The sequence below is a fragment of the Peromyscus eremicus genome, chromosome 4 (genome assembly GCF_949786415.1).
Source record: "Peromyscus eremicus chromosome 4, PerEre_H2_v1, whole genome shotgun sequence".
Taxonomy (NCBI): Eukaryota; Metazoa; Chordata; class Mammalia; order Rodentia; family Cricetidae; genus Peromyscus; species Peromyscus eremicus.
Window position 1 is genome coordinate 125,111,351 of NC_081419.1, and position 72,089 is coordinate 125,183,439.

The 72,089-nt window shown below is 41.6% G+C and overlaps 1 protein-coding gene across 1 annotated transcript; it reads left to right on the plus strand.

Moving 5' to 3' along the window:
- Nucleotides 1-14,941: 14,941 nt before the first annotated feature.
- Csnk2a1 (casein kinase 2 alpha 1) lies at nt 14,942-59,818 on the plus strand. The gene is given in 14 exon segments (XM_059261618.1): nt 14,942-15,083; nt 35,516-35,725; nt 40,045-40,156; nt 42,622-42,723; nt 43,246-43,296; nt 44,666-44,725; nt 46,895-46,978; nt 49,968-50,078; nt 52,650-52,751; nt 54,849-54,949; nt 55,788-55,936; nt 56,883-56,969; nt 58,464-58,534; nt 58,536-59,818. Coding segments are annotated over 13 exon segments (1,203 nt in total). The 5' UTR covers nt 14,942-15,083; nt 35,516-35,624; the 3' UTR covers nt 58,608-59,818.
- The last annotated feature ends 12,271 nt before the right edge of the window (nt 59,819-72,089 follow it).

Below are 72,089 nucleotides of genomic sequence, written 5' to 3' on the forward strand. Positions count from 1 at the left end.
ACCCTGCCACAAAGAATAAAGTAGATAGTGATAGGGAGGACACCTCTTCTGGCTTCTGTGTGCACACAGGAGTAGGTACCTACACACAAATGTGTACATATATATACACAGTGCACACACAAAATAAGGAGGAGAATGATTGAGGAAGATACCCAATGTCAACTTCTGGCCTCTGTGTGCACATAGAGGCATATATACCACACATATAAACAGGTATACCGGGCTGGAGAGATGGCTCAGAGGTTAAGAGCACTGACTGCTCTTCCAGAGGTCCTGAGTTCAATTCCCAGCAACCACATGGTGGCTCACAACCATCTGTAATGAGATCTGGTGCCCTCATCTGGCCTGCAGGGACATATGCAGAACACTATATGTAATAAATAAATCTATAAAAAAAAAAAGTGAAATAAACAGGTATACCACACATGTTTGAATACACACACACACACACACACACACACACACACACACAAAGACCCTATGACTTTCAAAAGCAAATATTGGTCATACATGGTAGCATCCCAGCTACTTGAGAGGTTGAGGCAAGACCATGAAAACTTTAAAGCCAGGGCTGGAGAGATGGCTCAGTGGTTACAAGCACGGGCTGCTCTCAACCATTCAAGAGGACTTGGGTTTGATTCCCAGCACTCACCTCATGACTTACAATCATTTGTAACTCCAGTCCCAGAGGATCACATGCCCTCTCCTGGCCTCATGGTGCCTTGACATGCATGCCACCAAAAGACCCCTATACAAAAATTGAAATATTTTTAATTAATTACTGAGATCTGGGGAGATGGCTTAGTGGGTAGGAACACTTATTCTTCAAGAGGAAGGACCTGAGTTTGAACCTTCAGAATCCATGTAAGAAGGACATGACTGTGTGTGCCTATAAGCCCTAGGAGCTTACTGGCCAACCAGCTGAGCCAAAATGCTGAGCTTCCAGTCAGTGAGAAACCTTGTCTAAGAGTGTCATAATTAGGGTTTCTATTGCTTCAATGAAACACCATGAACAAAAAGCAAGTTAGGGAGGAAAGGGTTTATTCTGCTTACACTTCCAGGTCATAGTCCATCATTGGAGGAAGTCAGGACAGGAACTCAAGCAGAGCTGGAACCTGGATGCAGGAGTGCTGATTACTGGCTTTGCTTCCCCTAGCTTGTTCAGCCTGCTTTCTTATAGAACCCAGAACCACCAGCCCAGGGATGGCACCACCTACCATGGGCTGGACCCTCCCCCACTGATCACTAATTGAGAAAATGCCTTTCAGCTGGAACTCATGGATGAATTTCTTCAACTAAGGCTCCTTTCTCTCTGATGACTGTAGCTTGTGTCAAGTTGACACACAACACCAGCCAGTACCAAGAAGAAGATAGAAATTGATAATGAAAGACACTCAGTGTCCTTGTCTAGCTTTCACACGCACATGACACACACACACACACACACACACACACACACACACACACACACACACCAGAAAATTTTTAGAAATTATTGAGCTGGGCATAGCTCAGTTAGTAGAATGCTTGCTTAGCATGCACAAAGGCCTGGATTCAGTTGTTGGTGGGAAAAAAAAAAAAAGGAGCATGTTGGTGTAGACTTGTATTTCCAGTAGTCAAAAGCAGAAGAATCAGAAGTTCACGGTCACTATCTTCAGCATAAACCGATTTAGAAGCCAGCTTGCACTACATGAGGCACTGTCTCAAAAACAATTACTAAACAAGGAGTAGTATATGCCTGTAACTCAGATATTGAGAGATGGAGGCAGTCGGGTGGTGGTGGTGCACGCCTTTAATCCCAGCACTCGAGAAGCGGAGCCAGGCGGATCTCTGTGAGTTTGAGGCCAGCCTGGTCTACAGAGTGAGATCCAGGACAGGCACCAAAACTACACAGAGAAACCCTGTCTCGAAAAAACCAAAAAAAGAAAAGAGAGAGAGATGGAGGCAGAAAGATTAGAAAGTCAAAGCCAGCCTCAGCTACATAACAAGTTTGAGACCAAATTACCAAATTTAATCAAATCAAACATTAAAGTACAATTCTTTTGTTTGTCTGTCTGTTTGTTTGTTTTTCAAGACTGTGTAACAGCCTTGGTTGTCCTGTCCCAGAACTCACTCTGTTAACCAGGCTGGCCTTGAACTCAAAGATCCATCTGCTGGGCTAGAGAGATGGCTCAGCCATTAAAGGCTAGAGTCACAACCGAAAATATAAGAGATCTGCATGCTTCTGCCTCTTCAGTCCTGGGATTAAAGGCATGCGCCACCACCGCCCGGCGAAACTGTTTTTTAAAGCAGAGCAAATAGAATTCTCTTCCATTGTTTGTTTGTTTAAAAATAAATAAATAAATAAAAGGTCTGGCTGTGTAGCTCAGGCTGTCCTGGGACTGGTGACCCATCCTGCCTTGGCCCCCTGAGGGCTGGGATTCTAAGTATGCTCTACCCTGCCTTGCATGAGAGAACTCCTAAGACCCATGGTGTAATGTTTGCCTGGTCATTTTGTATGTAATGGAGTCATTTGGGTCAGCCTAACATCTGTGGACAGGAAATGCCAGCTGCTGCCAGTTGAGAGAGAAAGAACAGTCACTAGGCAATTTAACTGGCCATAAGATATGTCTTTTCTTTCTGTTACGCTTTTTAACATTTATGGGAACAGAGGCTCGGAGAGGTCAAAAAACTTGTCCAAGTTTATACCATTATTAGGTAACAGAGCTGGAATCCAGCCAAACTGAAGTCACAGTTACAAACCGTGTACCCAGCCAAAGGGTGTGGGTGTTCTATTCACAGCAACACTTGAATTCCTAATCCTGGCTCCACCTTCCAAATGCTGGGATGACAGGCATGTGATGCGATGCTCAGCTATTACTGAAAACTCTTAAGCAAGAACAGAGCATGGCACTTAGAAAGTATCCTCCAGCCGTGTGCAAGGGTGAGCTACAGAAGGAGGAAACTTCAGGCCAGAGCTGATAAGGAGTTAGGGGTGTGGTGCCCAAAAAGGGAAAACCAGTAAAGAAAACGCCAAACAGAGAAAGACAGAGATGAGGGACAAGTTGAAAATGTTTTTATTTTTTATTATCGTTTGATTTTTTTTTTTTTTTTTTTGCTTTTTTGAGACAGGGTTTCTCTGTGTAGCTTTGCACCTTTTCCTGGATCTTGCTCTGTAGACCGGGCTGGCCTCGAACTCACAAAGATCCACCTGCCTCTGCCTCCCGAGTGCTGGGATTAAAGGTGTGCACCACCACCGGCTGGCTTTTTTTTTTTTTTTTTTTTTTTGAGATAGGGTTTCTCTCTCTGTGTAGCCCATGCTGTCCTGGAACTCACTCTGTAGACCAGGCTGGCCTTAAACTTGGAGATTTACCTGCCTCTGCCTCCCAAGTTCTGGGATTAAAGGCGTGCAACGCCACACCCGGCAAAAGACATTTTTAAGTACTTTTTAGGGTTATGGATGTAGCTAAGTGGTAGAGTGCCTGTCTAGAATTCACAAAGCCGTGGGTTCAATCCCCAGTACTGCAAAAATAAACAAGCAAACATCAGCAATGTTAAGCACTCTCTGTTTTATGGGGAGGTAAGAGTAAGATTCATGTTTGATTGGAAAAAAAACTAGACTTCAATCAGGACCAACGAGACAGTTTGGTTGGTGCCTAATGACCTGAGTTCAGTCCCTGGGAAGCACAAGATGGAAGGAGAGAGCCAGATCCCAGAGGTTGTCCTCTGAATTCTACACATGTGCTATGATACCCTGGAGCATGAGTGCACACATAGACGAAGTAAATAAATGGAATAATGAGAATTTCAAAAATTAAAATAAAAGCCAGGCATGGTGGTATACACCTTTAATCCAGCACTCAGGAGGCAGAGGCAAATAGATTTCTGTGAGTTTGAGGCCAGCCTGGTCAATATAGCAAGTTAAGGACAGCCAGGGATCCAAAATAAATAAATTTTAAAAATCAAACAATATAGACAAGGATGTTGAAAGTGAGAGTTTTCTCTTCTTTCCACTTCAGATAGGCTCCATTAATCACTGGTGGAAAACCCTCCTAGACCCTCTACAGCACATATATACCTACTTTCTTTTTCTTGTTTTTTTTTTTTTTTTGCGGGGGTGGGGGGGTGGGGGATGGGGGTGGGAGGGGGTGGGGGGGTGGGGGGTGGGAGGTGGGGGGTGGGGGGGTGGGGGGTGGGAGGTGGGGGGTGGGAGGTGGCGGGCACAGGCTCTATGTAGCTTTGGCTGGCCTACTACTCACTTCGTAATCCAGGATTGCCTTGAATGTAAACAATCCTCCTGCCTCAACCTCCCAGGTGCTGGGATTATAGCATGTGGTACACCATCATGCTCAGACAAAACATTCTCATCTGAGTTGTATCTCCAGCACCATTTTCCGATGTGGTCAACAAACTATTATTTTGCTTTTTGCTTTTTATCATCCATCAGTACATCAGAGTCAGCTCTCCATGCCAAGACATAGTAGTATCTGCATTTTACTTATGACTGTGATTGCTGATGTTACCTGGAAAAAATTGTTTAAATTCTCTTGGCCTTGGTGTGTACAGTGTCTAAGAGAGAGTCACAGGACTGCTGTTATGACTACGTGAGTCAAAATATGAAAAGCATCTTGTATTTTGTCTAGATATATAGTAAGTGCTCAAAAATATGAGTCCTCAGGCTGGAGAACTAGTTCAGTCATTAAAGAACGGGCCTCCTAAGCATGAGAAGCCGAGTTCCATCCTCAGAGACAATGTATTTTTTAAAAAGCCAGGTATGAGGGACTGGAGAGATGGCTTAGTGGTTAAGAGCACTTGCTGCTGCTCTTGCCGAGGACCCAGGTTGGGCTCCCAGCACCAGCATGCTGACTCAACTGTCTGTAACTTCCGTTCCAGGAATCATCTAGCCTCCTCAGGCACCAGGCACACCCAAGGTACATATCAGGCACATAAAATAAATACACATACAATAAAATAAATAAATCTTTTTAAAAAAGCCAAGTGTGATGCTGCATGCTTTTAATTGCAGTGATGAGTGTTGTTGGTTGTTTTATGCTTTTGGGGGCCTGCCACCCAGCTCCCAAATAAATCCACATGGGGTCTTATTATTACTTATAAATGCCCGGCCTTAGTTTGGCTTGTTGCTAGCTGGCTTTCCTTAACTTAAATCATCCTGTCTACCTCTTGCTTCTGGGCTTTTGTCTTCCTCTATTGTATATACCTTTCTTTCTTTCTTCCTCCATTGCTGGTTGTGTAGCTGGGTGGCTGGCCCCTTGAGTCTCTCTCCTTCTCTGGCGGCTAGATCCTCTTGCTCCTCTCTCTCCTCCCACATAGCCCCGCCTATCCTTTCTCCTGCCTCAACATTGACCGTTCAGTTCTTTATTAGACCATCAGGTGTTTTAGACAGGCAAAGAATCACAACTTCACAGAGTTAAACAAATGTAACATAAAAGAATGCAACACATCCTTGCATCATTAGAGCAGATGTTCCATAGCATAAACAATTGTAACACATCTTAAAATAATATTCCACAATAGATGAGGAGATAGAGATAGATGGGTCCCTAGGGCTTGCTGGTCAGTCAGCAGGTGAGTTTTGAGCTAGTTAGAGACTCTGTCTCAAAAAAAACCAAAAAAACAAAAAAAAAACAAAAACAAGCACCTGAGGAATAACACCAACATTGTCTACTGGTCTCCACAAATACTTTCCTTGACACAGACACAGACACACACACACACACACACACACACACACACACACACACACACAGACCTCAAAGAAAAAATATCTAGTTTGGCTATAGCATAATTTCTTTAAGCAGTTTCATATATATGGTTACTTAATATGATGTAATGTTTCAAATATGGCCACAGTTCCATCCTTCCCTGCACCAGACTGTACAATATAATTTCAGTGTCTTTTATCAGAGATGAAGTCTAAGGCTGGTCCACTGTAGCTAGAGAATTTCTCTCCAGCTCCCGCCACCAAGTCCCGCCAGTCCCAGAGCCCACTTATAAAATAAACACACAGACTCTTACATTATTTAAACTGCTTGGCCATTAGCTCAGGCCTGTTATTGTCTAGCTCTTACTCTTATATTTAGCCCATTTCTATTAATCTTTACTTTGCCACATGGCTCATGGCTTACTGGTACCTTACATCTTCCTTGTCCTGATGGCGGCTGGCAGTGTCTCTCTCTCTGCCTTCCACTTCCCAGAATCCTTTTCCTTGTCCCGCCTATACTTCCTGCCTAGCCAATGGCCAATCAGTGATTTATTTACTGACCAATCAGCAACACACTTGACATACAGACCATTCCACAGCACTTCCCCTTTTCTTTTCTTAAAAAGGAAGGTTTTAACTTTAACATAGTAAAATTACATATAACAAAACAATTATCAAGCAAGAATTACAGTTACAGTATTAAAGAAGAGATCCTATCTATCTTATATTTGTAAGTTTAAGGTTTTATATCTAACTTATCTTTTATTATAACTAAGGAAAATTGTAAGTATCCAGTCTTTAACCACATCAAAGACCTCAGAAGGATATATTACTACCTGAGAAATGGAGAAGGATATAAGCAACTTTTAGGAGTCTTGTAGGGTAGACAGAGACAGCTGGCAGCCTGGACAGTCATTCAAAGTTCTCTTGTAAAGTTGGGGCATCTGTCTTCAGCCCACAGGCCTAGAGTCTCTTATTCACTTTTCTCTGTGTCTTGTAGAATGTCTGGCAGATTTCTCTGCAAAGCAGGAACCTGAAGGACCATTTTGTCAAGCAAAGTTCAGAGGTCACCTTTCTATGGGTCCTGCATGTCCAGTTGATCAGACAGTCCAGGCAAGAACAGTTTCTTGCCCAAATGGCTATTTTTGTCAAGGTGAAGATAAACTCCATATGGAGTGTCTTCGATGCCCATCCTCCTCTCTGAAGTAAACCGGTGCCGTCAGGAGCAGACATGTCTCACTGTCCAAAAAGTCTAAATTTTTAAAACATTTTAAATGCCATATTCTGTAGGTCTTTGAAGTGTTTGAAGACTACCTATCTATCTGAAATATATCTATGTATACCTAGAAGACTTAACTAACATGGCTACAAATATTTTCATAGATGACTAACTATTAATCTATTTTTTAATTATCCATTATAATTTTAAATGAGTTACATAAACATAATACCTCAAACAAGAATAGAAATATATATACAGTATAACAAAATTAAGTTTAAACTTGTATCAATAAACTAAAATCTATAGCGATGTAAAACATTTTAAACAAGTTGTTACTCTTTAAAAGTAGGTTCATTAATCTACCCTTTCATCCTATCATATCTAAACTATCCCCCTTTTTGTTTTAGAAAGAGATTGTATTTATAATCAACCTGATTTAAATAAAAATATTGTTTTTTCTCTGTCCCACATCAGAGGGCTCTTCTGATTTGGGACATAAGAATCTCTTAACCATTTTTTTTTTTTTTTTGAGCAATATGTCTGGGTTTAGAGGGGGAGTGAGCCAATTCCATCTCTAAAGCCAGCTTGGTATATTTGGGAATTTGGGCGTAGCTTCTCTTACTACTTCCTGCTGGAGGGGGGCGCTGTATCTTCTGGAGACAGAAAGAAAATTTTAGGATCATGGAGTAGTCCGTGAGGCTGTATATCTGAGCCAGTTGACTTGAAACCATTCTGGATGTTGAATCATCTGGGCCATGGTGTCACTGGAGACCTTTCAGGGGGTCTTGGCTGGTCAAACCTGATGTATCTTAATCTGGAACAAATCCATAGTCTCTGGCTTTCTGTGGAAACAAGAGCAGAGACTCTTTTCCAAAGCAACATATCCTTATATCCAAATTTTGAAGTCAAGGTACCTTTAAAATATACATTTTGGCATAACTCAACAGCTTTTACAATCAAATGTTTTTCTGCAGTTACGAATATCAAAGAGAACATAATCCAGATTCTCTGTGTGGTAGTCATCTTTACGTGGCTTATTTTTTATACTACCTTTACTGTCTCTTTAAAGACTTTATTTTTTAAAACTATGTATTTGTTTCTATAACTCTATATATCACTTTTTTTGTCTCTTTCAAGCCTACCTATCTTTTACATACATTGTAAACTATTACATCTGAATCTGTCTTATTGTGAATCTCTTGCCTTAAACTGCAGCAGCTGTGGCTGCTGGCTCCGCCCATCTCAGCTTCCCAACATGGCTACATTTACCGCCAGCTCTGGGAGCTATCGTGGGTCTATGCTTTTATCCAAGCAGCGTGTAGCCCAGAAACTTCTTTTTTTTTTGTTTTGTACTAGCAAAGGCTAAATCCACCACATAGCTTAATGTGTTACTTGCAGAGGCCTCATTCCTACCATACTGCAGGTCGAGAGTGCACACTAGGAACCCGCCAGTAGCTCAAACCGGCAGCTGCCGCTTATTTAAGAGAGACAATTAGGAAGCTGTTTTTAGGTCCGTTTTAGAATCTTTTTTCTAAGTTTTTAGGTGGAAACTCTTGCCACCACGTTGGACGCCAGATATTGGTGAAATTATTTAGGCCACTCCACGTAGTTAAAAGGAGATTTATTTAATGGCGTAACTTACAAATTAAGGGATAGGTAGGTCGCGGGGTCTGGGGAAGGTGTATCACAGTCCAGAAAGTTGCTTGCATCCATCTACCATTTCTCAGGTACCATTATATTCCTTCTCAGGTCTTTGATGGGATTGAAGACTAGCAGTTATAGTTACAACTTAGTAGATAGAACATATTAAGTATTAGATTCAGGTTCTTTAGGGTAGGACACCTTTTGGAATGATCTTTGTAACATGCCATTTATCTATGCTCTATACTTCTCTGGATTTTAATATGTGTTTCTTGCTTGATATTGTTTGCATTGGAAGTAGTTCCATCTTATCTAGGTCATTATCCCTCATTATTCCTGGACAATATTTGATAACCATTCCTTTGTATATAGTCTTGTATTAGGTTAGAACTTTCTTATTTAGACAAAAAGGGGGAGATGTAGTGGGTAGCCATTCCAGCTTTGTTCTGGAAGTTCCAACCCCCATTGAGACTTCGGCAACTGTCACGCCTACAAGGCGGGGCCAAGGGAGGCGCCTGGGGACCCGAGATCCAGATCGGCGAACGCTCTCTTGGTTCCAGGACGCTGGATGGTGGAGGTAGACAGAGGAGAGCTCCAGAGAACACCGCTGGACTGTGATACACCTTCCCCAGACCCCGCGACCTACCTATCCCTTAATTTGTAAGTTACGCCATTAAATAAATCTCCTTTTAACTACGTGGAGTGGCCTAAATAATTTCACCAATAGTCCACACTTGGGAGGCTGAGACAGAAGGATAGAAAGGAGTTCAAGGACTCCTGGACTACACAGCCAAGTTCAAGGTCAACCCGAGTAAGTTAGTGAATTGTCTCAAAGTTTAAAAAAAAAAAAAAGAAGAATAGGGGTTGGAGAGATGACTCATGACTCAAAGGTTAAGAGTACTTGCTGTTCTTACATAGGACCCTGGTTCAATTCCCAGTACCCACATGGTGGCTAAAAGCCATGTATGCTGTGCATATATATAATTGCAGACAAAACATTCTTTGCTTTGTTTTAGTTTTGGTTTTTTGAGACAGGGTTTCTCTGTGTAACTGCTCTGGCTGTCCTGGAACTCTCTCTGTAGGCCAGACTGGCCTCGAACTCACAGAGATCTGCCTGCTAAAGGCTTATGCTATCATGCCTGGCTTTTTTAAAAATTGTATTTTATTTTGAAAATAAAATGAGTGCTTAACCTGCATGTATGTCTGTGTTTGGTGCCTACACGGGCTAGAAGAGGCTATCAGATTTCCTGGAACCTATCACATGGGTGCTGGGAATTGAATTCAGGTCCTCTGGAAGAGCAGTCAGTGCTCTTTTAACTATGGAGCCATCTTTCCAGGCCTGAGAAAACACTCTTACACATGAAATAAAATTTAAAAAGAAGTTAAACAATATTTACATATGGAAGTAGTAGGTGAGGGAGAAGGTGTCTATGTCCAGTCTTGTTGAATCTGAGATGGCTAGAGTCACATGACTGGCTTTTTTCAATAGAACAAAGTAGAGGGCTAGAGAGATGGCTCAGAGGTTAAGAGCACTGGCTGCTCTTCCAGAGGTCATGAGTTCAATTCCCAGCAACCACATGGTGGCTCACAACCACATGTAATGAGATCTGGTGCCCTCTTCTGGAGTGCAAGCATACATGCAGGCAGAACATTGTATACATAATAAATAAATACATCTTTAAAAAAAAAAAGTAGAGATAATGCTATAGCATTCCCCTGCCTCAACCTGAAGAAGTATCATTGCTTTTATTCTCTTCCTTTTGAAGGTCATAACTTAAGGAAGCCAGAGCTTATTTACTGGAGAAGCCAGATGGAGGAGAACCAAGTATTCAGACCACAGCAGCAGCCGTTTTTCAGATGTGTGGAGTAGGCTGCTGAGCCACCATCAGCTTGCTGATTACAGACACAGTGAGCCCACACGAAACCATGCAACACAGAAAAGAGCAGTCCCAAGGTAAACATGTAAACTACAGAGGCAACAAACAAACAAATGGTTGTCATTTTAAGTCACCATGCTTTGGGTTAGCTTGCTAAGCAACAGAAAACCGATATTAGGTTCACAGTACAGTAATGAAATCTAATGGCCGAGGCTAGAAGGCAAGCTTCACCATGATCGCTCTGGCCCTCAGTTTCCACATCAGTGCAATGGGATTGTTTTGATTTCTACCTTGTCTTATTATATGAGGATTAAATGTGAAAATGAACGTTCTGTACACAGCATGAGGCAAGCAATTTCAACTTCTTTTTTAAAATATGTGTGAGTGTTTTACTTACACGTATGTGCCACAGAGGGCATTGAGTCTCCTGGAACTGGATAACAGATGGTTGTGAGACACCATGTGGTTGCTGGGAATTAAACTCAGGTTCTCTGAAGGTACAAGTACTCTTAACCACTAAGTCATCTCTCCAGCCCCTCAATTTTTTTCTCTTTATTTGGGGAGAGAGAGTCTGGTGTCGCGTAGCTTAGGCTAGACTGGAAATTCCCTGTATAACTGAGGGTAACCTTGAACTTCTAATCTACCTCCCGGGTGCTGAGAGCATAGGACTGAACTGCCACACTTTGCATTTACTCCCCTGACTTAGTGTTTGCATGTGGATGCCTGTGCCTGTGTGCTTATGCTTGTTTGGAGGACAGGTCAACCTCAGCTGTTGTTTGTCAGGTACCACCTTGGTTTTTGAGACAGTATTTTACTTGGCCTGGTACTCACCAAATAGGCTAGGCTGGATGGTCTTTAAGCCCCAGGGTTCCACCTGCCTTTGCCTGCTCAGTGCTGGCATTACAATTCTGTGCTATCACATCTTTTGGATGTTTTGCTTCCTCTAGGTTCATTGGATCAAACTCAGGTCCTCATATTTGGGAGGCATGTACTTTCCCTACTATGCTAGGTCTCCAACCCTCCTTTCCCTCCTTTCCCGGTTCTTTCCAGTCGTTGCTATGACAATTACCAACTGTCAAGGCACTGGAGAGTGTTCCATTTAGTATGCAGATGAGATCGTAATGAAGTTGGAGGTAGTCTGACAGTAACCCTGGCAGCCCTCTGAGACCCAATCATTTCAACCAGTCTACTTGAGGAGGAGCTTCTTGTTTCTGGCATCCTTGTCCTCCAAAGTAAACAGGATCCAGCAAGTAGAAGTCCTGGTAGGGGGTCTGGTGGAATGGCTCAGCCAGTCAAGGTACTTGCTGCCAAGCCCGTCTGACAACCTGAGTTCCATCTCCAGGCCCCATACAGTGGAGGGGAAAAGCAGACTCCCCTAAGTTGTTCTCTGATCCCCATTTCCCCTGCCCCCCTGCCCCCCCACATGCTCACGCATGCATACACACACACACACACACACATATATATAAAATGTCTGTTTGGTTTTTCGAGACAGGGTTTCTTTGTGTAACCTTGGCTGTCCTAGAACTAGCTCTGTAGACCAGGCTGGCCTAGAATTCACAGAGATCTGCCTGTCACTGCTTCCCAAGTGCTGGGATAAAAGGTATATGCCACTATCACCTGCTAAGTAAATTAAAAAAAAAAAAAAAAAAAAAAAAAAAAAAAAAAAAAAAAGGAAAGGAAAGAAAGAGAAAAGAAAAAAAGCAATCCTAGTTGTAGTGAGGTTCATATCTAAGGACTTGGGAGGTTACAACATAAGAATTGTCAAGAGCCGGGCGGTGGTGGCGCATGCCTTTAATCCCAGTACTCAAAAGGCAGAAGTAGGCGGTTCTCTGTGAGTTCAAGGCCAGCCTGGTCTGCAGAGTGAGTTCTAGGAAAGCCAGGGCTGTTTCACAGAGAAACTCTGTCTGAAACCTCCCACCCTTGCCCCCCAAAAAAGGAATTGTCAAGGGTTTGAGCCAGCCTGGGCTAAAGGTATGGTAAAATCTTTTCTTTAAAAAAAAAGGGGGGTGGGGGTGGGGGGCTGGAGAGATGACTCAGCAGCTTAGGGCACTTGCTACTTTTTCAGAGGACTCAGGTTTGGTGACTCACAGCTGGCTATAACTCCAGCTCTAGGGGATCTGGTGCCTGTCCTCTCTGGCCTTTGCAGTCACCTGCACAAACATAAACATGGTACACATACACACACAATACAAGAGATACACAAATAAAAACTCAGGCCACCTAGGCACTGCTCAGGTCAACACGATCATCAGAGGCAGGTGTGCTAATCCCAGGAAGACCTCTGCTTCACTCGGACAAAAGCCTGGCCCAGTGTCCTGTCCACTCTCCTCCCATATTCTTGACTCCTTTCTCCCGTAGTCCTCTGTACCTACTTTTCCCTTCCCAGAGCGAGCTTCTGAGCCACTCGGTACTTCAGAACCACTTATCATTTTCCTTCATAGCACTTAGGCTATCTAAAGCTTCAAGTCTTTTTCACATCTACTTTCTTTTCCTTCATAGCATCTATCTATCCATTCATCCATTCACCCATCTATCATCTATCTACCTATCCATCCATCCATCCATCCATCCATCTATCATCTATCATCTATCTACCCATCCATCCATCCATCCATCCATTCATCCATCCATCCATCCATCTATTTTGAGACAGGATCTGATGTATCTCAGGCTTATCTCAGCTCACTAATCCCAAGTGCTGGGATTGTAGTCAAGGGTCACCAGGTTCAGTTTATGCAGACTGTGGGAACTGAACTGAGGGCTTAGTGCAAGCTAGGCAGACACTGTACCAACTGAGCTACAGCCTCAGAGACAGACCTCTGGTTTGTTTGTGACTGGTCTCATGAACCCCAGGCTGGCCTCAAATTCCTGATCTTCTTGCCTCTACCTCCCAAGTACTGCCACTACAGGCATGCATCACCATGCCTAGCTGGGGAACCTTGAGATCATCTTGTTTAACCACTTCAGTTCACAGATGGGAAAACTGAGGGGGGGGGGGGCTGGGGGGGAAGACAATGGCTTTAGATTGCAGACACCCAGATAATTGTGGATACTCAGGCAATTGGGATCAAACTTCACAGACCTGTCTGGGAGAGGCTCATAAAAGGTGACTGCCACCTCTCTAACGCCATCACTACATATCTGCAAGCCACCATCGGTCCCACTTCATGGTGGGGGCAGGAGTGTCTCTTTGGGAGCAGAGGTGCCAGTCAGCTGACAAACTGAGAAAGGAGGGCTGGAGAGGGTGGAAAGCCTATCCCTGAAACAGTTATTCTGAGGCAGCTGGGGATAATGACTGGTACAGAAATAACCCAGCCTCCTCACCCTTGTTTCAGCCCTCACACCTCTGTCCTACCAGAGGTGAGGCTAACACTCAATAGCGTTCAGCAGCACTCACGTAAACTGTCTCCTAGGGGGCTCACAGTCTGATGGAGGAGGTCAGCTAGGGACCTCAGGCTGCTAAGTACCTGGGTTCGGGAGCTCAAAGAGAGTAGGTCCTCAGAAGAAAAGAAACCCCCTGAATAAACTCGACAAATGCATGCAAGTTGTTTAGTTCACAAGTTCAGAGAGGGAGGCCACACTGCCAAATTCCCGGGTTGTTTGCCGTCTTAGTGAGTGGAAACATCAGGAATTTTAGAGAAGGCAAAAACTAAAAAGAAGGGGTTTGACCAATTTTGGGTTTTTTTTTTTGGGGGGGGGGTACTGACTATGAAGCCAAGTGTTTGCTACACAAGAGAGAATTTTGAGACTCCACAGAAGAATTTTGATCAAAAGGAGAATCTACTCCGGTGGGCATAGCAGAAGGAGTCCTGTGTCTGTTTGGAGGAGGAAACGTGTGCAAATAGAGTGAGGATGAGGGTAGATTGAAAGGCAGAAAACCCTATGGTATTCTGAATAGGCAGCTCTGCGTAGGAAGGGTACAGGGCCTTGTTCTCTAGAGGGTTATTACCAGCTTTTCCTAGATTCTAGACTGTAGAATCTAGAGTCACGCCCCCTACGGTACCCAACTTTTGCTAGTCTAAACTCCAAGTTTGAGGTGGAAAAGTGCTGCTGGAAACCTAAACCTAGACCAGGGGTCCGGGCAGAAGAGACTTCAGTTCCCAGGATGCTTCGCTCTACAGCAGGGAAGGCGGCGCATGCTTCTTTGAAGAAAGGAAGGGACTAGCCGGCTAGTCTCTCTCGCTAGGCGTAGTGCGGGAAAGCTAACACAACGCCATCTTCGGCGGGGTCAAACCAACCGTTTGCATGCTTGATGGGACGCTCATGTTTTGTCTCGTCACCTATTACAGGTGCTTGACTGAAATGCGCTTCTCGGTTAGAATTCTCACTGCTAAGCTTTACGATGAGAACTCCAGTTCACTTCCCCAGCCTACTACCCGAACGCTGGCTGCCAGGCGACACAGAACAAGCCAGCATGGCGGCACTCAGCCGGCGCCTCCGAGGGCGGGCCGGCTCCACCCTTTCCGGCTCCGCCCGTCCCTGGTCGGGAGGGGGCTTCCGCTTCCGGCATTGGAGGCTGTAGCCTCGCTCTGGTCCCTGCGGCTGGCGGCCGAGCCGTGTGTCTCCTCCTCCGCCGCCGCCATATTGTCTGTGTGAGGAGAGGGGAGCGCGGCTGCTGCCGCTGCCGCTTCCACCGCAGGTACCGAGGGAGCCGTGGGCTGAGGTCATCGGGGCGCGCGGGTGAGCCCAGGCCGAGGCAGCAGGGCGAGGTCGCCCCGCACGCCCTCAGCCTCCTCCCAGGCCTCCTGTCGCCTTCCCCTGCCCCCCTCACCGCACACAGCAGCCGAGGCCCCTGCAGTCCATCCCGGACGCTCGCGGCCGCCCGGGAGGGCGCAGAGCGAGGCAGAGGGATCGGCCGGTGGGAGGGTGGGGAGCTGGCTGTCAGACTCCTGGTTCTTGCGGGAGGGAGGCTGGACTGGGCGGAGACTAAGGGACAACTTGGAGGTGGGGTGGCGGGAGGGGGAAGGGACTGGGGGGGACGCGCGCGGGTGCTGGGGAAGCGCACCGAGGGATCGGGGCCTGCAGGGCAGAGTGGCGTGGATCCTTGCGCCGCGCGGGGCAGCAGCGAGAGGGGCCTTCTATGGTTCCTCTGGGCGGGGCTGAACTTCCTACCTGCAGACCCGGTGCAAGGTGGAGGGGGCCCGGGGCGGGGTTTTTGGTGAGGGAGGGCGAGGGGAGCACGAATTGGGGCCGGCCGACCAGGTGGATTTGGGCTTGAGGTCTCCTTGGGGGCCTGGGTGGAGGAGAAGAGGTACGTAGAAGGAGAAAGGTTGGCTAAGAGTATACATATTAATGACCTTTTGAAAGAAGAGTACTTTCGAATTTGTTTCTTTGATTTTTGCAGTGTTGGAACAGATCTAGATTAGGCTGGTGATGGGTGAAACTTCTGGAGTTTGTTTTGGGGAAGCAAAGTCAGAGTTGGGAGAATTGCTGCCTTGTCTTTGCTTTTGTGGGGGAAGAAAGTGTTCTGAAAAGGTGACAGGTTATTTGGGAAGAATTGATTTTCTTGTAACTGTTAAATTCTTTTGGAAAGGGCCTAGGGGAGAAAAAATGAAAACCAAAGTAGGAAGGGAAGATCCCCCTCCCCGAGAGTTGAAGACCTCATTTCGTCAAATAACTGGCCGTATAGGCCAGTGGCAATGAACTAAACTTCCCTAGGTTCTCAAATATCAGAGCCACTGACTTAGCCGTGTTACCTAAACTCTGTAGGCTTTGTTTTCCTACTTGTAAAATGGTGGTATTTCCTAGCTTGCAAGTTTATGCTAAGGAGTGTCTAAGATAGTTTGTATCAAGCGTTTACTAGACTATGTAGCAGACCGTAAGTGCTCAGTAGATCTGACTTGTTACTAAAGGGGCTAGTTGATATGCTCAGAATTTCTCCCATCTACTGAAGTTTATTGTTAGGGATCACTTCAGCATTCATCTTTGTAGTTATTACAAGTCAGTTGGTAATAATTGCTTAGTACACCTGAGGCTGAAAGTCCAGGACAAACACTAACTTCCCTGTATGTTGTCTTGAAAAGTTCATCTGCTGCAGTCCTACCAGGGCAAGTTTGTCCTTCCTTGACTTTGAAATATTTGGCTTTAGTTTGTTATTAGAGGAGGATGTGTAACTTGAAGAAAGAAGGAAAGGGTTGGATATTTACTTAGATTGGTTTTATTAATAGTTGCAAACTTAGGTTACTCTTTGGCAACTTTTTTTTTGAAACAAACTAAGCACACCGTACCTGCTTTATTTTGGCTTTTATGGAAAACAAGAACAGAAAGTCAAGTACTCAAGGGGGATCATGAACCAGTTTCTGGGTTACCTGGAAGTTGGAATTTGGATGAACTTGGTAACATTTCCATGGTGTGCTTTTGGTTCTTGCGCCCTGTGTTGCTGTTTGCTTGCTTTTGTGTTTTGAAACAAGCTTACTCTATAGCCCAGGATGTCTTGAGTCTACTCCACTCAGCCTTCAAAAGTACTGGAATTACAGGTGTGGTTACCACATCCAACTTCTTGGTACTGGATTTATCTCCGAACATAACATTTTGTATGTGTGTATATATTCATGAGTGTATACCTTTTTGTCTGTAGGTGAATGTGGAGGCCAGTGGTGGATGTCAGGTGTCTTCCTCAGTTTCTCTCTGCCTTTTTTATTAAAGTTTTTTTTTTTAAAAATATTTGTTTATTTACTTATTTGTGTATGTATGTCCATAGAGGTCAGAGGAGATTATTGGATGGATCTCCTGGAACTGGAGCTACAAATGGTTGTGAGCACCATGTGAGTGCTGGGAATTGAATCTAGGTCCTCTGGAAGAACAACCAGTGCTCGTAACCACTAAACCATCTCTCCAGCCCCTCATTAATTTTTTTTTTTTTTAAAGATCTGTGTCTGTGGATTGTTGGGTGATGGTGATGCACACCTTTAATCCCAGCACTCAGGAGGCAGAGGCAGGTGGATCTCAGAGTTCAAGGCCAGCGTGGTTTACAGATCAAGTTCTAGGACAACCAGGGGAGAAACCCTGTCTTGAAAAACAAAAACAAAAAATCTGTATCTTGTGGGGATATGTGTGTGTACATGAATGCTGGTGGCCAGAAGAGGGTTGGAAACTTTGGAGCTGGAATTATAGGCAGTTGTGAGCTGCCCAATATGTTTAGTGGGAACTGAACGATCAGACCTCTACAAGAGCAATACTCATTCTTAGCTGGTAGGCTCTCTCTCAGCCCCTCTACCTTATTTTATCTTGAGACAGGGTTTCTGTGTGTAGCTCTGGCTGTCCTGGGACTTGCTCTGTAGACCTGGCTGGCCATGAACTTGGAGATCTGCCTGCCTCTGCCTCATGAGTACTGGCATTAAAGGCATGCACCACCGCTGCCACTACCACCCAGCATTTTATTTTATTTTCCTGAGACAGTATCTCACTAAATCTGGAACTCCATGATCTAGCTAGACTGGCTGTCCAGCCAGCCCCAGGGATCCTCTTGTTTCTCCTTCCCACCTATGCTGGGATTTCTACACCTGACTTTTTATGTTGATGCTGAGGATTGAATTTAGGGCTTTATGCTTTGTTTGTTTGGTTTTTTTGAGACAGGGTTTCTCTGTGTAGCTTTGGTGCCTTTCCTGGATCTGCTCTGTAGACCAGGCTGGCCTTGAACTCACAAACATCCACCTGCCTCTGCCTCCTGAGTGCTGGGATTAAAGGCGTGCACCACCACCACCACCACCACCACCACCACCACCACCACCACCACCACCGCCCGGTGGCCTTATGCTTTTATAGCAAGCACTTTACGAATTTAGTACCTCCTCAGGCCTGACCAAAACATTTTTACATCTTACAGTCATTTAAAGACAAGGAAGACTTTATTAGAAATTGGATTTAAGCAAGGTGGTGGTGGTGGTGGTGGTGCACGCCTTTAATCCCAGTACTTGGGTGGCAGAGGCAGGCAGATCTCTGAATTTGAAGCCAGCCTGGTCTACAAAGTGAGTTCCAGGACAGCCAGTGCTACACAGAGAAATCCTGTCTTGAAGGGAAAAAAAAAAAGAAATGAAATTGGATTTAAAGCCTTAACTTGGGGCAGATGATACCCCATCTGTGTATGTGTCACCATATTTTGATCTACACAATCTGTAAATACACTGTTATATAGTAGAAAAGGACTTTGCAGGTGTAGTTAATGTTAAGACTCTCTGAAAGATTTTGTTTTAAATTATATGTATGTGGGTACTGATGGAGGCCAGAAAAAAAGGTGTTGAGTCCCCTACAGTTAGAGTAACAGACAGTTGTAAACTGCCTGTTGGGGATTGCTAGGAATGAAACTCAGGTCCTATGGAAAGAGCAGTACTTGCTCTTACCCACTGAGCCATCACTCCAGCCCCAAAAATCTTAAAATAGGAAATTAACCTGGATCCTAGCTTAGTCACAGACTGATTACATGAGCACTTAAAGTCAGTACTTTTCCCAGCTGTATTAGATTGGTGTATGGGGAAATCAGACATTTAAAGCATGAGATGACTCCATTAGGTACATTTAGATAAGGCTGCAAAGAGAATATGAGAAGGAATGTGGGTAGCCTCTAGTGTTTGACAGCAAGGAAATGGAGACCTCGGTCCTACAACCACAAGGAGCTGAATGCCAACATCCGAATGAAGTTAGAAGTGGATCCTCTCCAGAGATCTCAGCAAGCAAAATGGCTTTCATATAACTTAATTTTGGCCTTGAGACCCTAACCTAGACAGGCTTACCCAATTTATATATATATATATATATAACAAAAGAGAATAAATTTGTGATGATATAAGTCACTACATTGATGGTAATATGGTAGCAGAACACTAGATTAGATTTTGGTACCAGGAGCAGGGTGTACTGTTACCTAAACATAGAAGTGGCAGTGGGTGGAGGCTGGAAGAATTTTGAGGAGTATGATAGAAAAGACCTAGAACAGATTGTTAGTAGGAATGTGGATGTTAATGACTTCACTAGTGAAGACTGAGATAGGAGTGAGTTACATGTTACAGCAAACTGAGGAGAGATGACTGGCCAGCAAACTGAGCAGAAGTTATAGCTTGTGCTTTTATGGAAGACAGAGTTTGTAAGTTGATTTGCAAATAAACTTAAATTTTTTTTTAAACACTTAGATGTTCTCTGTGAAATTAATGAAAGCCCCATTCTTGATAATTTTATGCCTACAGGAACATTGCTAGTGTCCACTGAAAGAAGTAGGAAAAATTAAAGAGGATTGTTGAACTAGTGTTGCTTTTCATATAGAGGGGTGTGTGTGCGCGCGCGCTCACACCCTTGCCTCAAGTGGAACCAAGAGCCTAGGGGATTGGAACACAAAACAACAGAGGATTTTCTTTGGGCAGGACATGGAGTGGATTTTGGATTTGCTTTCGGTATATTTCTTCTTATATTTGTGTCCCAAATGTTTTAGTTAATATATTGTAGCCCAGAACATCTTATACCTAAATTAAATGATGAGGTTTTTGTTGCTGGTTTTTGTTTTGAGGTAGGATTTTGCCATGTATCCCTTGCTAGCCTGAAACTCACTACACCAGGCTGGCTTGGAAGGAGCTGGTTGAGTAACCTCACAAATGCTGGCATTACAATTATATGCCACCACTCCTGGCTTAGATTTAGATTTTTCTTTTAAACCTGGAAGCATTAGATGAGACTTTTGGACTTTGGGTTGATGCTATAGTGGTTTGAGACCTTTGGGAACTTAACTTGGTATAGGATGAATGTATTTTGTGGGTAGGAGAATGTAAATCTTTGGAGGCTGGAGGATGGACTTTGGAGACAATGACCTCCCTAAAATGTTGGTACCCTAATCCCTAAAATATTATGTGGCAGAAGGAAAACTATTTAGGGCAGTGGTTCTCAGTCTAATACAGTTCCTTGTGATGACCCCCACCCATAAAATTATTTCCATTGCTACTTCATAACTAATTTTGCTACTGTTATGAATCATAATATGCACCCCCTCTGAAAAGGTTGTTCAATTCCCAAAGGGGACTTGACCCACAGGTTAAGAACTGCTGATGGAGGGACTTTAAGGGACTCAAAGGATTATTCTGTCTTTTTGTTTGTTTGTTTGTTTGTTTTTGTTTTTCCCCTGGAGCTTTAGTCTAAGCCATGGGTCCTTAAAAAGCAAAGAACCTACTGGATGTGGAAGTCCATGCCCTTAATCCCAGCGTTCCAAAAGCAGAGACAAGTGAGTCTATGTGTTTGAGGCCAGCCAGGACTATATAGTGAGACTCTTTTTTTTTTTTTTTTTTTTTAAGCCAAGAGCTTTGGGTGGAGTCAGAGATTTCATGCTGCCATTCTGGGAGCTGGCAACAGGGAAATTATGAATGTAGCAGCCTTGTGCAGCAAAGAGAACCCTAGCTGACAGCCATCAACGGTGCCAGATCTCCAGTCCTACAGCCATAGGAAATCAAGCCAACAACCTGAGTGAGCTGGGAGCAGATTCCTCCCAGAGCTTCCAGCCAGAAAAACAGCTCGTTGATACTTTGAGTTTGGCCTAGTTGGATACTCAACAAGACCCAGTTAAGCCCATTCTGCTTTTCTGACTTACAGAAACTGCTATAATTTGTGTTGCTTTGTTTGTAGTAATTTCTTACAGCAACAATAGAAACTTTACACTGGCATTTGCTAGCTTTATTTCAGAATGTTAGGGTGGTGATTCTCTAGGAAACAAAGGCAGCAAAGATTATTTACAGAATAATGGTATAGAGTAGAACTTATGCCTCGTGCTTGATGTTTAAAATGTGTATGAGTGTGTTGCCTGCACTTTTGTCTAGTGCCCGTGGGGACCAGAAGAAGGCATTGGTTCCGCTGGAACTAGAGAGAATTCTAGATGATTGTATGCCTCCATGTAGGGGCTGAGAATTGAACTGAGGTTCTCTTAACCCAAGTGCTCTTAACAGCTGAACCATCTCTCAAGCCCTTGATGTTTAAATATTCTGTTCCTGTCCTTAGATGCAATATGAAGGGACTAGATAACCTGCCGAAATGCTGGTTCTAGTGCTGAATCACTTTAGCAGCATCGCTAAGTTGGTAGTGTCTATCTGTCCTCTTATAGTTCAGCTCACTCAAAGTTATTTTCCCTGCCATTGTCATTTGAGGTTAGATTTAGCAATCATATCTACAAAATGTAGTTTATTTGTTTTTGAGAAAGGATCTCATTCTGTAGCCCAGACTTTCCTAGAACTCACGGTGATTCCCTGCCTTGGCCTTCCAAGTGCTGGTATTACATGTGGGATCCACTGTGCTCCTTGGCTTTCTTTAATGGTGTCCTCAAGTTAGAATCATAAGATTTGGACTAACTAAACATTAGAGTAGAGAGTAAGACCATTTCTTTCATTGAAATACACTTGACAAGGTAACATTTCAGGGTATGAAGGATTTTTGAAATTATATGCTTGAGTTTGGTTTTTAGACTTTACAGTAAGGAAAATTACCCTCTGAAGGGCAACCAAGAAGGTTCTAGAGCTGTCCAAAGGATCCTAGTCATGGCTTTGGACCTGTATTCTCTGATTACCCTAAAATACTTGGGACTGTAATTAGTTCTTTCTGCCTACTTCGTCATTGAGTCATTGGGAGGATTAGTTGAGAGACTATATAAACACATTTAGCATGATATCTAGCACAGAAGATGTCCCCAACATATTAACTGTTTATAACATTTATGGTAACTTGACAACTTGACTGTAGATATATAATTGCAGAAACTTACATCTAATGTGATTTGCCAAGGACTTAGCATTTTCAGACAATAATTAATAATGCTTGTAATAACTGGTTTAAAATTATAAGCCAGACATGGTGGCGCACAGCCTTAATCCCACTACTTGGGAAATAGAGGCTGGTGGATCTCTGTGAATTCAAGGCTAGCTTGGTCTACATAGTAAGTTTTAGAATAGCCAGGGCTGTGTAGAGAGAACCTGTCTCAATCACAATTCACTGAGTCACCAGGGCCAAGTTTCTTGCACAAGAATAATGGCTGCTTAAGCCTAAATTTCTTTGGACTCATAAGATGGATGATTTCAAAGTGGCATATTTAGTTGTTGCCTAATGGATGGGGACACACACACACACACACACACACACACACACACACAGGGCAGGGTGAGCAGGACTAGAGAGAAGTGTAGGCCAATTAGCTTTATTTTATTTATTTTTTGTTTCCTTTGGGTCGGTTGGTTTGTTTGAGACAGGGTCTCATTATGTAGACCAAGCTGACCTCAAACTCATGGCAGTCCTGCTGCTGGCCTATGAGTACAGGAATTTGGGTACAAACCACCATGCTTGACCCAGTTAGCTTGTTTAATTTTTCTTTTTTGTGTTTTTCTTTGTTGTTCTCTTATTTATTTATTTTAAGGTAGGGTCTCATATAACCTAGACTGACCTTGAATGTGCTGGAATTACAGGTACTCACCACTATGGCTGGTTTATGTCCCACTGGGAATGAAACCCAGGGCTTTATGCATGCTAGGCAAGCACTCTACTATCTGAGCTCCATTCCTCAACTCCTAGCTAGCTATTTGAATGAAGAAATTCCTCTAGAATTATTAAGGAAAAGTGGCAGCTGTTTAAGTTATAGATAGAATGTGTTTGTGTTTTTGAGCCTAAGTTTTAACTATGTAACTGATTGGCTTGGAACTCACTATGTAGATCAGGTTGGTCTTGAACTCAAGAGATCCTCCTAAGTGCTGGCGTTGAAAGACTTGTGCCATTTTTTAAATTTTTTGAGCATATCTCTTGTAGTCCAGGCTAGTCTCAAATTCACTAAGTATCTGAGGATGATCTTGAGCTTCTACTCTTCGTCCCTCGACTTCCCAAGTGCTGGGATTATAGGCCTAAATCTTATAATTTATGTGTCACATCTCAAATGCCCCCACTTTATTTGTTCTTTTAACACTGTGATCTTAGGAGTTTTTCTGAGTTTTTTTTTTTTTTTAATTAGCTGAAACATTTTAGTGTGGTTGGAAAAGTGAACAGTTGGATTTTTTTCCCCACAGAAAAGAAACAATAATTTCTAGCCAATATTTAAATATTTTGTTACAGATCAGAATCCAGCAGTTGTTGACCAAACATGTTATAGATCAAGGGTTGAGTCTTTTAAAAAGTTTGAAGTAATAGATAATCACATCACAAGATAAAGCTAGGAGTGGTGGTGTTATTGGTTTCTGCAAATTATGTGTCTTTTAGCCTTAGATAAAAAACAAAAAAACAAAACAAGCTGGGCGGTGGTGCACGCCTTTAATCCCAGCACTCAGAGGCAGAGGCAGGCGGATCTCTATGAGTTCGAGGCCAGCCTGGTCTACAGAGCGAGATCAAGGAAAGGCACAAAGCTACACAGAGAAACCCTGTCGTTACCCCCCCCCCAAAAAAAAACTCTACTTAACAACAGTTGCTATGGTGGGTGAGCTCTTTTTACATTGTAATGTAATGTTTTCTTACATGAAAAAAATATTGTTACCTAAAAATTTTAGAAATAAGTGTAATGGTTAGAGGAATTTTATAATTTGTATGTGTCAGATTTCATACCTTTTTAGTCTGTTCTTTTAACACTGAGTCTTGTGAGGATTTTTTTGAGTGGTTTTTATTAGCTGAAACATTTTAGTTTTACAAAAGTGAGCTCTTGGAATTTTTCTAGTTATGACTAATGCTCTAATGAGCATTTCTCAATTTAGCTATCTGATATTCTATGAATTTTAAGAAAATCACCCTATTAAAAATGAATAGGTGGGGCTGGAGAGAATGGCTCAGCAGTTAAGAACACTAGCTACTCTTCTCAGAGGGCCTGAGTTCAATTCCTAGCACTCACATAGTGGCTCACAACCATCTAACTCCAGTTCCAAGGCATCTGATGCCTTCTTATGGCCTCTATTAACAGAAGATAAGAAGTTCTGGTAATATGTGCCTGTGAGATAGAAGCCAATCTACATAGCATGTATGTATGTATGTGTGTATGTATAGTGTGTGTGTGTGTAATATATAGTATATATCTACAATTATATAGTATATCCTGTCTCAAGAAAAGATACTCCCTCTAAAATGGGGAGGGGGTAATTTATTAGAAAATTGTCACTTTTGTATCAGAAAGTATAAAGTAGACATTTGGACTAGTCAAAAGATATTCATTCAGCAGCCCCTGAATACTTGCTATACTTCTGGCAGGTACTGTACTAAGGACCTCTAGATGTCCTTGCCCTCAACTTCCCAATTGGCTGGCATTTTGTCATAAAAAATATACTGTGTTTCAGCTTAGTAGCTTTTGGTGGTGCCATGAGGACCTTCCTTTGCCCTGGGTATAATTTCTAATACAGCTGTAGGAACTGGATGGGAGAGAACTGGATTTAGAGTTAGCTGAAGTTGCCAGGGGTCAGGAAGGCTAGGAGGCTAGTGGGAAGAACTCTACTCTGAGAGTTGAGGATCAAAGCTCCACAGCCTCTCAAGCTTTGATTTTTGTCACCTCTACAGCTGGAGTAATAGCTACATGAGATGACTTACTTACTATTCTTCAGTTTCTTCATCTGTAAAATGGGGATAGTACCCTACACCTCCGAGGATTCTTGTGAAGAGAAGATTATTAATGAAATCACCAGCTGTTATCATGTTGCTACTCTTTATTCGTGATTTTCACTTTCTGATGCCAAGAGTTATTTTTTAGAGAGATTCTTGACTTGTACATCTTGTTTCTGGTATGGCCTGCCAGGTGAGTGAGGTACTGAATTGCTGTTTAGGTGTGGATCAGTAAGTCAGTCACACCCAGTATATATAGGTTGCCTCCCTTACCCAGGGACAGACAGATCTAAGATTCTTCCTCCTTTATTTATTTATTTACTTACTTACTTGTTTGTTGATTGATTGATTGATTGATTCTCCATATCTAGGATTCTCTTGTTTCTAGATTGAATTCATCTTGTTTCAGACTCAGGAAGAGTTCTAGCTTTGTTCATCTGTAGACACCATGGCCTTTAATTAGAGGTATTATATTTTTTAAAATATTTTAATTATGTGTATTTGTATTAGTCTATGGGGGGTTGTGTGTGCATGTGAGTGTAGGTGTCTTAGGAAGACAGAGGATCCCCTAGAGCTGAGTTACAGGCAGTCATGAGCCACCTGAAATAAGTCTCAGGAACTGAACTATACTTTAAGAGCAGTATGCACTCAAACCCTGAGCCATCTCTCCAGCACCTAGAGATGGTATTTTCAGTGATACTGTAATCATAGATGGGAATTACTTGCCTATACTGTATTAAGAATGTACCTATAGCATCTTTTCTGTACTGCAGTCTCTTGTTTTTATGAATTTGGGTTTGTTTGTTTGTTTTTGATTTTTGAGACAAAGTTTCTCAAACTTTGTAAACAAGCCTGGCCTCGAACTCACAGAGATCCACCAGCCTCTGCCTCCTGAGTGCTGAGATTAAAGTGGTGTGCCACCACTGCCCAGCATATGCAATTTGTTTTTATTTTGGGTGTTTTTTTGTAGTCCTGACTGTCCTGGAACGCTATTGAGACCAGGATTGACCTACCTCTGCTTCTTGAGTGCTTGGATCAAAGGCATGTGCCACCACCACATGATTTGTTTTTATTTTGAGTGGTCTCTCTTCATGTAGTTCTGGCTGGCCTAGAGTGTGCTGTGATCCTCCTGCTTCAGCCCCCAAGCCCTAGGATTGTAGGCATATATCACCAGGTCCCTACTTCTTTTGTCTTTAAGTGTGTGTGTGTATATGTGTGTGTGTGTGTGTGTGTGTGTGTGTATTGTTTGTTTTGTTTGTTTTTTGTTTTTTCAAGACAGGGTTTCTCTGTGTAGCTTTGGAGCCTGTCCTGGATCTCACATCGTAGACCAGGCTGGACTCAAACTCACAAAGACTTGCCTGGCTCTGCCTCGCAAGTGTTGGGATTAAAGGCGTGCACCACCATCGCCCAGCAAGTTTTTATGTATATTTTTTAATGTTAGGTAAGTGTTCTGTCGCGCGCGCACACACCCTTGACCCATTTTTGTTGACTTTTTTACATTTACGTATAGCGTATGGATGCACACTACGCCATGTGTGTGAGTGGAGGTTAGAGAATAATGTTTGGGAGTAGTGTCACTTCTACTACATGGTACCCGGGATTGAGTTCAGGTTAGGCTACAGGTGCCTTTACCCACTGACCCATGCACTATGTAGACCAGACTGACAGAACTTTCAGTGGTCTTTCTGTCTCTGCCTGTCTGGCTTTGCTTTGATTTGGGGAGGGGTGGATTTTGTTGTTCTTTTGGGGGTAGGGTGGCATGCTGGGGAGTAAACCCTGGGTCTTGCCCATGCGAGGTAAGCACTCTACCACTGAGCTATAGCTATAGCTCCTGCTTTGCTGTATATTTTTAAGTCATAAACTGGAATGGAGAAAGGAATGGATAATCCTATGTGAGACAGCGTTGAGATAGGGAATTAGACTATAGTCCAGGCTAATTTGGAACTCACTGTATTAGCCCAGACTGGCTTGCTTATTTGTTTGTTTGTTTATTACACATATAGTGTTCTGTCTACATGCCAGAAGAGGGCACCAGATCTCATTATAGATGGTTGTGAGCCACCATGTGGTTACTGGGGATTGAACTAGGGACCTCTGGAAGAACAGCCAGTACTCTTAACCTCTGAGCCACCTCTCCAGCCCCCAGACTGGCTTTGAACTCAGCAAGCCTCCTGTGTCAGTCTCCCAAGTGCTAGGATTACAAGTATGAGCCACTACACCCAGCTGAGACATAAATTCTTTTCTGTTTTTATAGAAGTGATAGGATTTGTTGCAAATGGGGATGAACTCTTTTATATTACATGCATACGTGCATGAATAGAGGTCAGAGGACAACTTTCGGGAGTCAGTTTTTTGTTTGTATCATGGGGATCCTTGAGATTGAACTCAACAGCCATTTGGCTGACCCAATAAGGCTCTTTGTTTGCAAGTGCTTTTGTTTGTTTTTAAGATGACCAGGTTGGCCTTGAACTTGTAGGGACCATCCTACCTCTGTCTCCTAAGTATAAGGCTTACAGGCATATACCACCATGCCTGGCATAACTCATAAACTCTCTCATTTATTTTTGTTTTCTCTCCTTTTGGGGTTGGAGTTTTTGAGACAAAGTCTTGGCTTGTATAGCCAAGGTTGGTCTTTAAAGTAATCCTTCTGTCTGATTCTCCAGCATGCTGAGATTACAGGGGTAAACCATAATGCACAGTGAACAGTACATTTTTTGGGTGTGTATTGCTGTGGCTTTTAACATTCTAGGTAAGTGCTCATAGTTGAACTGTAGCCCCAGTCTCCAGACTCTTTTGTCTCTTTTTCTTTTGATTTTTGTCTCCGTGGGACTGAAGGTTGGACCTGTGGTTCTGCACTTACTGGATAAGCACTCTTCCCAGCACTCATCCTTTAAAAAACAAAGCTTGGAGGGATTGGGGATTTAGCTCAGTGGTAGAGCGCGCTTGAAGACCCTGGGTTCGGGCCTCAGCTCTGGAAAAAAAAAGCTTGGTAATCAAAACAGTAAATTTTCAAACGTGTTGAGGGTTTTTTTTTTCCCCTATGTACTTTAGTTGGAGATTATTTTCATTATTTACTTCTATTCATCTGTCTTTCTCACCAGTTTTCCTGCCAAAATATTACATTCCACACTTTTGATGTACTGAAGAATTTTCAGGTAACATTCCTTAAATATCCACTGGCAGCTACCTGTGTTCCCCTGTAGTTAACGTGTAGTTGTGTTTCTGTTTTTTTGTTTGTTAGTTTGTTTTTAAATTTTTTAATTATTATTTTATTTTATTTTTTTCTATTATCAGCTTGATACAGTACAAATTCTTATCCTAATAGTGAAGTGTTTCACTGGAGCTTGCCAAATGATTGGGTAAAACCAAAACTTATTATAAGCCACAGTCATCCTAGGGCCCCCCTGCTAGGTAGCCTCCCTGGATCTGTGGGTTGCAGTCTGGTTGTTCTTTGCTTTATATCTAGTATCCACTTATGAGTGAGTACATACCATGTTTGTCCTTCTGGGTTTGGGTTACCTCACTCAGGATGATATTTTCTAGTTCCATCCATTTGCCTGCAAATTTCATGCTGTCATTGTTTTTCTCTGCTGAGTAGTACTCCATTGTGTATATGTACCACATTTTCTTAATCCATTCTTCAGTTGACGGGCATCTAGGTTGTTTCCAGGTTCTGGCTATTACTAATAATGCTGCTATGAACATAGTTGAGTATGTATCTTTGTGGTATGACTGAGCATTCCTTGGGTATATGCCCAAGAGTAGTATGGCTGGGTCTTGAGGTAGATCGATTCCCAATTTTCTGAGAAACCGCCATATTGATTTCCACAGTGGTTGTACAAGTTTGCACTCCCACCAACAGTGGAGGAGTGTTCCCCTTGCTCCGCATCCTCTCCAACATAGACTTTCATTAGTGTTTTTTTTGTTTGTTTTGGTTTTTTTTGTTTGTTTGTTTGTTTGTTTTTTGTTTTTTTTTTGAGACAGGGTTTCTCTGTGTAGCTTTGTGCCTTTCCTGGAACTCACTTGGTAGCCCAGGCTGGCCTCGAACTCACAGAGATCCGCCTGACTCTGCCTCTCGAGTGCTGGGACGCCGCCGCCACCACCACCACCCGGCTCTCATTAGTGTTTTTGATCATAGCCATTCTGACAGGTGTAAGGTGGTATCTCAGAGTTGTTTTTTTTACAGCCATCATAGTATGACAGTTTCTAGAAAACTTGTGCTAAGGTGACCTTCATACATCTTTAAAATGAAGGTTCTGTTTTAAGGCGCCTCTCTAACGTCTATTCCTCACCTTACATCTAATATAACTCAAGACAGTAGTTTGGGTTTTGTTTTTTCTTTTTTGAGACAATCTCACTATGTATATGTGGTTGGCCTAGAACTCACTATACAGACTAGGCTGGCCTTGTATTCCCAGAAATCTGCCTGCCTCTGCCTCCAGAGTGCTGCGATTAAAGGCATGCACTACCACACCCAACATGGCAGTGTTTTGGGTAGCTGTTAATAAATCAATTTGCACATAGTACTCAGGAGGCAGAAACAGGTGAATCTGAGTTCAAAGCTAGCCTGGTATACATGGAGAGCTCCAGGTGAGCCAGGGCTACATGGTAAGACCCTCTCTTTTTGTTTGTTTTGTTTTTTTTTTAAAGGTCCATTTGTAGAGTTTAAGGGCCTGGTATTGGATTTAGTAAAAAGAGCCTGTTTAGGTCCTGAATCCTAAGTAGACTTGGGTTCAAACCTATTCTTTTCTATTTAGTCCTTCTGTAATGAGGGGAGGGGTAGACAGGTTATTTAACCCCTGAACCTGAAAGTATGCATCTCATGCCATACTGCTTTAAGAGACATTCAAATGGTAGCAGTGATTATTACAGATGTAAATGCTGAGTTCTGCTTTAGATTACTTTAGGTCTCAAAGTTTTCTGTCTTTAGGTTCCCGAGAATGGTGGCCAGTGGGATTAAGTTTCACACTAAGACTCATTTTGCCTCGGTTATCTGATCAAAAGATAAAATACACAGGTGATGACTTTTCTGCCCATTAGTTAAGTTTTTAGGATAGAATTATGTTAACAAAATAACTTGGTTTCTTTTCTTCCTTTTTTAAAAATTGAAATAAATGATCAACTTTGTTGGAAGACACCCCACTGTTGTGTCATTTATTTAACATTGATACAGAGGACTCAAATGCTAATGTTTTTGCTTCACCATTTTTCATAAGTTTGTTTTAGGTTAGAAATACTTTGCATTGCCTTTTGAAGCAATGATGCTGTATAATTTGTAGTTAGGAATAAAAGCAGAAGGCCCATTTGTGTGCTAAGATTGTAATCTAAAGAAAAATGTCCTATGGCTTCCTCCTTCAGTAAGTTGTATTATTGTGACCCTTTATGGAATTAGATCTTACTTTGTAGTCCTGACTGATTGTCTTGGAACTTGTGATCTTCCTCTTGAGTGGTAACTTTACAGGCATATGCCATCATGCCCAGCTTTAAAGTAATTTTTTTGCAGAGATATGCTGGGTATCGAACTAGGTCTATATAAAAGTATTCTATCACTGAGCTACATCCATAGCTATTATAAATATTATATTCCAAAATCGAGCCCTTAATAGGACCAGAGAAATTTTATTGTTTTGAACGGGAAGTTTTCTTAGTTCAATGTGCAGTTGCAACTTTGGAATTTAAAGGTCAAAGAAAGCCTGGGAACTGCCAAAATTCTAGTTGTTGGTTTTATTAATCTTTTTTTGTTGGTGGTGGTTTTTTGTTTGTTTTGTTTTGTTTTTTTGAGTCAGGGTTTCTCTGTGTAGTGCTGGCTGTCCTGGAACTCACTGTATACCAGGCTGACCTCGAACTCTGAGATCCACCTGCCTCTGCTTCTGAAGTGCTGGGATTAAAGGCGTGCGCCACTACCCAGCAGTTTTATTAATCTCTATTTTTTCCTCAATTTAATTTTCCAGCACGGTTTTTAAAAATTACATTTATCTATTGTGAGGAGGGGCACCTCTTTCTACAATGTAGATTCTGGCAGTCAAACTCAGGTTGTCAAGGCTTGGTGCTAAACACGTTTATCCTCGAAGCCATCTTGAAAGCCCTATTTATCTTTTCCTGTATCTGTACCTGCACTATCTGGGCACACTGTGTGCAGGTGAATGTAAGTGTGTTTAGGCTGGAGGGTCTTACAGTACTAGCACCTCAGCAGCGCCTATCAGATGTAGCACTATAGATAAGAATTCTGGCTTCGGGCCATGGTGGCGCACACCTTTAATTCCAGCACTCAGGAGGCAGAGACAGACAGATCTCTGTGAGTTAGAGGCCAGTCTGGTCTACAGAGTGAGTTCCAGGACAACCAGGGCTACACAGAGAAAACCTGCCCCCCCCCCAAAAAAAAATAAAATAAAACAACAAAAAATAAAAAAGAAGAAAAGAAATTCTGGCTTAAACCAGGCATGGTGGCATGTGTTTGTAATTACAGCACTTAAGAAGTCTGAAGCAGGAGGACTTAAAGAAGGACCAGGACAGCCCAAGGCTATATAAGGAGTATCAGGAAGCATGGGCTACAGAGCAAGAGCCTGTTCAAAACAAACAAACAAACAAATAAATAAATAAATAAATAAATAAATAAATAAGTAAGTAAGTAAGTAAGTAAGTAAGTAAGTAAAAGGGGTCATGGAGATGTGTCAAGTAATGGGACTTAAGTTCTGATGCCCAGAACCAGGTAAATGTCAGGGAGGAGTGACTGCCCACCTGTAATTCTAGCACTGGAAGGCAGAGCCAGGGAATTCCCCTGAGCAAGCTGGCTAGTGAAACTAGATATATCAATAAGTTTTGGGTTTAAGAGACCTGGCCTCCAAGAGTAAGGTGAAGAACCTTGGAGGAAGACTTCTGACAATCAACCTTAGGCCTAAGGCTGTATAAGGTGCATTGTGTATAAGCTAGAGCAGTCTTGCTCATTTATCCCAATGTGCCACACAATAGTGTTTTCTCTGTGTCTAGAGTTTTTAAAATTTCAGTAATTGAGTCTCTTTTTTTTTTATTTTTATTTTGCAATACAATTCAGTTCTACATATCAGCCACGGATTCCCCGTAATTGAGTCTCTTAACAGGAAAGATTGAAGGGACCAGCTAGTCTTAGGATAATTTTTGCTTTCATGTTTAAAAAAGACCATTTTAAAGAACCCCAGAAGTTCAAGTAAATCTCTTGCCATGTGTGATTCAAAAGATATAGTTTAAAAGTAACAGTAAGAAATGACTTAAAGCTGGATACTTGTTCTTTCTTTAAAAACCGAAGTTCTTTCTTTAAAGCAGTAAGATGAGGAAAAAATATAGTTAGCTTCTATTAAACTATTGTTGACGCCTGGCTAGTTCTGAATGCTACTGTATCTTTTCTGAAGCTCACATTTTGTAAATCATCCGTCCAACTTGGGTATCCTGTTGGAATGTAACTTAATGCCTATTCTACGTTGTCTTCCTCTCTTTTGGAATGAATGAGATAAGATGTGCTAAAATTCTCAAATTGGGCTGGAATTCAGGCTCATCAGTTAAGCACTTACTGCTCTTCAGAGGATGCAGGTTTGATTCCCTGCATTGTTGTGGCAGCTTGTAACAGTAACTCCAATTCCAAGGGATCTGACACCTTCTGGCTTCCTCCAGCACCGGTTATGCATATGGTGCACATGCATGTAGGGGAACATTCAAACACACAGAATAAAAATAAATCTTTAAGAAAGTAATAAAGGGCTGGGCAGTGGTGGCTCACGCCTTTAATCCCAGCACTTGGGAGGCAGAGGCAGACAGATTTCTGTGAGTTTGAGGCCATCCTGGTCTACAAAGTGAATTCCAGGAAAGTCAGGGCTGTTACACAGAGAAAGCTTGTCTTAAAAAAAAGTAATAGAGGGACCAGGTGCATACGTTTAATTCCAGCACAAGGAGGCAGAAACAGGAAGATCCCTGAGTTCAAGGCTATCCTGGTCTACACAGCAAGCCCCAGAACTATACAGAGAGACCTTGTCTCAAAAAAAAAAAAAAAAAAAAAAAAAAGAAAGGGACTAGGGAGTTGGCTCAGCAAAGAGCACTGTTGTTTCAGACCTGGTTTGATTCTCAGTACCCACATGGTGCCTCACAGCCATCTGTAACTCCAGGGACTCCTATGTCCTCTTCTGACCTCTGAAGGTACTAGGCACACACATGCAGGCAAAACACTCATGCGCATAAAATAATTTAGAAAATCAAATTAACTTTTTAAATTTGAGGCAGTGTCTCGTGGAACCCATATTGACCTCAAATTCACTATGTAGCCAATGGTGGTTTGTTTGTTTAAGTTTTATTTCTAGCCAGGTTTGGTGACTCACGTCTTTACTCCCAGTATTTGGGGCAGGGAGCAGAGGTAGGTGAATCTCTGAGTTTGAGGCCAGCCTTATCTATACAGTGAGTTCCAGGATGGCCAGGAAGTAATCCTGTCTCAAAAAGAAAGTAAAAATAAGATTATTTTTGTTTTATGCTTGTGTTTTCTCTGAGTGTATGTATGTGTACCATGTGCATGTAGTGCCTGTGGAGGCCAGAAGAGGGTGTTCAGATTCCCCCAGAACTGGAGTTACAAATGGTTACAGATGGGTGCTGGGAACCAAACCTGGGTCCTCTTTAAGAATTTTTTGTTTTGTTTTAATTTCTTTGGGTGTTTTGACTGATGTATGTCTCTTCTCTGTACCACATGCATACAGTGCCCCTCAGGTCAAAAGAGGGCACTGAAACTGGAGCTACAAATGGTTGTGAGTTGTCATGTGAATGCTGGGAATGGAACTTGGGGCTTATCAACCAAGCTATCCATCATCTCTCCAGCCCCTGACCTTGAGCTTCTAATTTTCCTGCTTCCTCTTCCCAGATACTGGGGTTATAGGTATAGGTGGGAGCCAGTAAACCTGGCTTTATGTGTTGCTTTGTGCCTTCTAAAGAAGCATTCTACCAACTGAGTTTCAGATCTCCCTTCCTGTATAGGAGTTATTGAGACACATAGCAAGACATCCCCCCCCCCCCCCCCCCCCCCCGTGTTACTGTCCCCCCACTCCTTCCCTCCCTTTCTCCTCTCTCTTGACCTTGCTTGTCAGGTTTCCAGAGGCTACCTTAAAATAAGTTGAGATGTGATAAAACTTCCAGTACAGCTTTATTTCTTCACTTGGTCTTCTCTGTGTTCACTCTCAGCCTAAGTGTCTTCAGAGTCCCGGGTTCTTACCGAGGGCATCACCTACTAGACTACCTACCTTACAAGATGGGACTCTTGGCTTTGGCTTACATTAGAACAAAATTTTAATCTTCAGGGACTAACAAAGGTCTTTCAGACTTCTTGCTTGCTTATTTCCTTGGGTCCTATTTTCTTTCCACTTTTGAGTATAATTGAGAAGACTCAGAGAGAAAACCAAGGAGTAGAATGTGCCCAGCATATTCAAAGCCCTGGGTTTAACTGCTAGGACCACCCCTAGTGCCACTTTTTTTTTTTAAGGGGAGAGGTTGTTTTTCAAGACAGGGTTTCTCTTTGTCTCTCTGGCTGTCTTGGAACTAGTTCTATAGACCAGGGTAACCTTGGACTCCTCAGCAATCTGCCTAATGTGCCACCATGCTGGCCTAGTGCCACTGGAAGAAAAGGCAAGTTTGTTTGACTAAGATCAGGCTTGTTTTCTTTTTCTGGTTTTGTGGTACCAGGAACTGAATTTAAGGTCTTGCAGATGCTGTGCAAGCTCTTTACTGAGCTATAATCTTGGCCCTTGTTTGACTGCATTTTGATCTTTGAATTTACAATGAGGTGAGCAAGTACAAATGTCCTTTCCCTGAGTTTTCCACAGATGTTACTGCTTCTCTGCGGCAGTACTTAGGTACTACCTCACAAGGTGGCTTTTTTTTCAATTGTAGCCCTGCATGAGGAGTCAGTAGTCTGACCACATTACTCAAACTTTTGTGTTTTGTTTGGCTTTTTTGTTTTTGTTTTTGTTTTTGTTTTGTTTTGTTTTGTTTTCAAGACAGGGTTTCTCTGTGTAGCCCTGGCTGTCCTGGAACTAGTTCTGTAGACCAGGCTGGCCTTAAACTCACAAAGATCTGACTGCCTCTGCCTCCTGAATGTTGAGTTTAAAGGCCTGCACCACCACTGCCCATCGAAAATCAAGTATATCTTAATGTTATGTGCCTGCTAATTATTCTATAAGATCTTCCAAATGACTAGGGTCAACATAAGATAATATTGAAGGTATATGAGCTATTTTTCCCTAGTTCTGTCAGATGTTAGAATCAATTGATAATTGGTGGCTTTCTCCCCATTCTAGATTGTTTTAGCATGCCTTTGTAAACAGTGACAGTGTTGTTGTATCTACCCTCAGTGCTATTTTTATCTTACAAAGAATATCCAAACATTGCCTTTGGATTACAGGCTACTTTGCAAAATAAGTATCAGTTTTAGCACGACTAGGATATTTTAGCATAGAGGTACATTTGAAATCATTATTATTAGTAAAATGGTTTTCCTCCAAAATACTTTGAGAAAAGTAATTTGTCTTTCTCCATTTTTTTTTTCTGCAGTTTGAAGAAAATAGGTCTGAAACAAGGTCTTACCCACATCTGTCTCTGAACACAGTGACTGCCAGATCTTCAAACATCAAGTTCAGCTTTGTCCGCCAACCTGTCTGACATGTCGGGACCCGTGCCAAGCAGGGCCAGAGTTTACACAGATGTTAACACGCACAGACCCCGAGAATATTGGGATTATGAGTCACATGTGGTGGAATGGGGGTAATTATTTCCATTTACTTCACTGTACTCACCCACAGTGCTGTATCTTGTAGATTTGTTGAGTAATTCATGTTAGCAAGCGTTCCCTGACCCCTCCAAAGCTCAAGGACAAAGCTGAGCTTGTGTTCTTGGGGCTACAAGTTTATTACATAGCAGGTTGGTGATTTGGCAAGCTCAGTTTCTGGGTTTGCAGTCTCAGAGTCATTGTGATTCCTTCTCTGGCTTATATATTTTGTGCATGAGGGTACTAAGAAAGACTTACCTGTCAGCTTGCTTTCAAGCTTTAAGCTTAAGGTTAGGGCTTGCCTGGGCTTCTGAGTTAAAAGCTAGCACTGAAAATAGGTGAGACATTTTGAAGTACTTGAGAGACTTTGAAATCACCAAACTTAATTACTTAAGGTATTTTGGGGGTCAGAGTTCTATCCCATGGTGATTGTAAAAGAAGAAATAGTTCTCTAGAAACAGAAACTTCTTTTGGATGAGAAGCAGGATTTACCCTTTATCCTTTACATGACCCTAGTTATATGCATCATGGAATGCAGCCCAGGTCTATCCTTAAGAGCTTTAGCTTCCTTCAACAACCATGTTTACCCTCATAGTTACCCATGAGAGGCTCATTTGAACATTTGCATTTCCTGTCTGAACATGGCATTTAATTGGAGAGTTTTGTCAGTTTTGTGATAAAAAGCATTTTGATAGTTAAGTACAAAATAAAGCAGTTTGAAAAGGCCAGATGACCTTGAATTGGAGGTCAAACCTGGGTTATGTAGTGTAAAACCTTTCAAAAACAAAAATTAACTCCCATGTATGGCATTTTATATCTAATTCCATATGACTTTCTGTAGTCTGTAAGTGGTTAAAACTATCTCCTTGAACTGTCATAGGGTATGGTTCCATTCTGGTATGCTGTGATATTTAACAGCAAGCAATTTTTCTGCATATAAGGAGACACTCTTGGCTTAGAAATACCATTAAGAACTATAGTACAAACCTATAAATGTTATCACTACTGATAATCTTAACAATTCTGTATTATCATAGACTTTGAACTCTAGGTACTATCTGTGTTTATTGTAGAAATCTTAGAGTCTTATCTTAAAAAACCAAATGCTGTCATAACTCTGCTGAAATGATATTACAGAGCTGCTTTGAATGTTTACATGGTGCTTGCTTGTATTAGTTTATATGCCCTTGTATAAGAGAACTCAATGAACAGAAAAAGATCTGATAGTATTAAAATATTGTCCATTGTTCTTAGTTCAGTATGTCTTTTCTTTCTCCTTTCAACTGCTTGAGAAAATGAATGGCTGATAATGGCATATACTGTATTATAAGAATAAGTGGAATTTAGCTCTCTTCCCCCTATTACTTAGCATTAAACCTAGGACCTTGTAGATTGTAGATAGGTACTCAACTGCTGAGGTATAGCCCCAGGCTTTTTTTCTTTTTTTTTTTTTTTCGTGACATAGGGCTTCATGTAGTTCAGAGTAGCCTCAAATTTGCTGTTTAGCCCAGGATGACATTGAACTTCTAATCCCTATGCCTCCAGCTCTCTGGAGCTGGGATTCAGGTGTGTAGCAGCACATTTTGGGTTATGCATCAGGGATTCATGCATGGTAGAGTGTTAACTGATCTTTTTGTTTTATTTTGGGGGGTTTTAAAAATTATTGCAGTTTATTTATTTGATGGGGAGGCTGCATATACCACATGTGCCAAAGAAAAATTTGGGAGTTGGTTCTTTCCATGCACAGTATGGGACCAGAGTTTGAACTCAGGCCTACTAGCAAGGGCCTTTGCCTTCTAAGCCATCTTGCCAGCCCATATTTATTTAAGATTTACTTATTTGATATGTATAAATGTTTTGCATGGTACCCTCAGAGATCAGGAGAGGAGATCAAATCCCCTGAAACTAGAGTTATAAATGGTCATGAGCCACCATGTGGGTGCTGGGAGCTGAAGCTGGGTCCTCTGTAAGAAGAAGTGCTCTTAACCACTAATTCATCTCTCCAGCTTCTTTTTAATTTTTTTATTTTTTGGTATTTTGGGGATAGATTCTCATTCACTAAGGATGAGCTTGAACTCCTGATCCTCCTGCCTTTACCTCCCAGGTGTTGGGATTTGATATTACAGGCATGTGCCACCAGCTCCACTTCATTTTTTTCTTTTGAGATAAAGTTTCTGTAAGTTAAACAGGCTAGCCTTGAATTCACTCTGTGGCCCAAGCAGGCCCAAAATTTGTGATCCTCCTGCCTCAGCCTCCCAAATAACTAGGTATAGGCATACATTACCATACCTGGTAGAATTGGGCCTTACTGGTTTGTTGTTGCTTGCTTGATTATTTTTGCGGCAAGCTTTCATTTTATAGACCAGTCTTGCCAGGCCCCTTCCTGAGCCTCCTAAGTCCTGGGATTACATTTGTAGACCCCTGTAACCAGCCAGACCTCCTGAAGGAACTGTGTTTATTGTTGGTTAGAGCAAGGGCCTCATGTAGGCAGCAGGGGATGAGGAAAAGTATTAACATCTGCCTTATTCTTTACTCTGCCTATGACCTCTAATGTCCTTATTAGTTAGCAGAGTGTGGGTAAACATGGAACTTCTGGTTCCGTAGGCAGAGTTTTCCTGTCCCAACTGCCTGCTCCCAAATAACTGACACAGAGACTTATATATTAATTATAAATGCTCGGCCAATAGATCAGGCTTGTTACTAGCTAACTCTTACATTTAAATTAACCCACATTTCTTTTTTTTTTTTTTTTTTTTTTTGTTTTTTGTTTTTTGTTTTTTTTTTTTGGTTTTTCGAGACAGGGTTTCTCTGTGTAGCTTTGCGCCTTTCCTGGAACTCACTTGGTAGCCCAGGCTGGCCTCGAACTCACAGAGATCCGCCTGGCTCTGCCTCCCGAGTGCTGGGATTAAAGGCGTGCGCCACCACCGCCCGGCCTAACCCACATTTCTTATCTACACTTTGCCACGTGGCTTGGTACCTTCTCTTAGCACGGCATGCCCATCTTGCTTCTCCTGAGTCTGCTGACGATTCTCTGACTCTGCCCTTCTTCCCAGCATCCTCAGTTTGATTGCCCCACCTGTACTTTTCGTACTGTTGGCCAATCAGTGTTTCATTAAACAAATTGAAGTGACAAGTCTTTACAATGTACAAAAGGATTATTCCTCAGCAGGTTCACTATTTCTGATGTGGTTGCAAGCTTTATTAAATGTCAGGTCTTGTCCTGAAGGACAGTTGAAAGATCAAACATACATATTTGGAATCTACTTGTAGACAAAGAGGCTTGATAAGAAAGGGCTGCTACCAGGTATAGTTGAACTGTAATAGTCTTAGATCATTTGTTGAGTTCAGTGCCAATATTGGACCAGCTAGTATGAAGCAAGACTATATACAAATCAGTTACTGAAGGGGAAGTAGCTTGCTTTTGGAAACAAACATATATTTAAATCTCAGTACAAACTAACTATGTGTACTGTCCCATTAGATCATGAAGAGTTGGAGATTTGAAATAATATTTGAAAAAAGCTTAATAATAATAATTCTTTTTCAGCTGGGTGGTGGTGGCACACACCTTTAATCCCAGCACTCAGGAGGCAGAGGCAGGAGGATCTCTGTGGAGCCAGCCTGGTCTACAGAGTGAGTTCCAGGACAGGCTCCAAAGCTACACAGAGAAACTCTGTCTCGAAAAAAAAAACAACAAATGATGATAATAATAATTATTATTATTCTGTTTCTTTTTAATGTTTATTGAGACAGAATCTTATGCAACCCAGGCTAGCTTTGAACTATGTAGTTGAGGATGACCTTGAACTTCAATCCACTTGTTTTTACCTCCTGAATGCTAAGAATATAAGTGTGTACCATGTCTGGTTTACATGGTTCTGGGGCTTGAACCCAGGGCCATGTGTTTGCTAGGTCAGCACTATCAGTTGAGTCATATCCCCAAATTCTTTCCTATTTGCTACATACATAGTTTTAATTGGCCCAGATTTGTTTTTTAATTTAACATTTGAAGTATCTCTTACTTGTATTACTTCTGCTGGTAATAAGAGTTGTCTATCTCTTTATTTCTCTTTTCCTGTGTGTGTGTGTGTGTGTGTGTGTGTGTGTGTGTGTGTGTGTGTGTGTGTTGCTTCTCTTCCTTTCTTCAATAAGCTTTCTGTAAATAGCCCAGGATGACTTTGAATGCAGATCTTCCTGTGTTCACCTGCCAAGTGCTGGACTTATAAGCATGTTCCACCATGCCTGGCAAAAATAGAGCTTTACAAGTTGAAAATTTGATATTTTGAAATCATTGTCACTTTGTTTTTATCCACAGAAATCAAGATGACTATCAGCTTGTTCGAAAATTAGGCAGGGGCAAATACAGTGAAGTGTTTGAAGCCATCAACATCACAAATAATGAAAAAGTTGTTGTTAAAATTCTCAAGGTGAGTACAAGAGGAGAAATAATGTCAGACTTATTTGGAATGTGGCATCTATCCATATAGATGACTTTTTTTTTTTTTTTTTTGGTTTTTCGAGACAGGGTTTCTCTGTGTAGTTTCGTGCCTTTCCTGGGACTCACTTGGTAGCCCAGGCTGGCCTCGAACTCACAGAGATCCACCTGGCTCTGCCTCCCGAGTGCTGGGATTAAAGGCGTGAGCCACCACCGTCTGGCAAGATGCCTTTTTATACATGTTACTTGAAAGATTTTTTTTTTCCCCAGTAATATAGCCTGCCTCTTATTCTCTGAAGTCAACAGAACACCCAATATTAGCTTGCCAGATCAGACCTAAAGCAACACAAGAGATGGTTAGAATGTGGCCAAAGAGGCTCCTCTTTCCCAAGTCTTACCTAATATCCATTTCAGTTTGTTTTATGCTTTTGTTTCTAATAAGCAAATCATTACCTTTGTTTTGTAAGAATAAGGAAGCAAGCAGGTGAACCTGATGTGGTATCACCATCTCCACTTCTATGTGAGTGGTAGGGACTAAGACAAGCCTGGGAGCACATGCTTCATCAGAAAAAGAAATGGTCTAGGCATGTGACTCAGTGGTAGAATGCTTGCTTAAAGTGCATCAGGTCTTGGGTTTGTTTCCTAATGCTGCAAAAACGGAGAAAGAAACAAAATAACAGCTGGGAACATTACTCAGTAAAGTGTTGGCTGTGCAAGTCTGAGGACCTGGGTTCAGATCTCTAGTAACCACCTAAAAAGCCAGACATGGCTGTGCGTGCCTGTAATTCCAGTACTGGAAACTTAGAGGCTTGAGTATGTCCGAGACTTTCTGGCCAGGCAGGCTAATCACTCAGTAAGCTTTAGATTTAATGAGAGAAGATAAAAAGACCCTGTCTCAAAGTGTAAGGTAGAGCACCAGCAAGATGGCTCAATAGGTAAAGATGCTTGCTGCCAAAACTGACAACCTCAGTTTAGTCTCTAGAACCCACATGGTTCAACTCTCCCTGTGTTGTGCTTCGAACTTAATTAAAAGTAAATAAATGTTATATAACATTTGTAACAAATGTAGTGGAGAAGCAATTGAGTATTGACACACATGTATCCATGCACATGCACCAGTGCACACCCTCCCCAACAAAAGAAAAGGAGGTGGTTGCTTCTTAGCTGCAGCTGACTAGTGCCATGTAGCAGTGCAAGTCTAGTGTCTATTATGCTTTCTTTTGCAAAGAGAATTTAGGAAACAATATTTACATAATCTGATATTTTAAATGTTGACTCTGGAAGACTGGAGAGATGACTCAGTGGTTGAGGGCACTGACTGCTCTTCAGAGAATCTGATGCCCTCTTAGGACCTCTGAGGACATCAGGCACACACGTGGTACACAGACACACATGCAGGCAAAACACCCTACACATAACATTTTAAAAATAAATGAATTTTTGCTTAAGGTTTTTGAAATATTACATAAGTCAGATTTAGCCAGTGGGTGTCAATATGCAACTTCTGTTGATTAATGCACTGCCTGCTGTGCTACATTATACTGGGGACTCAGCTCATCATTCCTTGCCACAGAAGTGTCTGTTGCTACTAAGAAGCAGAAATTCCCAAACACTTTTCTTTTGTAGCATTTTTCTTGTCTCACAAATTTTGGTAGACCAGGCTGGCCTTGAACTCACAGAGATCCAACTGCCTCTGCCTCCTGAGTGCTGGGATTAAAGGCATGTGCCATGATCGCCCGGCATCTCACAAATTTTTTAATGGTAGTCCACAGGCAAAACAAAAGCACACACACATCTAAAAACACAAAAACTATTAGTTCTAGCTATTAGCCATTTTAAAAGAAATTGCATTCCTTTAAAGTATATTCAAGACGCAAAGCAGGAATATTGGTATGAATTTGAAGCCACCTGGCCTATAGGAAGACTGTGCAGGAAGGAATGAAAAAGATCCCCCCTTTTTCTAATGCATTAAAAGCTTTATTTTAACATTATTTACTTATTTTGTGGGTCTTCGGGGATCAGAAGACAACTTGGAAGAATTGATTTTTGCCTTCCATCATATGGACTTAGGATGACTCTCAGGATCAGCACAGCAGTGGTGGTGACAAGTGCCATTAAAGGCTGAGCCACCTCTCTGGCCCCATTAAAAGATTTTTTTTTGTTTAAAAAGATCTACTGTGTTGCCATTTTAAATGGTGGCTTAACAAGGTTTTAAAGTGTGACATGCTGCAAATAAATTGAAACTAAATGATAATTCTGTGGATATCTGGTCTTTGAATAGATACTTTTAAGTACCTGCAGAGTGCCTGATAGTGCTGGGAGAAGGGGTTCTGAGAAGTCTGTACATTTCCTTTCTCCAGGAAGCTCATATAGAAGCTGTTTTTGTTACAGTAACTGTGAGATGTACTCAGAAATACTTTTGTGTGTGTGTGTGCTAATATACTTTTACCATTTCAGCCAGTAAAAAAGAAGAAAATTAAACGTGAAATAAAGATTTTGGAGAATTTGAGAGGCGGTCCCAACATTATCACACTTGCAGACATTGTAAAAGACCCTGTGGTAAGTACAGTAGTTGTTAGCAAGGCGAGCAGGGCTCAGGTGGTGTTGGGCCCCAATACAACTTACTTAGTTCTGTTTTCACTACCTCACCATTAAATATTACTTTAAATGTTCTAAATAAGTTACATGTTTAACCAGCTTAGGTCCTGCTATGAAAGAAGAGACTTAAAACATACAAATACATTTTATACACACACACACACACACACACACACACACACACACACACAAGTCTGTTATTCTAGCCTAGGAGATTGATAACACTAAAAACCAAATGTGTAAATCCAGTCTGCAAACCTAGGCCTAGAGCTGGTGGGTAATAGAAATATTGTTGGGTCTCCTAGAGCCTTGGGAGATTTCTTCAAAATCCTTCCAAAAATAACCTAAGTGTGCTAATGATCAGAGTGGACACATTTTCTTACTACTGCAGCAAAGACTGCCACATTTCCCACACAAAGGCCACAAGCTGAAAACTAAAGCTGCCAGGGACAGTACTAATATCTTTTCTTTTTCTTCCCTTAGTCACGAACGCCCGCCTTGGTTTTTGAACATGTAAACAACACAGACTTCAAGGTATCATCCATAAGAAACCATTTCAAACTACTAGATTTTTAGATCATACAGAAAGTCTTTTGGGCATGACAGTGTAAAAAGAGCCTGCTTTTTGCTTGTTTTAAAAAGAGTGTTTTGCCCCTAGATTGATCAGTGCTAAAAGTAGTGTCTGTTTTCCATGTCTGGATAGTTTATGTTTGTATTTGTTTAGTGCTCTTTGAATAACTAGTGAGTACATTTACATCTTACCACATTTATCATTGATTTAACAGTTTCTACTGTTGTCCAGACTAGTCAAGGTGACAGTACATGTTGACTTTAGGCAGCGAAGTTCAAGAAAGAATAAATTGTTTCTATAATAGTAGGGACTACATGCAAATTCCTTCAGATCTTAGGAACTTTAGGCTATTACTCTGTTTCCTTATTCTCATTCTGTTGGATATTGAACCTAGGTCTTGAAAGTTTAAAGTGCCTGGTAATTCAGCTATCATTGAGCTGTACTCCCTCCCCTGGGGTATGGATCATAAAAGATAATGAGAAAAGGTCATGTAAGATTTTACTGTAACACAACCATGTACAATACATATCTCTGAATGCAGATTCTCGAGTGGCCTACTTATTCAAACAGTTCTCTATTCCGGTATAACTGAAGAATGTAATGCTTTCCTCAAGTTCACATTTAATAGAGTTGGACTGGCCTTTGTCTAGGGCCAGTATCAGGAGTGTTACTATCACTAAACAGATGGTTTAATTTGCTTGAAAAAAGAGAGAAAAGAGAAACTGTTTTAGATATTTTAGAATCAGAATGATAAACTCAAACTGTCAGAGAATGCCACTCACCATTTAAAGGTAATTAGATGTAATAATTTGCAGCCTTTTGAGAAACTGGAAAAGTTATATTGCAGATGTTTGCAGAGTGTATAGTCACCAGAGACTAGAATGGTTCTGTTCAATTGGCTCAGTAAATCTTTCTTCACATTTTCGTACCCACTGGTGATGATAGTACCAAGTGTGCAGGCACAAGAAGGGACATTTCACTACTACGGAGGTTGTCTACCAAAATGCCTTTGAAGAGAGTGAGAAGGCAAATGAAAAAGAAAACCCTAGGTTGTAAAAGTGTATCAGTGCATGTTGTGTCAATCATATGTGTAAGTAGGTTCCAACATTCCATTATAGCTTCAATATGTGTTATGTTATTCTTTACCTTTTCATGTAGAGATGAAGACTCCAAGAGTCTCTTGAAAGTGAATTTTTGGTGGAGAGGTAGAGAACATTTGAAAAACAAATCTTAATGAGCCATTTCTTAGTTGAAATTACTATTAATTAGGATGAGAAAATTGTCATCTTAGCATTGCTTTATAGCTTAAATAATTTCATTTTTCTTTAACAGCAATTGTACCAGACATTAACAGACTATGACATTCGATTTTACATGTATGAAATTCTAAAAGTAAGTAACTGTAGGTGCTAAGTATTTTTAAATTGGTCTTTGCTTTGTCAAAAAGTTTGATTTGATGGTAGAAGAACCAGGGGATTAACTTTGTAATGTGTACTCAAATCAGGGAGCTTCAGCAGTAGTTGTAAATTGTGTTTAGTATTAGACCCTTGGGTAAAGTCTTGGTAATGAAATGGGGTGCAATAGAACTTATAATTAGAACGTGTGGGTTTTATGCAACAGGGTCTCTTAAGCAAGGCTGGCCTACAACTTACAAGACAGTCCAGTCCAGGGTGGCCTCTCTTGATGATCTTCCTGCCCTAGCCTCCCACATTCTGGGACTCACAGTTATGACCCACCGCACCCAACTTTGGAATGCCTTTTTTTTTTTCCCCACAGTTTTTATTCTGTGATGCATGCCAAACAGGTACTTTACCAATTAGCTGTATCCCCAGCCCTAGAATGCCTTAAAGAAAACTGGGAGTGGAAATGACAGTGTGAAAACAACTCTTTTTTTTTTTTTTTTTTTTTTTTTTTTAATGCACTGGCTGCTGATATACTTTATTTTACTTAGGATTCAACAAATGATGCTGGCCTGGAGGTGCAGGCCTTCCTGTAATCCCAGTATGAGGACTGCCACATGTTCGGGGCCAGCCTGGGCTACAGAGTGAGACTATCAAGAAACAAACAAGATTAAAAAAAGATTATTGAACTCCGCCCTCAGAGGGTTATTGTTCTAAGGACTGTTAATTTCTTCTTATAGATTGCTGACTACTAGTGGACTTTGATTTCTAAAGTGAGATCACAAATTATCTTGCCACGCAGTAGTTACAAGGTCAGCTTTATAAGGAAAGACCTGCTTAGAGTTGGCTAAAGTTTCTTATTAATCATGGGTTAATATGCCAGCTGTTTTAGATTTAAAAGTATCAAAAGAAAGGTAGGCATGTTTGTACATGCTGTTGATCCCAGCACTTAGGAGGCAGAGGCAAGCAGATCTCTGTGGTTTTGAGGCCAGTCCGGTCTATATAGTGAGTTCTAGGCCAGCCAGAGTTACATAGTGAAACACTGTTTCTCCTCTCCCTCCCCCCCAAAAAATAGCATCAAAAGATTATACCTGCAGAGACATCTGATCTTCCATTGGCTCAAGTGGAAAGCAGGACGTAAAGCTGTAGATATATTTGCCCAGTCCTGCAAACTAGAATCCCAGGTTGTCCTTCAGGAAAAACAAGAACTTAGCTAATGGCATTGGTTGACTAAAGGCCAGGATTGACAAACTCAAAGGTGTGTTGCTCCATTCACTTTAACTTATGAACTATATTGAGATTCATATACTAGATGACCTAGGTCAGGAGTTGACAAATTTCTTTATAGAGCTAAAGTCTTTGTCCTGCTGTTCAACTCTGCTGTTACAGCAAGAGACTAGCCATGGATGATATGTACACACATAGGCATAGTTTTGTGCAGATAAAACACTCAAATGGGCTGGAGAGATGGCTCAGAGGTTAAGAGCACAGGCTGCTCTTCCAGAGGTCCAGAGTTCAATTCCCAGCAACCACATGATGGCTCACAACCATCTATAATGAGATCTGGTGCCCTCTTCTGGCATGCAGGCATACATGCAAGCAGAACACTCTATATATAATAAATAAATCTTAAAAAAAAAAAAAAAAAAAAAAAAAAAAAAACACTCAAATAAGCAGGCAGCTGGTGATTCACACTCCCCCCTCTCAGCTACTGAAGAAATTACTGTTCTTTAAATAAAGTGTTGGTAGGCTAATTTTCTTCAGAGGGGAATGTGTTTATAGGAATAATTTAGGTTTTGGGTACGAAGTTGTGCAGTTGCTGTACGCTTTGGTTCTTTCTGAAGAGAAAGGATGCTGAAATGAAGAACAGCATATATCTATCATCCCAGCACTCAGGAGGCTGAGGCAGGCATGTTGACAGAAGTTTAAGAGTAGCCTGGGCTACAACATTAGCAAGACCCTGTTTTTCCAAGAGAGATGAGATGAGATGAGATGATTTTGTAGCTTGACTGTTAGATCCCTGAGTGTATTTGACTATGTGAACCAGGTCTTGAATAGCTGAGAGTGGCTGTCCTAATCCTGATCCCCTGGATTGGTGTGAGGCTAGAAGAAGAACAACTTCAAACAATGACTCATGCAAGAAATTTTTCCTTTCTTGCAGGCCCTGGATTATTGCCACAGCATGGGGATTATGCACAGAGATGTGAAACCCCATAATGTCATGATTGATCATGAGCACAGAAAGGTAAAGTCATAGTCAAACTTCTTTTATAAACATGATGGAGTTAGCAGTCCATTTTGAACACTTTATCCCTATTGTCTATCTTAGGCTTTAGTACCTGTTAGATACTTGATAAATACTTGGCAGTTGATTGAAATAATTAAGCCTCCATGCCCAGTTTATGTGATACTGGGGGTTGAACTCAAAGCCTCATGCATGCTACAGAAGCAGTCTACAAATGTGTGTGTGTTCAGATATATGTGTTTCAATTTTGGATTTTCTTCCTTTGGAGTCCTACATCTCTGGCGTTTGTTTGCTTGCTTGCTTGTTTGTTTTGGGTGTTTTTTTTTTTTTTTTGAGACAGGATTTTTTTTTTTTTTTTTTTTGCGACAGGATTTCTTTTTTTTTTTTTTTTTTATTTTTTTTTTTATTTTTTATTTTTATTTTTTGCGTAGCTTTGCGCCTTTCTTGGATCTCGCTCTGTTGACCAGGCTGGCCTCGAACTCACAAAGATCTGCCTGCTTCTGCCTCTTGAGTGCTGGAATTAAAGGTGTGCATCACCACAACCCGGCTGGAGACAGGATTTCTATTGGCACCTGAGGCTCACTAATTTGGTAGCTGGCTAGCCAGTGAGCTGCGTAGGTTGTTCCACCTGTCATTACTTCCCCAATGCTGGGATTACAAATTTGTGCTGCCTTGCCTGGTGTTGTTTTTGTGTATGTGTGCTGAGGTTAAAACTCGGGTTTATATCCTTTTATGGCAAGCACTTTGACTGGGCTATCTCCTCATCCCTGACATTAAGATTTTTAAATTGCCCAAATCCACCTCTTACACAGTGATGACTGTTGTAGTCTTAGGGAATTTAGGTGCCTAGTTAATACATTTTCCGACACATTCCTTGTAATAGGTTCTTTGAGGCTGGAGGTATATGAATGAACAAAGCAGACAAAAATGCTTATCTCTAACAGAGGTTACATTTCAGTCAAGTGTGGTAGCTAAAGCCATCATGCAAGCAGTCTCAATACTTTGGAGACTGGGCCAGGAGATTGTTTTGAGTTCAAGGCCAGCTTGGTTCTACATAGTGAGACCCTGTTTCAGAGAGGTTTTAGAAAGGGAAGGAAGGATGGAGGGATCAGGGATTAGGCAGTGACAGATTATAGAAGATACTTTAGTTTTAGATAAGGGATATGTTGTAATTAGTTAGAATTTCTATTGCTATGATTAAAAACCATGACCAGCCGGGCGGTGGTGGCGCACGCCTTTAATCCCAGCACTTGGGAGGCAGAGCCAGGCAGATCTCTGTGAGTTCAAGGCCAGCCTGGGCTGCCAAGTGAGTTCCAGGAAAGGTGCAAAGCTACAGAGAAACCCTGTGTCGGAAAAAAAAAAAAAAAAAAAAAGCCATGGCCAAAAATAATTCGAGTAGGGAAGGGTTTATTTCGGGTTATAGTTCCACAGCACAGTCCATCACTAAGGGAAAGTGGAGGACAGGACCTGAGGTAGAGGCCATGGAGGAATACTGCTTACTAGCCTTGCTTGGTCATGGCTTGCTCAGCCTGCTACCTACCATTCAAGATTGTGCAACACAGGCTTGCCTGCCTGCCTGCCAGTCTGGTTGGGGCATTTTCTCAATTGAGGTTTCTTCTTCCCAAAATACTCTAACTTGTGTCAAGTTAAACTAAAACAAGCCAGCACAGTGTAGAAGAATGTACTGTATGGTTCCATTGGAAAAGTGACAGCTTTGAGATTACTGGATAGACCCGGCAATACAATGTAAGAAATGAGTGTATTTCAAGAAGAAAAAGAATTTCTCTCCCTGAGTAAGCGAAATTCTAGAGCAGACACCAGCATAATATCCTCTAATTTGATTCAGTTGTAGCACTGACTACCTAGACATCATATCACATTCCTAAGGCTTCCCCTTCTTCCCTTTCACATGCTGGCTACAAGCCCCAGGTTGTTTTATCTGCACTTTGGAACAGTTGGTTAATACTTTTTTACACAAATCCTTCTCTGGTTCAATTTGCTAGAACATTTCAGAATTTAGGTAAGTAGATTTACTGATTTGTTCGAATGATATTACAAACGACAACAGATGAAGAGATGCTGAGGACAAGGTTTGTGGGGAGTTGTGCAGAGCTTCTATGCCATCTCCCAGCACACTGCCTTCCAGGAACTGCCACATAACTGTCCAGAAGCTCCTAGAGCTCTACCCGGTGGTTTTTTTTTTTAATTGTAATAAGTGTGATGAAGTGAGAACAGCTAAGTAGCATGTAGTGGGCTCAGTGGGAAACAAGCAAGACTGGTCTTTTCACAATCTTCCCAGACATGATACAAGACCCATTTGGAAAGGGTATCTTCATATATGATCTGCCAAAACAGGTTTTCATACAAGTTTCTGTGATCTAGCGTAGGAAAGAGAAACTTAGTTTCTATTGCTTACCTTCAGGAGAAAGAGGAATGGTCAAAATGAATACACAAGGGAGCATTTGCTCTCTGAGGCCTACACTGTGCCAGAACTCGGGCTAGGAATGGAGCTCAGTACCTAGGAAGCTCTAGGATCAAAGACCAGCACACAAAGAAGGCGGCAAAAACTGTACCAAAAAGTATGTTTATCATTTTAGAAACTTAGAAAATATAGTTATTATGGAAATTAGACAGAAACCATGGATGAAAAACAATGTGTGTATTAAACTCGTAACATCACAATGTGGCATGCTAGGACAGCAGCATGTGTAGAGCTGAGAAAGAAAGAGAAGAAGGAAATCAGGTCGAGGAAGAGAATCTTCACATCCTGCGTTGTTCGCAGACCTCGTCTCTGAAGATGGGGAACAGGGCCTGGGCAGAGTGCTGACATGTTGAAAGCTCACCACATGGGTAGAGGAATAGCTAAAATGAAAAGGCAGCGGCTTTGCAAGGTTCTGACAAGTGTCAGAGTGAATAGTTTGAAGATGCTGTAATTATATGTGACATGTTGGTTTTTTTGTTTGTTTTTGTTTTTGTTTTTTTCTTTCAGCTAAGGCTAATAGACTGGGGCTTAGCTGAATTTTATCATCCTGGCCAAGAATATAATGTCCGAGTTGCTTCCCGATACTTCAAAGGTCCAGAGCTACTTGTAGATTATCAGGTGAGCAGAGAATGGCAAGTATGGTGCAGTTTCTGTGCTGATTTTGTGCAGAATTTGCAGAAATGTCAGCTTGTGCTTTAAGTAAGCCATTTATTATATCCATAGCTGTCCTTTTTTAGGTAAAGTCTTCTGTAACTTGTTTTGTTTGTGTGTGGTAATGGTAATGTTAAATTATGGTCCTAAATTTACCAAAACAAAACCAGGAGATACCCAATAAGAGATTCTCTTGACCCGGGAGGTATGTTGTGCATAACTTGTAATCCAGCTCTTAGGAGATAGAGGCAGAAGGATGAGTTCAAGGCCAGCCTGAACTATATGAGACACTCTTTTAAAAAGAAGGACGGGGGCTGCAGAGATGGCTCAGCGGTTAAGGGCACTGACTGCTCTTCCAGAGGACCCGGGTTCAATTCCCAGCACCCATATGGCAGCTCACAACTGTCTGTAACTCCAAGATCTGAGAGCCTCACACAGACACATGTGCAGACAACACCAATGCACATAAAATAAAAATAAATTGTTTTTTTTTTAAAAAAAAAAAAAGAAGGACGAAAGAAAAGTCTGTAGGTCTCCTAAATTGAGCCTCAAATATATAGTACGCACGCACGCACACATATTCCAGACTTGGTGGTTCACACTGATATCCTTGTACTTGGAAGGCTGAGGCAAAAGAATTGCCACAAGATTGATATCTGCCTTGAGCTACAATATAAGACCTTGTTCCCAAAATGGAAAAAAGGCAGATGGGACAGATGGCTCAGAAGTTAAGAGCACTTGCTACTCTTGCAGAGGACCTGGGTGCAATTCCTAGCACTCACATGTGGCTCCCAACAATTGGTTACTCTGTCCTCTGCAAACACTGGTACATAGGCAATACATACATACATACATACATACATACAGGCAAAACATGCATAAACATACAATTACAACATGACAATACATACACACAGGCAAAACATGCATAATTACAATTACAGTCTTTTAAAGCCTTGAAGTGGTGGTGCACACCTTTAATCCCAGCACTCGGGAGGCAGAGGCAGGTGGATTTTTGTGAGTTTGAGGTCAGCCTAGTCTACAAAGCGAGTTAGTTCTAGGACAGCCAAGGTTGTTACACAGAGAAACCCTGTCTCTAAAAAACAAAATAAAGGTGCTGGAGAGATGGCTCAGCGGTTAAGAGCACTGGCTGTTCTTCCAGAGGTCCTGAGTTCAATTCCCAGCAACCACATGGTGGCTCACAACCATCCATAATGAGATCTGGTGCCCTCTTCTAGCCCGCAAGCATGCATGTAAGCAGAACACTGTGTACATAATAAATAAATCTTTAAAACAAAACAAAAATCTTTTTTTTTTAAATGTATATGTGTGTGTGTGTATGTGTGTGTATTTTAAACTTATTTAATTTTATGTTTATGAGTGCTTTGCTTGATTGTAAATCTTGACTATCACATTTGTGCCTGGTACCTGTGGAGGTCGGAAGAGGGCATTGGATTCCCTGAAACTAGCTTTAGAGGTCTTTGTGAGCTGCTATGGGGTACTTGGGCTCTGACTGGGCCCCTGGAAGAACAGGCAGTGCTCTTAACCACTGAGCTGTCTCTCTAGCCCCAAAATAAGTTTGGTTTTGGTTTTTTATTTTCAAATGGGAAAAAAAGATTTACCCAGTATTTTAGAATTCCTTAGGAGACACTTTTCATACCTATCCTTTCTGAGGTTCTGAGCTGTTATCAGATACCTTAAAGTTTCAGGCTCTACCCTAAAAGTTCCATCTCTAGAATTCTAAAGAATGTAACCTTGCCAGTCTTGGTGGCGTGTAATGGTATATGCTTTTTAATCCCAGAACTCAAGAGGCAGAGGCAGGCAGCTCCCTTTTAGTTCAAGTACAGTAAGGAAGGCATAGTGAGTTCTAGGATAGCCAAGGCTATGCAGTGGTAGGTACCCTGTTTCAAAGAGGTAACTAGGTTGGGTAGGCCTTCTCTCTTAAGGGGATCCTTGGATTTCTTCACATAGTAAAAATTGCAGGTTTTCTTATGCAAGTGAAGAAAGCAGTTCAGAGTAGTATTACAATTTGTTTTAAAACTGAGTTGAGGTGCTGAGATGACTCAGAAGTTAAGAGTACATGTTGTTCTTGTAGGAGACCCAAGTTAGGTTCTCATAGCCACCTATAACTCCAGCTCTAGGAAATCCAGTGCCCTTGATCGAGGGGGTGGGTAATTTCACTCATGCGCATACTCCACTCACCCTGTACCCTGTACACAAATACACATAATTAAAAATAAGTCTTTAGGGAGAAATAAAACTGGATTGAAAGAAGGGTTGACAATGTATGTAGCCTAATGGTAAACCAATTGCCTAGTATGCCCATGGCTCAAGGTTTGATCCCCAGTACTAAAAAAAAAACAAGCCAATAACTGGGTGAAAGTAACCATACAAAGACTGAAAAGGGGTACATGAGTGTGTTATTGGTGTTTCACTATGAGTGAAGTGATTTTTAAAATACTTGTTTAAATGTCTGTTTTGTATCTGGAAATGACAAGCCTGGGAATTCATATGATAACAATGTTTTCTTTAATGCAGATGTATGATTATAGTTTGGATATGTGGAGCTTGGGTTGTATGCTGGCAAGTATGATCTTCCGGAAGGAGCCATTTTTCCATGGACATGACAATTATGATCAGGTAATAACTTGTTATTTCCATTAAGAAATTTACTGACCTAGTATAAAGATGACTAGATCTACAAACTCATAAGAAACTTCAGTGGATCTGGGTTACAAGGTGAACTTCAAACCAGCCTGGGTTACAATGTTTAAAAATTAAAAACCCACCTGGGTTTTGCATTCCTTTAGTCCTAGCACCTGGGAGGCAAAGGGTATGTGGGCATGTGGGTCTCTGAGTCCATGTCCTGTCATTCCCCTCCCCCTGTCACATACACGGTAGCCCATACCTTTAATCCCAGCACTCAGGAGGACAAGGCAGCAAATCTTGTGAATTAAAGGCCAGCTTGGTCTACACAGCAAGTTCTAGGACAGTCAGAGCTACATAGAGTAAACGTGTCTTAAAAACTTAAATATTTTTAGTGTAAAGTACAGTTGCCTCATACTCTGCCTCACCCCCAATCTCACCTCCAAATCCAGTTCATAATGCACAGTATCTGAGAATTCTCTACTTGTTTACTGGTCCTTAGAGCAGCCCAGTTTAACCTTTAGACATCAGAATGTCACTCCCTACCCTGTCTTTTCAGTATTTTTCTGTTGCTTCTTTCTTAGTGTGCATGTGAAAGTGCTCTATAAAACATGTACAGGGGCTGGAGAGACAGCTTAGTGGCTTAGAGGGGTTTGCTGCTCTTGCACATGACCTGGGTACAGGTTTGTACAGCTTTTAGCACCCACATCACTTAGCTCACAACCACCTGTAATTCCAGTTCCTGGTGATCTGATGTCCTCTTCTGATCTTCATGAGTACAGCACATGTGTGGTGCACATTCATACATAAAAAAGGTTGCTTTTTTTATTTTTTTTGGTGGGGGGTGGTCATTAAGTAGTTTTCAAAAAATGAGGCTGGAGCCAGGCATAGTGCACGCCTTTAATCCCAGTGCTCCGGAGGCATTCTGAGTTGGAGGACAGCCTAGTCTACAAGGAGAGTTCCAAGTCAGCCAGGGAAAAAAAAAGATGAGGCTGGAGAGATGGTGAGTGGTTAAGACCACTTGTTGAGCTTGCATAGGACCTGGGTTCAGTTTCCTACACCCAAGTGATTGCTCATAACCAGTTATAACTCCAGTTCGAGATGATCTAACTCCCTCTTGACCTCTGTGGGCTCCAGACATGCGTGTGGTACATAGACATACATGTAGACAAAACACTCATACACATAAAATAAAAATAGATCTCTTTTAGAAATATTTTCTTCCATGTGTTGGCTTATATTTAATAGTGCTGTGGTCATTTTCTCCATATAAATTGAGTTTAGATGTATATATTTATATATCAATAGAAATGTAGGTTAATAGTAATCTGTAGATTACTTTGAACTAGTTATACGTGCCCCTTAAAATTCAAGGAACCCACAGAACTAATGATAATAGGAAGGTATCAGTGCCTAGTTCCCTTTGGGCATAGTAAGCATTTTATTTTGTTTTTTGAGACAGGGTATCTCTATGTTGCCCTGGTTGGCTTGTAACTCAAATATGCCTGCCTCTGCTAGGGCATCCCCCCCACCCCCAGTGCTGGGATTAAAGGTGTGTGTCGCCACATTATGCCATTTAGCATAATGGGCAGTTTTTTGTTTGTGTTTTGCTTTTAAGATACCTTTAACTAAGGACAACCCCTGGGAAGTTGCAGCTTTGTGTCAAGTGCCATACAGGACTGAAGGGATATAGAGGTGAAGAGGAATACCTTCAAATAGCTCATTGTCTGTCTATAGGCAAATCCAGCAGTAAAAGCAATTGACTATAATAATGTAAATACAAAAGTGTGACAAGTTCGAAAAGAAGAGACGTCATCATTTTAGTTGCGATGAGGCATAAAGACTATCTATCAGGGGGGCTTTCAAGGGAAGAAAAAAAAACAGGCAAAGTAGTTGGCTTTTTCTAACATTTTCACATTGAGTGGACTTAGGGATTTTATAGAAAATAACTGCTACACACCAAAATTTGAATTAATCATTAAGGGGTAACATTTATTTATAGGGCATATTAGTACCTTTTATTTAATTCATTTATTAGTTCTTATTTGATGATATGCTTGTGGTGTGGGTTTTGTTTTTCTTTAATATTAGTTGGTGAGGATAGCCAAGGTTCTGGGAACAGAAGATTTATATGACTATATTGACAAGTACAACATTGAATTAGATCCACGTTTCAACGATATCTTGGGCAGGTAAGTCTCTCTCTCTCTCTCTCTCTCAGACACACACACACACACACACACACACACACACACACACACACACACACAATCTGTCTGTGGTTTGGCATTTTGGATCCTGGAAATTGCCTTGTTCTCTTTACCAGAAGTGTAAAATGTCTGATCTGGTGCTGAGGATGCTGTTTGAGCACACTTGATAACATCAGATTGAATGGCCATCTGTCCAAATTCACATAGAAAAGTCTTGAGTGTGAAGATTATAGTTGGAGGTTCCTGTGAAGGGAGTTTCAGTAAATGTGAGGTCTAAGTAGAAGAATAAGTCAATCAAACATGGGAGTCTCTTCTGGTGGCATTTGCATCTTAAATGGCAGGACTTTCTAAACAGAGACATAGACTGATTTGCTGACACTTCCCTGGCAGTGCTGATGAGACAGAATAGGAGTACACTGGCCACTTCATACAAGACCGACTTCCTGAAGCATAGGCATTTATTATCTGCTAAGTGTCAGAATTAGTCAAGAATAAAGATAGGGGAGGAGTACTGGCTAGCTCAGCCACCTGACTGCTGCATAAGTTTATTTGTATAAATTATAAATTATAAATTTATCATTCAACAACCTAAAAGTTACCTGAAGTGTGATTCTTCAAAGGGGGAAGCCCCGGGTTTCTCCTTGGTGCAACACTCATTTCCAGTTACCAGTTACCTTCTGTCTGTCTGTGGGTGTTATCCCCACAGTTGTCTCTGTGGTATAGTAGTGATACAAGACTGTTCTTTGGATTTTATCCCTCTTTGCTTTTGTTAGGTTCTGTACCCTATGTCCCATTTCTCATTTCTAATTTTGCCTTACAGACACTCTCGTAAGCGATGGGAACGCTTCGTCCACAGTGAAAACCAGCACCTTGTTAGCCCTGAGGCCTTGGATTTTCTGGACAAGCTCCTACGATATGACCACCAGTCACGGCTCACTGCAAGAGAGGCCATGGAGCATCCTTACTTCTGTGAGTCCACTTGTGTAGCCTTTCACTGCCCAGCAGACTAAATGAGGCAGAGGAGAATTTATGTAAGAGGTTCACCACAAGTTCCAAGTCAGATTGGACTACATAGTAAATTCCAATCCAGGCTGGGTTATAAAGTAAGAATCTATCCAAAAAAAAAAAAAAAAACAAAACAAAACAAAAAGAAATTGTTGCAAAGATTCTTGTCTATAGACATTTATTTTTCTACTATTTCCCATTGGCTGGTTTGACCTGGTTGAATATAATAGATGTTGACTTGTTTCATTTGTTGGAGAGAGCCAGTGAGGTTTACAAGTCTTAACTATTGTATAAACCTTTAAGGTTTATGGGTGGGTATATAGCCAGATATGCTTTTGTGAGTGAAATGATATTAACATCCACTCTAGACTCACCGTGCTATTTGTTTCAACATTGGATTGTTCCCTAAAGAATAGTGCAATGGTTTTCCAATTAGTCTGGTACCCTGTTGCCAAGTCCCTATAACTAAAACCGTATGCTGATTGGTATGAAGAGTAAAGTCTGTGCTTACAACACTAAGCTACACAGCAAATAGCTTTGGCCCACTCAGTCTCCTCCTCTGGTGGACCAGTTGAATGATTATGAATTGTTATCTTGGCCAGGTTAGATTGTATTATCTCCATTAAATATTCATTTAACTATCTTCATTTTGAATTTAGCTCTATAATGGATATTTACTTACCATCCTACCATTGTATTCAGACTTGGTTTTTAACCACAGGTCTACAGTCCAGTTGTTTATTATGCACTTTTTATTGGCTTCATAGTGAAAGTAGTTGCCACTTTATGTTCTAGGAGTAATAAAGAGTATAAATTAAAGGTAAAGATTGAAGGTAGCCACTCTTATTTCTTCCCAACTAGTTTAGTACATCAAGCAGAAGAGAACATAACCTTATTGCCTGTTTTCTAGACACTGTTGTGAAGGACCAGGCTCGAATGAGTTCATCTAACATGCCAGGGGGCAGTACACCTGTCAGCAGCGCCAATATGATGTCAGGTTGGTTGACTGGTAAATTCTCTTTTTAGAAAATTTAGAGGAAAGTTACTGTTCTTAGTTAATTTCAGTTCCTTCTTTGTGCTTTTCTTGTATACCTTTTCTTCTCTATAAAATGGTCGACATGGGTAGGTCTAAGAACATTGACATGCATTGCGTGGAAGCCAGATGTCAGACTCAGCAGTGGTTGTTGGGGAGCAATCCACTTTGTTTGTTGTTAAGAGTGTGTTTACCTGAGTGTATGCATGTGCACCATAACACAGGTTTTCTCCCTGGGACCCACCAATTAACTGGCCAGACAGCCCCAAGGATCTATCTTCCCCAACCCTAGATTTGCAACATGCACCCCTACATGCAGATTTTTACGTGGGTGCTGGGGATCAAAAATTGGTCACCGAGTATATATAATCTGTGCTGCTAGATACTCTGGATATACTTGTAGTAAGTAGGATAGCAACTTCAAAACTCCAGTATCCCTACAGAAAATTTCTTGCAGAGACTTGAATTCCCAACAAATCATGAAGAACAAAGAAATGTATATGTTTGTTTGTTATAATTGCTTTTTTAAAACAGGGTCTTGTAAGGCTTGAGGATTTTTTACTATATATTTTTTACTATATATTCCTTTAAGCCTTTTGTATTTTGAACCATGTACAGAAATCTGTATTCATAATTTTACTTACTCATGATTTAAAAATACAATTTGTCTGGAATCTATCAAGAGAAAACATACTCATATAACTTTTGTTAGAGTTTTTGTGAAATTATTTTACGACTGTGCCTAGTTTATAAACTAATCTTTATTATACATATATGTATATAGAAAAAACAGTGTGTGTGTGTGTGTGTGTGTATATATATATATATATAATGTTGGGTACTCTGCATGGTTTCAGGCATCCTGGGGCCTTGGAACACATCCTCCCCAGATAGGGGGCAGAACTGGCTAATTGAGGGCAAGCTGACATGTAATTGTGATAGAAATGGAGAAGAAACCAAATGGAAATAGATTCCAAATCATAGTCATAGTTTAGTCAAGAATTCGCCTTTTTCCACTAAGTGACCATTGTAGATTGACAGTTGGCTGAAGTCCTGTCCTGTTCAGTGTGGCAGAAACTGCCCACACAGCTATTAATGAAAACTGAGTAACAGTAGTATTGAGTCCCCAGTCCTTGTAGCCACATTTCAAATGCCTGCTCACCACACGTCTGGGCAGAGGTCATCCTATGAGAAGATGGGATGCAGAGCAGAGAGCTTCTAGACAGGCTGCCGATGGTATCTGTGTGTAATTGTCAGCTGCCTGCTAAATTCATTGATTAGGGCATGTTGTTTTAACTTGGATTTGTACAGATTAAACTTTGAAGTATGCCAAAAAATGTAGCCAAGAGGTCATGAAGAAAGAATGTTGTGTTAACTTTTGGGAAAGTTTTATGGAACGTTTGTTGGCTACGATTGGTGCGCTTGGTGTCTCTGGCTTACTGTTGGCTGTTCTTTCAGGGATCTCTTCAGTGCCAACCCCTTCACCCCTTGGACCTCTGGCAGGCTCACCAGTGATTGCTGCTGCCAACTCCCTTGGGATGCCTGTTCCAGCTGCCGCTGGCGCTCAGCAGTAATGACCCCCATCTATCTCCTGATGCCTAAGCAGAGGTGGGGAAGTCCACCCTCTCCTTGATGCAGCTTGCGCCTGGTTGGGAGGGGTGAGAACTCTTCAGAAGCACCGTGTCTGAACCGTTGCTTGTGGATTTAGTAGTTGAGTCATAAAAAAAATTATAATAGGCTGATTTTCTTTTTTTTCCTTTTTTTTTTTTTTTTTTAAAAAAAAACTTGGACTTTTCATAACTCAGGGGATTCCCTGAAAAATTACCTGCAGGTGGAATATTTCATGGACAAAATTTTTTCTCCCCTTCCAAATTCAGTTCATCACCACTAAAGAACAAAGATAAACTGGCCTCAGTCCCAGCTGCTGCATTTGGGTGGAGATTTCTTCCCCTTCCCACATTGCTCTCCCCACATTACTACACTCTTGGGGACTGGATCTCATGCTCTTCCCCAGAGATTATAAAATGTAGCTTATCAAGGGAGGTGGGAAGGAAAGAGGCAGGGAGGACCCAGTCCATCCTGAACACTGCTCTGCTGGTCACTCCATCACCTTTCTCCAGGACTCGTCCATGGGTTACTCCAGCACTGGTGGAGGTGGATCTGTCTTAGTTACATCAAGATGTTAAGTCACCCGACTTGCAGACAGATCCTGAAGCTTCTTTTCTGAATGAATCATGTCTTACTGACCTAACCCTAAATCATTTTAATTTTAGTTTAGTTTGAATCTGTCATACTTTCCCTCCCGGGCTCTTGTTTTGGTCTTTCCCTTTTCATCTCCTGACATACTGTGCTTCATAGCTGGTAGGAGAGGGAAGGCAGAATCTTTTTCAGTTTTCTTTGACTTGGCCATTTTGAAGTCAGTTAGTTACTGGGCGTAATTTATTGCTTTTTAAAAAAGAAATACTGTCCATAAAGTTTCACGCTAGCACTCTTAAGAGCTAACGGGTGATGTGGCCACACTGGGTTCATTTTAAGCGTTGTACTTTTTTCTCCTACCCTCCCCTTTCTTCACATGCCATCTAGTGAGGAGACTGCTCTCAGAGTTGTAATTGTATCTGAGGCAGGAGCAGAGCCACTGTCTTCAGTGAGCCAGAAATGGTAGACCTGTAATTGTGGGAAACTATCAGTTCTCTTGTTATGGCCCTGCTGCCATCCCTCGCTGTGTGTATATATATAATACTTTGTCCTTCATATGTGAAAGATCCAGTGTTGGAATTCTTTGGTGTAAATAAACGTTTGGTTTTATTTATCAAGGTTAGATTTAAGTTCCCTGTGTAAAGGTCTCTCTGGGTGGGTGTCTCACATTCAAACCTGAAGGGACTACAGCCCATACCATGGAGGCTTCCCAAGGCCCTCATTTTTATACACCCCTCATTCGACCCATGGTACTGGGCAGGGCAGAGAGGCCTTAAAAAAAAGCACCACAAGCCAAAGCGTCTCTGGGGATTAAGGATCCTTTGCCATAAAACTCATTCTGTGTCTCAGCATTGCAGGGATTGGGGATAGGACAAGTCGCCAGTTTGTGTGTTTGTGTGTGTGTATAAAGTGGACTTTCCACTGTAATCCAGCCACCTAAGTTTTATCAGGTGCTTCACTGAGGAAGCCTAGTTTTTTAAGCACAATAGCAAAACATCAGCTCTGTATTTTCTCCTGTTTCATTACAGTAGCTGCCTATGGGGACTAGGAAAAAAATCTTCCAACATGTTTTAAGGCCTAAAATCTTAGTTCCCCATTCTCCTACCTTTATAGACTCATAAGCCTTTCTCACCTGGCATTATAGATAAAACATAATTGTTTGGGGAGTTGAATTTAATTAACTTACCTAACTTTGTAACCCATCTTGGCTTTAGTGACTGTATCAAGGTGGTGGCTTTAGCGAATGTAATGATAAAGTAGAGGACGCTAATGCCTTTCTTAACCTTTCTCAACCTTAGGAAGAGCTAAAAGAAAATGTTCTGACTGCAGAGTGATTTTTCTAATTTTGGCCACTTGCAGTGACTATTTATTGTACTTGATTCTTGTTTGCCCTAGCGTGCTGTGAGGGTTACCATGTTGGATTTGTGCAGAGCCGAAAGCACCAGGTGTGCTAGAGATGCGGTTTGTGATTATGTTTGCACTGGATCGTGATTTGAACAAGACACTTAGACTGAATTCTTTCTTGTGAGGTGGAGAGGAAGGTTGTAGATCAGGATTCCACACCCTATTCACAGCTCAGAAGTCTAGGTGTGTTGGAGGCTGGTGTGGCTAACTGCAGATGCCTAGGCCTCCTCACACTCATCACACCTAGTACAAGAGCTGACGGTGAATGCAGAGGACTCTGAAGTGCACCTGAGAGCCTTTTAAAATAAATAGAAATGTAAAAGAGACAGGGAGTCACTGCAGAAATGTGCAGAGTTTTAAAAGACCTGGTTCGGCGGGGGTGGGTAGGGTGGGTCAGGGTTTACAGAGTAACAACTTCTGTGTTGTAAATTACCTCATCTGTACACCTTGTATTGGGACACTATTTCTCAGCACTTCCTGTGTCTGCATTGCTTAGATGGCGGGAAATAGATGCCAATATATAACAGCTGTGTTGGCAGTTATTCTGAAAGTATATTTTAACTTTGTTTTGAAGTGTGCCCTTCCCCCTTTAAGTTTAAAGTCAGAATTCCTCTCTTTGATTTATTGGTTGTAATTGTATTGTAATTGGTATGACTAAGACATAACTGTGCTGGGAAGAAGTTGTGCCATGAAGGTCTTTAATTTTTTTTTTTTAATAAAAAACATTTAAATAAATGAAATGTCCCTGCAGCCTGAGCAATATGCTTCTCCAACCGACACCGTGTGTGATAAGGGATGGCTTAGTTTTTGTGTGATTTGAACTTAATACTGGGTTGGTGGAGAAATTAGGAGGGAGAAATGGATATTGGTGAGAACTTTGAAGTCTGAGATTTTTGGCATTGAAGTACAGTGGAAGGGAGCATGACGGTTCTATCTCATTTATGTCCCTGTCTCACACGTAGTTACTAGGCACATTCACATAACTTGTTAGTTAGTCTCATCTGTTAGATGGGACCACTGTTCTCGGGGATGCAGTGAGAATGTATTTGTGTCAGGGGTCTGGCACTTATCCAATCCCTCTGGTTAGTGCTTGCTGTTCACTTTGTCAGCAGTTCACAGAACAGTTTGAAAGAGGCCCTTCCCTCTTCGGGCCCTCTATATGTTTTAAGGATTAGAACTTCTGAGTGGTACTTGATTTAAAAAGGCCTGTGGAAACAGTTTGTTTCAAGGGGGTAAATGTTGATGAACTGTGTATAATCCCTGTGGACAGTCAACCTTGAAGATAGTCCAGCTATGGAGGTTGTTTTACAGTCTTAGAGACTTGGGCTGTGTGTGGGTGTGCTGGTGAACTTGTGGGAACATACTAGGCAGCTTAAATACAAGCTGCCATAAAGGGCTGACAAAGTATGGAACAGGTAACTGACTTCTCAGTGCCAGTAAAGTCCTCACAAACAGCAGAACCCATATGCTTCTCACTTAATCATAGGTGTAAGAACTGGAGAGTGCTGGTATCCTGAATTTCTCCTCTGCCTTAAATGTTCACTGCATAGCATTTTACAGCTCCCACTTGTTGGAGTTGAGATTATTGTGGATTGAGAAGCTAGGTTTAGATACAAGAAACTATCATGTAATATAATTTAAATTGGTCATTTGAGCCAATCCTAAAAAATGTAGTTTTGTTGTCACTACAAATTTCCCCCAGCAGGTTTGAGTGGTTCTTCATAGTTGTAGGTCCTTGCCTGCCTTCATGCTGGTGTTTTTCTCCTTAGTGTTGTAGTTTTAGTCCCTGGTTGTGGGTGATGTGTGCTAAAGAGGCTGGCTGACTTCTAGGACCATTTCTCTCCTTGTTCTTTCAAGACGGTTTCTCTGTATAACAGTCCTGGTTGTTCTGGAACTCACTTTATAGACCAGACTGGCCTTGAACTCAGAGATCTGCCTACCTCTGCCTTCTTAGTGCCGGGATTAAAGGCATGCGCCACAGTACCCAGCATAGATCCATTTCTTGGTTGAGGAAGAAGTTAAATTAACCAGAAGTATTTGGGGTGACACTCACTTCCGTCCTCAAAAATCAGGTCTGAAAACTTGGATCCTTATGTCTCATTCCTGTGGCATTTCCTTTCCTTGTTTCTACTGTTTTCCTTTCTTTCACTTGCCACGTGAACCTTCCTTGTATTATTTTATTGATTTAATTGTCCGTCCCACGTGCAAGTCAGCTCCCTGGTGACCTTGTTTGTCTTACTAAAATGTAGGATTGAGGAGGGTTGAATGGAATAACATGGTGTTTACTAAATGACTGGTTCCTTGGTCTCCTACCATCCTTCTCTCCCCTCCACACATGTAAGAAATGGAAGTATCATGACAAGGTGCATCTCAGAACCTTGTCCTTGCTTTGTAGCTGTAATTATAAGCCATAGACCAGACTGGATCAGTAGAACAAGAAAATGTTTAATGAGCCCTAGTAAATAAATGGATGAGACTAAGCAATAATCACAACCAATTTAGAAGATTTAAATACAGAAATTTGGTTTTGTTTTTGTTTTGTTTGGTTGGAGGGGTGGGGGCAGGGTCTCTAGTTCTGGCTGTCTGGAACTGTTATGTCGACCAGGCTGGCCTTGAACTAACAGATCTACCTTCTGCCTGTGTGCTAGGATTAAAGTTGAGCACTGCCACACCTGGCTCAGAAACCTTTTGTTTCATTTCTGTTTTTTGAAACATGGTTTCTCTGTGCTCTGTGTAGCTCTGGCTATCCTGGAACTTGCTCTATAGACCAGGCTGACCATCTGCCTCTGCCTTGGGATTAAAGGCGTGTGCCACCACCGCCCAGCTCAGAAATCATTTTTTAATTCCTTTATATAATAATATAAAATGCAAACTGTTCTCCAAATAAGATGGATACATAGAGAGTATCACAAGGTATTCTGGTTCTGGAAGCCCATCTTAATGTAGGCAAATAATTGATAGAATTTGTGTCTTTCTTTGACACTGTGAGAAAGTTAACCAGTTCCAAGAAGTAACCTAGCAGAACTGCAGATGATCTGCTTTTAAACCGAGTTCTGTCTGGCTCTGTGAGTTGGGGGTTAGTTATTTAACCTCTCTGAATCTTCATAAGTAATTTAAATTATTATTGTAAGACATTACCAATATGTACCAAGATTTAAAGAAAACTAAAGATCCAGAGAAGGGCAGCCACCCAAATTGAGTCTTCGTTGCATGGGGATGGAGCCTTTGTTTACCCTCCCTGGTCATAACCACTTTTTGTCCCAGGATTCCCAATATTTTCTTCATCTATTAAGACAGAAGTAAAAATACCTGTTGCATAACTCCTATGTTCAGATTAGATGCTAAGTGTAAGTGCTCACTGAAGTTTTTGGCTGTAGTAGACTTGGAGCAGATGATGGCTTCTTACTTTACTATGTAGCTGTACAGTTATGTATAATAAGGCATCTATTGGAAGGCTGTAGGTCTGTGCATATGAAAAGCTTAGTTTTCAGAAGGTGGAAACAACATCTTTGCTAGAAAAGAAAAAGTATTATTTAAGCGAGGCAGGCTTCCACCAAATCATCCAGCTTTCTGATTTTCCTCAAAACCTAGCACCACCGTTTGCTAGTCCACTCTTCTCTTTGATCTTCTGTCACTCTGGCCATAGTCAGTGGGTTCTTCTTGACCACCATGAACTAGCCCTGCCCTGTGCCCTTCATATAGGCTCTTCCAGGATGGCTAGTCCATTTCTTACAGGAGTGGTTGCAGGAATTGAGGATTTCGCAGTCAGCAGCATTTTTGCTTCTCTTGCTTTGACCAGAATTGTCTTGGCTCTAAGGAAAAGAAGGGGAAAGGGGAACCACAGCTTTCTAAACCACTCTGATTCTCAGCCATAAAATACTTGTAGAAGAAACCTGGAAAGTGGTTGTTGAACTTCCAAAGGCCTAAACCCCTCAGAGTGTCTCATGTAGTCAGTCCAGGCTGGCCTAGAACTCATTATGTAGCTGAAGTAACCTTGAACTCATGATCTTCCTGTTTCTACCTCCCAGGTGCTTGTAGGAGGACTTTTCTTTCCTGTACACCAGTTCCCAAATAACAGACACAGAGACTTAATATTAATTATAAATGCTCTGACAATAGCTCAGGCTTATTACTAGCTAACTCTTAATATTTTAAATTAACTCATTTATATTAATCTACACTCTGCCACATGATGTTACCTCTCTTTCATCTTGAACCTCCTGTTTCTCCGCATGTCTGGCTGGCGATTTATGACTCTGTCCTTCTTCTTCCCAGTGTCCTTAGTCTGGTTCTCCCTCCTAACCTTATCCTGTCCAGCTATTAGCCAGTCAGTTTCTTTATTAAACCAATCACAGTGATATATATTCACACAGTGCTGGTGTTGATCCCCTCCCCTTCCTCTTCACATCCCATTCTGTATATTCATATCCATTCCTTTCCCTGCTCCCCAGCAGAGGTTCATCTTTCTCTCCTGCTTTGACTGTCTTCCCAAAGTTTATATATTTTTAAACATTTATTTTTGCTTTAGTTTTTGAGATAAGGCCTCATACTGTAGCCCAGGTTGGCCTGGAACTTAATATGTAGCTCAGACAGACCTTGAGCTTGCCTATAATCCTTTCTCAACTTTCCAGTGCTGAGCTTACGGGTGTACATCTGGCCTGACTTTATTTCTATATAAGATATCATTCAACAAAAATGTTGGTGTTCATGAGTGTGGGCCTATGCTAAACAGTTTGGAGCAAGAGCCTAGATGCAAGCTGTGTAGAAATATCAAATAGGAAAGTGAGAATCAAGGTCATATATGTGGAATAATTCCAACCTGTCTGTTTTTTAATTTCTTAGAAAAAAATTGGGGATTGTAGCTCAAAGCCTAGCATGCGTAAGGCTCTGGATTCTCTCTCTAGCACTGCAATAAAATAATCAGTTAATTAATTATGTATGAAAATTAAAGATTTCCAGTCAACATTATAGAAGGAACTAATTTGTGTAGGTACTCACTTTTACTACAGATGCATACAGACACCACAATTGACTTTAAAATGGAAGGCCAGATTAAAGAAAGGGACATTCCCACTTTTCAAGGGAAGTTAGAATCTATACTGGAGAATAAGGACATACTGAAAACTAGATACAAATGAGCCTCAGAGTGCCTTTCCAGGTAGAAACTGAAACAGTCCCCTGATGCTTGTAGAGGCTGCCTCTGTGGAAACATCTGGAAGAAAACAAACTATTAACCATAATTGCCTCTGGAAAATGGGTTTACAATAGCACAGGAAACCCTACCAGGAAAAAGCCCTGAACTATAAGGATCAGAACTATTCATGGCTTCTGTTTCCTGAGTGATGTGTACAGCTGTGCTTTTAAGGAGTCCCTGAGCGCTGCTTTGTCATCGAACTCGCTTTTGTTTTTGCTCCCGCTTTATAGTCTGGAATCCACATAGACTTGTAGGGCAGTTGGTCTAGACTAGGTTCAGCCAAGCAGCTGTGCTTCAGGTTTAGCCTCTGCTGGATTGGGCATCTCCATTTGGATCAGATTCACGTTTGTTCCAGGTGGTTCCTTCTGAGTCATATGCTGAAACTAGCTGCCCGGGACATGTTATCCATGGTGGACTGCCGAAGCACAGAGGCCAGATGAAGTCACACAGGTATGTGACACCCTGTTGGCCACAAGTCGTCAAGCCCATCGTCGGTGAGACAAGGACGTATACACCTCATGTTGAGAGAACTGTTGGAAATAATATGGCAAAGGACACACTATATAGTCTTATAAGACAGTGAAGAACTGAGACTAGTAACACAATCAATCATGCTATCTCAGCAGAAACTGAAGGCTGTCTAACTGCTGATCACTCACTGAAGAGTGAGCTGTTTTACTCATTGAAGTATCCGAAATCATACATAAGTTCCATCTATAGTCATCCCTTTGTATCCATGAAGGATTGATTCTAGAATGCACCCACCACCACCACCAGAATCTACCTACCTAGCCTTGAGTTCCTTCTGTAGAATGGCCTTGCAGTTAATCTCATACATTTCCCACATACTTGTATGTCACATCTGTATAATGTCTAAATACAATGTAAATGTTATGTGGATAGTTATTGTACTCTTATTTAGGGGAAGATGACAGAAGTCCTTGTTCAATCCAGAACTAATATTTTTATTTTAGGAGATTTTTAATTCTCCATTGAGTGGGTATAGAACTCACAATTACAGAGGACCATTATATATGTCTTTATCAGAGAAATCCTTGTGCTTTTAGTTTGTTTAAAAAAGGTTTGTTTTTAATTACATGTGTGGATATGTGCACATGAATGTGGGTGCCTACAGAGCCATTGGGTCCTCTTGAGCTGGTTCTGCAGGGGGTTGTGAGCCACCCAACGTGGGTACTAGAAATTGAACTCAGGTCCTCTAGAAGAGCAGTATGAGAGCTCTTTGACTATTGAACCATCTCTAGCCTTTTGTTTGTGAGGTTTTTTTGACAGGGTTTTAGCCCTTGCAGCAATCTTGCATCAGCCTCCTGAATGCAAGGATTACAAGTGTGAGCCTCCACACCTGACATAATTCTTGTTTTCCAACAATTGAAATCAGTTGCAAGTTTGAGGCTTCCTGTCCAGAACAACATGAAGTCCTGCTGCACAGAGAGCTTCTGCAGTCTAGGAGTGTTGTGTTTTGGGGGAAGTGGTTACAAGTGTTTTTACTTTTAGTTAAACAGTACATTATGATTGGCAAAATTGTAAGGGGTTCAAATGTTTAAAGATTTTAAAAATAAAATGGAAAACCCAAAAGAAATCCAAAAATGAACCAACTCTAGGAGAATGGGGGGGAGTTAAGATAAATCCATCACCTGGTCAGCTGTGAGGAGAATTTGCAGCCGTCATGGAGATAGTGAAGATTGGTCTGACCAAAATTAGAATGTTACAATAAAGAATTCATGATGGGAAGTGTGGGTGTAGTAGCGTCTGTAACAAGGTAAGCAGTTTAGAAGCACTCAACACTTTTTATGAGAAGTAAATAATAGCTAAAATTGAAAAACAGTTCTTTATGCATGTTTTGATATTTTTTATTGTTAACATAATAGAACTATGTACTTGTTACACTGTATTGCTCTGGTTAAAACATAAACTAAATTTTAATAAATGGATATTTATTTTGAATACATTCTTTTCTACCATTCCAACTGCCAAATTCCTTGTGCAGGCCACCATCCTGGTGCCTCAGTTATCACAATTAACACTCTTATGCCATCCTATTTCTCTTGATTCCAGATTGGTCCTAAACTTTCTAGTCAGAGAACTCATTGAGAAACAAGTCTTGATTTTTGCTTCAAAGCTTATCAAAGTTTCCCAGTTGCACACAGTTTCTGCTATCTTCCAATATATTCCCCCTTCTTGTAGACAGTGCCCCACTTGAAGGGTGGGAGAGATGACCAGCTTTCTCTTCTGGGACTTGGGTAATATGTCTGAGAGACAGGCACATGAGAAGTTGTATGGAGAGCAATGGTCAAAGGTAAAGAGAGACAAGCATGATGTAGAAGCAGAGATAGCCAGAGATTGACAGCTAAAGTGAATACAGGTGAAAGATGGGCCCTGGCACGGCAAGGCTTACCCAGACTCTGTTGATGTTTTCATTACAACCACACCAAAACCAGAATGTCTCTTTAAAAGTCGGTTAGAAGGAAACAGCAACTACTGTGAGAGAGAAAGTCACTCTCCTTTGTCTCCTACCACACAAAAGCCCAAAATGGGAAGGTAGGGTACCAAGTACTCACTCAACTGGAAGAAAACAAAAACCACCCCTCAGTAAGGACAAATGTGTCCTGGGTCTAGAACTGCAGCCACAGCGGAGCAGGAGCACTAAGGAAGCCACACCTCAAGTCCCAGGGACACAGTGCCTGAAGAAGACAGGTGGCCTTAGTGCTCTAGACCCTATCTATCTGTGCTAAGCGAATGAGCATTGAATGATATGTACTAATAGCAGTACTGAGAAGGACAAGGGCATAGAAAGCCTCTGAGGAAGATACCAATGGAAGACAAGAGCACAATAAGAGAAAAATCACTCTGCACGCCAAGTCAACAAACAATGGCAGAAGAATTTGAAGCTTGTGCATGTAGTTTGACCTCAGCAACAATAAACTGACCTGGCCCAACTCAGCTGCTGCAGTAAAGGCCAAGCAGAAGGAAAGGCATGCCTAATTCCATGCCTGAAAACCCTTATCTTTGAATTGCTGCTGTCCTGCGTGAGATACCCAACTTCTACTAACACTTTAGACAGTAGATATGTGGTGCACTTCCAAGAAGCAATCTTGCACAGTTAGACTGATGTCACATGCTGGAGCTAATAAATAATGAACTAAAGGGTGATATGATAGAGCAATTGAAAAAATCAACATGCAAAGGTGTAGAGACAGGGTGGGAGTGTAACTCAATGGTTATAAACTCCACCCACCCAGTTCATACCTACCAGGACATCAGGTTTTCCTGTAGACAGGTAAGGTGACTCAGCAGGTTAAAGGCACACCTATTGACAAAATTGAGTCCTATCCCCAGGACTCAAGGCGGAAAGAACTAGCTCCACCTGCTGTCTGACATGCATATCCACAAAGAAATAGAATTATCAGATTCTGAGTTTAAAAAAGAAAGAGAATAAGGGCACTGAGATGGTCCACCCTGTTAAGTGCATTTTGTGCAAGGCTAACAGCCAGAGTTTGATCCCCTGGATCCACATGAAGGGAGGAGAGAACCAGCTTTACATATTATCATCTGATCTCTATATGCATGTGCCCACACACCCAACACACAGTAACAAGCCAGATTTAGTGGCAAATCCCTATAATTCCAGAACTTGGGAGGCAGAGGCAGGCAAAACAGGGCTACAGAGTGAGACCTTGTCTCAATAAATACATACTAGGAGTTGAAAAGATGTCTCAGTGGTTAAGAGCACTCACTGCTCCTGCAGAGGAGCAGGTTGGTTCCCAGCACCCATGTGACAATTCACAACCTCCAGTTCTATGGCTTCAGAACCCTCTTCTGGCTTATGAGGGCTCCTGTACACATGTGGTGCACATAAACATGCAGGCAAATACACATAAAGGGATAAATATAAAAATACTAAAAGATTGAGACAGAGAATAAGTTTATGCATAGATACCGCTAGGCAGATCATATTTAAATTGCTGAAATACATTTCTTTCCTGGTTTAGTAAATGATGGCAAGTGCTTTTACCCACAGAACGGTCCTCAGCCCTCCCTGAATTTTAAGAATCCTCTCTCCAGGAGGGAATGTTCTACTTTGGGAGGAAATAGCTATGTAACAGTCAGTCACTAAGCAACTTCTCCTTTACTTGAACTTTACCATCTTTCCCTTTGTCATGAGAGTCAGACATTGCCTTGTTTTACAGTGGTAGAGAGTTGACTTTAACCTCGGAATGACCACAAAGTTTGGCCCTCCCGTTACGGTGCTAGGTGAGAGAGGAATCACTAACAGATCGCCACTGAAGGCAGGAATCCAGAATTGGCGGGCTCACTGACCAGCACAGTCATAAATGCTATGACCCAAATTGCTTAAGCAGGTTAGTCCCAAGTAGGATGACCTCATTCTCCGAATTTCCCACTGGGATGACTTAATTCCCTGTGAGTACAAAGCATCTATTATCCTCGGTGATGATTTAGATAAGATGAGTCAGACTGAACTTCCAGTGTTAGCATTTATTTATTTGCAATAGAGATAATCAAATCTAGGGCCTCGGTATGTAGCACTGAGCTACATCTTCAGTCCCTGGGTGTTAATATCCTTGCATTATGGAACCTACGTAAGTGTAATACTTTAGATTCTTAGGAAGTTTTATATAATTTTAGGGCTAGAGATGTAGTTCAGTTGGTACAGTGCTTTTCTAGCATGCATGAAGTCCTGAGTTTTAAGTCCTAGCACCCCTTAAACTGGGCATGGTAGTAATGCTTGTAATTCCAGCACTCAGGAGGAACAGAAGTTCAAAGTTAACTTCAGTTAGCAGCTAGTTCAAGGCCAGGATGTCTCCAAATTTAAGAAAAACAGGTGGAGGAATGGCTCAGTGGGTGAAAGTGCTTACAAGCAAGTCTAACAGCCTGAGTTGGATTTGAGTCCCAGGACGCATGTGACAGGAGAGAACCGACCCAAGTTGTCCCCTGGCCTCTGCACACTACGGCATTCCCACGCCCACACACATTCACACTAAGTAAATATATGTAATAAAAGTATTTTGAGTGTGAATATTTTGCTTGCATTATGTACGTATACCGCATGCATACTTGGAATCCAAAAGAGAGCATCAGATACTCTGGAACTGGAGTTAGACAGTTATGAGCCACGTGTAGATGCTGGGAATTGAATCCTCTGCAAAAGCAACAATTAAGTACTGCTGAGCCATTTCTCCACCCCCCCCCCAAAAAAAAAATTATTATTTGACAGTTAAACCATGTGGCCCTGGTTGACCTAGAACTCAGAGATCTACTTGCTTCTACTTCGAGAGTGTTAGGGTTAAAGGCTTGTGCTATCATGCCTGGCCATTAGCAGATTATACTTACGTTTCAGTGACAAATGTGAATTTAAATAATTTGGACTTGTGATTTTTAAGTTGTAATCTTAAACTTATATTAACACATGTAAAAGACTTCATGAGGGCCCTGAGCAGAGCTCAGTGGTAGAACACTTGCCTAGCTTGGGCAAGGCCCTGAATTCTTCCTCTACACACAAAAGAAGTAAATAAATAACCAACCAACTTCATTCCCTTTTGGCCAGAACCTATCTCTAGCAATTCAACAAATTAACAAACACAAAAGGACACCTGATACATGGTCTCTAGGACCCTTAGAAAACATTGGAATGGGTCCTGTTCAAAAAAGAATGGCCTTAAAATGTCACTGGGGGAAAACTGGGAGTTTGCAGTGTTGCCTGTTGGCATTGTTGCAAACAACAAATATTTTCTGAGAGAATGTGTGTCTATTGAGTGTATTAAGCATTCTAGGGTGCTCTGGGATGTTCTGTATGTCACATGTGTTGCTGATTAGTCAATAAATAAAACACTGATTGGCCATTGGCTAGGCAGGAAGTATGGGCGGGACAAGGAGGAGAATAAAGCTGGGAAGTGGAAGGCTGAGTCAGAGAGACACTGCCAGCCGCCACGATGACAAACAGCATGTGAAGATGCCGGTAAGCCATGAGCCATGTGGCAAGGTATAGATTAATGGAAATGGATTAATTTAAGCTGTAAGAACAGTTAGCAAGAAGCCTGCCACGGCCATACAGTTTGTAACCAATATAAGTCTCTGTGTTTACTTGGTCGGGTCTGAGGCTGTGGGACTGGCAGGTGAGAGAGATTTGTCCTGACTGTGGGCCAGACAGGAAAACTCCATCTACACTAGGGCTCTAAAGTGAGCAAAGGAAATGATTAGACAAAGGATTCCAGAGAGAAAGGAACCTGTTCAGCTGCATCACCAACCTGATCCAC